Below are 71,531 nucleotides of genomic sequence, written 5' to 3'. Positions count from 1 at the left end.
CTATAATGTTTGGACCAAGCATGGAAAAAGTGTTGGAAATATGCCCTAGAGGCAATAATAAATTGGTTATTATTATATTTCCTTGTTCGTGATAATCGTTTATTATCCATGCTAGAATTGTATTGATAGGAAACTCAGATACATGTGTGGATACATAGACAACACCATGTCCCTAGTAAGCCTCTAGTTGACTAGCTCGTTGATCAATAGATGGTTACGGTTTCCTGACCATGGACGTTGGATGTCGTTGATAACGGGATCACATCATTAGGAGAATGATGTGATGGACAAGACCCAATCCTAAGCCTAGCACAAGATCGTGTAGTTCGTTTGCTAAGAGCTTTTCTAATGTCAAGTATCATTTCCTTAGACCATGAGATTGTGCAACTCCCGGATACCGTAGGAATGCTTTGGGTGTACCAAACGTCACAACGTAACTGGGTGGCTATAAAGGTGCACTACAGGTATCTCCGAAAGTGTCTGTTGGGTTGGCACGAATCGAGACTGGGATTTGTCACTCCGTGTAAACGGAGAGGTATCTCTGGGCCCACTCGGTAGGACATCATCATAATGTGCACAATGTGACCAAGGAGTTGATCACGGGATGATGTGAGTTACGGAACGAGTAAAGAGACTTGCCGGTAACGAGATTGAACAAGGTATCGGGATACCGACGATCGAATCTCGGGCAAGTAACATACCGATAGACAAAGGGAATTGTATACGGGATTGATTGAATCCCCGACATCGTGGTTCATCCGATGAGATCATCGTGGAACATGTGGGAGCCAACATGGGTATCCAGATCCCGCTGTTGGTTATTGACCGGAGAACGTCTCGGTCATGTCTGCATGGTTCCCGAACCCGTAGGGTCTACACACTTAAGGTTCGATGACGCTAGGGTTATAGGGAATAGATATACGTGGTTACCGAATGTTGTTCGGAGTCCCGGATGAGATCCCGGACGTCACGAGGAGTTCCGGAATGGTCCGGAGGTAAAGATTTATATATGGGAAGTCCTGTTTTGGTCACCGGAAAAGTTTCGGGTGCTATCGGTAATGTACCGGGACCACCGGGAGGGTCCCGGGGGTCCACCAGGTGGGGCCACCAGCCCCAGAGGGCTGCGTGGGCCAAGTGTGGGAAGGGACCAGCCCCTAGGTGGGCTGGTGCGCCTCCCACAAGAGGCCCAGGGCGCAGGAAGGGGGGGAAGGGGGAAACCCTAGGCTCAGATGGGCCTAAGGCCCATCTAGTGGGGCGCCCCCCTCTCTTCCCCCCTTGGCCGCCCCCCAAGTCCCATCTAGGGCTGGCCGCACCCCTTGGGGGGGAACCCTAGATGGGGGCGCAGCCCCTCCCCCTCCCCTATATATACTTGAGGTTTTGGGGCTGCCATACACACGAGAACACCTCTCTTTTGGCGCAGCCCTACCCCTCTCCCTCCTCCTCTCCCGCGGTGCTTGGCGAAGCCCTGCAGGATTGCCACGCTCCTCCATCACCACCACGCCGTCGTGCTGCTGCTGGACGGAGTCTTCCCCAACCTCTCCCTCTCCCCTTGCTGGATCAAGGCGTGGGAGACGTCACCGGGCTGCACGTGTGTTGAACGCGGAGGCACCGTTCTTCGGTGCTTAGATCGGAATCAACCGCGATCTGAATCGCTACGAGTACGACTCCTTCATCCGCGTTCTTGCAACGCTTCCGCATCGCGATCTACAATGGTATGTAGATGCACTCCCCTTCCCCTCGTTGCTAGATTACTCCATAGATTGATCTTGGTGATGCGTAGAAAATTTTGAATTTCTGCTACGTTCCCCAACAGTGGCATCATGAGCTAGGTCTATGCGTAGTTTCTATGCACGAGTAGAACACAAAGTAGTTGTGGGCGTCGATTTTGTCAATTTACTTGCCGTTACTAGTCTTATCTTGATTCGGCGGCATCGTGGGATAAAGCGGCCCGGACCGACCTTACACGTACTCTTACGTGAGACAGGTTCCACCGACTGAGATGCACTAGTTGCATAAGGTGGCTAGCGGGTGTCTGTCTCTCCCACTTTAGTCGGATCGGATTCGATGAAAAGGGTCCTTATGAAGGGTAAATAGAAATTGGCATATCACGTTGTGGCTTTTGCGTAGGTAAGAAACGTTCTTGCTAGAATCCCATAGCAGCCACGTAAAACATGCAACAACAATTAGAGGACGTCTAACTTGTTTTTGCAGGGTATGCTATGTGATGTGATATGGCCAAAAGGATGTGATGAATGATATATGTGATGTATGAGATTGATCATGTTCTTGTAATAGGAATCACGACTTGCATGTCGATGAGTATGACAACCGGCAGGAGCCATAGGAGTTGTCTTAATTTATTGTATGACCTGCGTGTCAATGAAAACGCCATGTAATTACTTTACTTTATTGCTAACCGTTAGCCATAGTAGTAGAAGTAATAGTTGGCGAGACAACTTCATGAAGACACGATGATGGAGATCATGATGATGGAGATCATGGTGTCATGCCGGTGACGAAGGTGATCATGCCGCGCCTCGAAGATGGAGATCAAAGGCGCAAGATGATATTGGCCATATCACGTCACTTTATGATTTGCATGTGATGTTTGTCATGTTTACATCTTATTTGCTTAGAACGACGGTAGCATAAATAAGATGATCCCTCACTAAAATTTCAAGAGACGTGTTCCCCCTAACTGTGCACCGTTGCGAAGGTTCGTTGTTTCGAAGCACCACGTGATGATCGGGTGTGATAGATTCTAACGTTCGAATACAACGGGTGTTGACGAGCCTAGCATGTACAGACATGGCCTCGGAACACATGCGAAACACTTAGGTTGACTTGACGAGCCTAGCATGTACAGACATGGCCTCGGAACACAAGAGATCGAAAGGTCGAACATGAGTCGTATAGTAGATACGATCAACATGGAGATGTTCACCGATGATGACTAGTCCGTCTCACGTGATGATCGGACACGGCCTAGTTTGACTCGGATCATGTATCACTTAGATGACTAGAGGGATGTCTATCTGAGTGGGAGTTCATTAAATAATCAGATGAACTTCATTATCATGAACATAGTCAAAAGGTCTTTGCAAATTATGTCATAGCTTACGCTTTAGTTCTACTGTTTAAGATATGTTCCTAGAGAAAATTTAGTTGAAAGTTGGTAGTAGCAATTATGCGGACTGGGTCCGTAAACTGAGGATTGTCCTCATTGCTGCACAGAAGGCTTATGTCCTTAATGCACCGCTCGGTGTGCTGAACCTCAGCGTCGTCTGTAGATGTTGCGAAACATCTGACATACACGTTTTGATGACTACGTGATAGTTCAGTGCGTAATGCTAACGGTTTAGAATTGTGGCACCAAAGACGTTTTTGAAACGTCGCAGAACATATGAGATGTTCCGAAGACTGAAATTGGGATTTCAGACTAGTGCCCACGTCAAGAGGTATGAGACCTCTGACAAGTTTCTTAAGCCTGCAGACTAAGGGAGAAAAGCTCAATCGTTGAGCATGTGCTCAGATTGTCTGAGTACCACAATCGCTTGAATCGAGTGGGAGTTAATCTTCCAGATGAGATAGTGATGGTTCTCCATAGTCACTGCCACCAAGCTATTAGAGCTTCGTGATGAACTATAACATATCAGGGATAGATGATGATCCTTGAGCAACTCGCGATGTTTGACACCGCGAAAGTAGAAATCAAGAAGGAGCATCAATTGTTGATGGTTAGTAAAACCACTAGTTTCTAGAAGGGCAAGGGCAAAAGGGATACTTCATGAAACAGCAAATCATTTGCTGCTCTAGTGAAGAATCCCAAGGTTGAACCCAAACCCGAGACTAAGTGCTTCTGTAATGAGGGGAACGGTCACTGAAGCAGTACTACCCTAGATACTTGGTAGATGAGAAGGCAGGCAAGGTCGACAGAAGTATATTGGATATACATTATATGAATGTGTACTTTACTAGTACTCCTAGCAGCACCAGGGTATTAGATACCGGTTCGGTTGCTAAGTGTTAGTAACTCGAAATAAAAGCTGCGGAATAAATGGAGACTAGCTAAAGGTGAGATGACGATGTGTGTTGGAAGTGTTTCCAAGGTTGATGTGATCAAGCATCGCATGCTCCCTCTACCATCGAGATTTGGTGTTTGCGTTGAGCAAATGATTGGATTATGTTTATCGCAATACGGTTATTCATTTAAGGAGAATAATGGTTACTCTGTTTATTTGAATAATACCTTCAATGGTCTTGCACCTAAAATGAATCTCGATCGCAGTGATACACATGTTCGTGCCAAAAGATATAAAATAGTAATGATAGTACCACATACTTGTGGCACTGCCATTTGAGTCATATTGGTATAGAACGCATGAAGAAGCTCCATGTAGATGGATCTTTGGACTCACTCGTTTTTGAAAAGATTGAGACATGCGAACCATGTCTATTGGTATATATGCATGAAGAAACTCCATGCAGATGGATCGTTTGGACTCACTTGATTTTGAATCACTTGAGACATGCAAATCATACCACATGGGCAAGATGACTGAAAGGCCTCGTTTTCAGTAAGATGGAACAAGAGAGCAACTTGTTGGAAGTAATACATTTGATGTGTGCAGTCCAATGAGTGCTGAGGCACGCAGTGGATATCGATATGTTCTTACTTCACAGATGATTTGAGTAGATGCTGAGAATATTTACTTGATGAAACACAAGTCTGAATTATTGAAAGGTTCAAGTAATTTCAGAGTGAAGTTGAAGATCGTCGTGACAAGAGGATAAAATGTCTATGATATGATCATAGAGATATCTGAGTTACGAGTTTGGCACACAATTAAGACATTGTGGAAAGTGTTTCACAATTAATACCGCCTGGAACACCACAGTGTGATGGTGTGTCCGAACATCATAACTGCACCCTATTGGATATGGTGCATACCATGATGTCTCTTATCGAATTACCACTATCGTTTATGGGTTAGGCATTAGAGACAACCGCATTCACTTTAAAAGGGCACCACGCAATTCCGTTGAGACGACACCGTTTAGAGAAACCTAAGTTGTCGTTTCTTAAAAGTTTGGGGCTGCGATGCTTATGTGAAAAAGTTTCAGGCTGATAAGCTCGAACCCAAAGCGGATAAATGCATCTTCATAGAATACCCAAAACAGTTGGGTATACCTCCTATTTCAGATCTGGAAGCAAAAGTAATTGCTTCTAGAAACGGGTCCTTTCTCGAGGAAAAGTTTCTCTCGAAAGAATTGAGTGGGAGGATGGTGGAGACTTGATGAGGTTATTGAACCATAACTTCAACTAGTGTGTAGCAGGGCACAGGAAGTTGTTCCTGTGGCACCTACACCAATTGAAGTGGAAGCTTATGATAGTGATCATGAAACTTCGGATCAAGTCACTACCAAACCTCGTAGGTCGACGAGGATATGTACTACTCCTGAGTGGTACGGTAATCCTGTCTTAGATATCATGTTGTTAGACAATACTGAACCTACGAGCTATGGAGAAGCGATGGTGGGCCCATATTCCGACAAATGGTTAGAAGCCATGAAATCCGAGATAGGATCCATGTATCAGAACAAAGCATGGACTTTGGTGAACTTGCCCGATGATCGGCAAGCCATTGAGATAAATGGATCTTTAAGAAGAAGACGGACGTGGACGGTAAGGTTACCGTCTATGAAGCTCGACTTGTGGCAAAGAGTATTTTCACAAGTTCAAGGAGTTGACTACGATGAGATTTTCTCATCCGTAGCGATGCTTAAGTCCGTCGGAATCATGTTAGCATTAGCTGCATTTATGAAATCTGGCAGATGGATGTCAAAACAAGTTTCCTTACCAGTTTTCGTAAGGAAAGGTTGTATGTGATACAATCAGAAAGGTTTTGTCGATCCTAAGGATGCTAAAAGGTATGCTAGCTCCAGCGATCCTTCCATGGACTAGAGCAAGCATCTCGGAGTCAGAATATACGCTTTGATGGAGTGATCAAAGTTTTTGGGTTTATACAAAGTTTGTTAGAAACTTGTATTTACAATAAAGTGAGTGGGAGCGCTACAACATTTCTGATAAGTATATGTGAATGACATATTGTTGATCCGAAATGATGTAAAATTTCTGGAAAGCATAAAGGGTTGTTTGAAAGGAGTTTTTCAAAGGAAGACCTGGATAAAGCTGCTTACATATTGGGCATCAAGATCTATAGAGATAGATCAAGACGCCTGATGATACTTTCAAAGAACGCACACCTTGACATGATTTTGAAAGAGTTCAAAATAGATCAGCAAAGAAGGAGTTCTTGGCTGTGTTACAAGGTGTGAGTATTGAGTAAGACTCAAGACCTGACCACAGCAGAAGAGAGAGAAAGGACGAAGGTCGTCCCCTATGCTTTAGACGTAGGCTCTACAGTATGCTATGCTGTGTACCGCACATGAAGTGTGCCTTGCCATGAGTTGGTCAAGGGGTACAATAGTGATCCGGGAATGGATCACATGACAGCGGTCGAACTTATCCTTAGTATCTAGTGGACTAAGGAATTTTCTCGATTATGGAGGTGAAAAGGAGTTCGTCGTAAAGGGTTACGTCGATGCGAACTTTGACACTAATCCGGATGACTCTGAGTAGTAAACCGGATTCGTATAGTAGAGCAGTTATTTGAAATGGCTCCAAGTAGCGCGTGGTAGCATCCACAAGATGACATAGATATTCGTAAAGCACACACGGATCTGAAAGGTTCAGACCCGTTGACTAATAACCTCTCTCACAAGCATAACATGATCAAACCAGAACTCATTGAGTGTTAATCACATAGTGATGTGAACTAGATTGTTGACTCTAGTAAACTCTTTGGATGTTGGTCACATGGTGATGTGACCTGTGAGTGTTAATCACATGGTGATGTGAACTAGATTATTGACTCTAGTGCAAGTGGGAGACTGTTGGAAATATGCCCTAGAGGCAATAATAAATTGGTTATTATTATATTTCCTTGTTCATGATAATCGTTTATTATCCATGCTAGAATTGTATTGATAGGAAACTCAGATACATGTGTGGATACATAGACAACACCATGTCCCTAGTAAGCCTCTAGTTGACTAGCTCGTTGATCAATAGATGGTTACGGTTTCCTGACCATGGACATTGGATGTCGTTGATAACGGGATCACATCATTAGGAGAATGATGTGATGGACAAGACCCAATCCTAAGCCTAGCACAAGATCGTGTAGTTCGTTTGCTAAGAGCTTTTCTAATGTCAAGTATCATTTCCTTAGACCATGAGATTGTGCAACTCCCGGATACCGTAGGAATGCTTTGGGTGTACCAAACGTCACAACGTAACTGGGTGGCTATAAAGGTGCACTACAGGTATCTCCGAAAGTGTCTGTTGGGTTGGCACGAATCGAGACTGGGATTTGTCACTCCGTGTAAACGGAGAGGTATCTCTGGGCCCACTCGGTAGGACATCATCATAATGTGCACAATGTGACCAAGGAGTTGATCACGGGATGATGTGGTTACGGAACGAGTAAAGAGACTTGCCGGTAACGAGATTGAACAAGGTATCGGGATACCGACGATCGAATCTCGGGCAAGTAACATACCGATAGACAAAGGGAATTGTATACGGGATTGATTGAATCCCCGACATCGTGGTTCATCCGATGAGATCATCGTGGAACATGTGGGAGCCAACATGGGTATCCAGATCCCGCTGTTGGTTATTGACCGGAGAACGTCTCGGTCATGTCTGCATGGTTCCCGAACCCGTAGGGTCTACACACTTAAGGTTCGATGACGCTAGGGTTATAGGGAATAGATATACGTGGTTACCGAATGTTGTTCGGAGTCCCGGATGAGATCCCGGACGTCACGAGGAGTTCCGGAATGGTCCGGAGGTAAAGATTTATATATGGGAAGTCCTGTTTTGGTCACCGGAAAAGTTTCGGGTGCTATCGGTAATGTACCGGGACCACCGGGAGGGTCCCAGGGGTCCACCAGGTGGGGCCACCAGCCACAGAGGGCTGCGTGGGCCAAGTGTGGGAAGGGACCAGCCCCTAGGTGGGCTGGTGCGCCTCCCACAAGAGGCCCAGGGCGCAGGAAGGGGGGAAGGGGGAAACCCTAGGCTCAGATGGGCCTAAGGCCCATCTAGTGGGGCGCCCCCCTCTCTCCCCCCTTGGCCGCCCCCCCAAGTCCCATCTAGGGCTGGCCGCACCCCTTGGGGGGGAACCCTAGATGGGGGCGCAGCCCCTCCCCCTCCCCTATATATACTTGAGGTTTTGGGGCTGCCATACACACGAGAACACCTCTCTTTTGGCGCAGCCCTACCCCTCTCCCTCCTCCTCTCCCGCGGTGCTTGGCGAAGCCCTGCAGGATTGCCACGCTCCTCCATCAACACCACGCCGTTGTGCTGCTGCTGCTGGACGGAGTCTTCCCCAACCTCTCCCTCTCCCCTTGCTGGATCAAGGCGTGGGAGACGTCACCGGGCTGCACGTGTGTTGAACGCGGAGGCACCGTTCTTCGGTGCTTAGATCGGAATCAACCGTGATCTGAATCGCTACGAGTATGACTCCTTCATCCGCGTTCTTGCAACGCTTCCGCATTGCGATCTACAAGGGTATGTAGATGCACTCCCCTTCCCCTCGTTGCTAGATTACTCCATAGATTGATCTTGGTGATGCGTAGAAAATTTTGAATTTCTGCTACGTTCCCCAACAGAAAGAGGGGTTATGATGGAAGACAATGAAGAAGAAGAGGAGGACGACAACTATCCTGGCCATGGGTTCCCTGAATACGATGATACAACAATGGGGGAAGAAGTTGAGCCGGCAATGCGGGAAGAAGCTGAAGAAGAGGCATCAGATGAGCCCGCTGATGATCTAGGTCAGGCCATTGCCGATGCAAAGAGAAACTGCGCAAGTGAAAAGGAGAAGAAGAAGTTGCAGCGCATGTTAGAGGATCACGAGAAATTGTTGTACCCGAATTGCGAAGCTGACAAGAAAAAGTTGGGCACCACACTGGAATTGTTGCAATGGAAGGCAGAGAATGGTGTATCTGACAAGGGATTTGGAAAGTTGCTGGTAATGATAAAGAATATGCTTCCAAAGGACAACGAATTGCCCGAGAGTACGTACGAAGCAAAGAAGGTTGTCTGCCCTCTAGGGTTAGAGGTGCAAAAGATACATGCATGCCCTAATGACTGCATCCTCTACCGCGGTGAGTACGATGATTTGAACGCGTGCCCAGTATGCGGTGCATTGCGCTATAAGATCAGCCGCGATGACCCTGGTGATGTCGAGGGCGAGCGTCCGAGGAAAAAGATTCCTGCCAAGGTGATGTGGTATGCTCCTATAATGCCACGGTTGAAACATTTCTTCCAAAACAAAGAGCATGCCAAGGCGATGCGATGGCACAGAGAAGACCGTAAGAAAGACGGAAAGTTGAGAGTACCCGCTGACGGGTCGCAGTGGAGAAAAATCGAGAGAAAGTACAGGGAGGAGTTTGCAGGTGACGCAAGGAATGTATGGTTTGGTCTAAGCGCAGATGGCATTAATCCTTTTGGGGAGCAGAGCAGCAACCATAGCACATGGCCTGTGACTCTATGTATGTATAACCTTCCTCCTTGGTTGTGCATGAAGCGGAAGTTCATTATGATGCCAGTGCTCATCCAAGGCCCTAAGCAACCCGGCAACGACATTGATGTGTACCTAAGGCCATTAGTTGAAGAACTCTTACAGCTGTGGAATGGAATAGGTGTACGTGCGTGGGATGAGCACGGACATGAAGAATTTGACCTAAAGGCGTTGCTGTTCGTGACCATCAATGATTGGCCTGCTCTCAGTAACCTTTCAGGACAGACAAACAAGGGATACCGCGCATGCACGCACTGTTTGGATGATACCGGCAGTATATATTTGGATAATTGTAAGAAGAATGTGTACCTGGGACATCATCGATTTCTTCCGAGCAGGCATCCCGTAAGAAAGAAAGGCAAGCATTTCAAAGGTGAGGCGGATCACCGGACGAAGCCTCGCCACCATACTGGTGCTGATGTACATGATATGGTCAAGGATTTGAAGGTAGTCTTTGGAAAGGGTCCTGGCGGACAACCTGTTCCGAATGATGCTGACGGACGCGCACCCATGTGGAAGAAGAAATCTATATTTTGGGACCTGCCGTATTGGAAAGACCTAGAGGTCCGCTCCGCAATCAACGTGATGCACGTGACAAAGAATCTTTGCGTGACCCTGCTTGGCTTCTTGGGTGTGTATGGGAAGACAAAAGATACACCGGAGGCACGGGAGGACCAGCAACGTATGCACGGAAAAGACGGCATACATCAGGGTCATGCCAGCTACGCTCTTACCAAAGAAGAGAAGGAAATCTTCTTTGAATGTCGACTCAGTATTAAGGTATCATCTGGCTTCTCGTCGAATATAAAGGGAATAATAAATATGGCAGAGAAAAAGTTCCAGAACCTAAAGTCTCATGACCGCCACTTGATTATGACGCAACTGCTTCCGGTTGCATTGAGGGGACTTCTACCGGAAAACGTTCGATTAGCCATTGTGAAGCTATGTGCATTCCTCAATGCAATCTCTCAGAAGGTAATCGATCCAGAAATCATAGCAAGGTTAGAGAATGATTTGGTGCAATGTCTTGTCAGTTTCGAGTTAGTGTTCCCACCATCCTTCTTCAACATCATGACGCACGTCCTAGTTCACCTATGCGAAGAGATTAACGTTCTTGGTCCTGTATTTCTACACAATATGTTCCCCTTTGAGAGGTTCATGGGAGTCTTAAAGAAATATGTTCATAACCGTGCTAGGCCAGAAGGAAGCATCTCCAAGGGCCATGAAATGAGGAGGTCATTGAGTTTTGTATTGACTTTATTCCTGACCTTAAGCCGATTAGTGTTCCTGAATCGCGGCATAAGGGCAGACTGGATGGAAAAGGCACGCTAGGAGGGGATCAAATAATATGTATGGACGGGCATTCTCTCACTCAAGCACACTACACAGTTCTACAGAATTCCGCCTTGGTGGCTCCGTATATGGACGAACACAAGAATTTTCTACGCTCCAAACACCCGGAGCAGTCTGACGACTGGATTACACGTGAACAAACAGGGACTTTCGCCGGCTAGTTGCAGACACGTGCCATGCAAGACGCCGCTATTGAAGATGACATGTACTTGCTGTCCCAGTTACCATCTTCGAATATAATGACTTTCAAAGCGTACAAGATAAATGAGAATACATTTTACACGACCACCCAAGATAAGAAGAACACCAACCAAAACAGTGGTGTCCGCTTTGATGCAGCAACCAAGACAGTAAAGAAAACATATTATGGTTACATAGAGAACATATGGGAACTTGACTATGGACATGGTTTGAAGGTCCCTTTGTTTCGGTGCAAATGGGTGAATATGACACGAGGCGGGGTAATGGAAGACCCGCAGTACGGAATGACAACAGTGGATCTCAACAATCTTGCGTATGCAGATGAACCATTCATCCTAGCCAATGATGTGGCACATATTTTCTATGTGAAGGACATGTCCACCAAGCCGAGAAAAAGAAAAGATAAGGTAGCGAATGCATCATACGATGATCCAAAGCGCCACATAGTTTTTTCTGGGAAAAGAAACATCGTGGGAGTGGATGACAAGACAGACATGTCAGAAGATTATGAAAAGTTTCATGAAATTGCTCCATTCACAGTGAATATTGACCCGAGCATCCAGTTAAATGATGAAGATTGTCCATGGTTACGGCGCAAAGGGACACACGCGAAGAAAAAGTTTCACACGGCCCAAAGATCCCACTCTGGGATGTGATCGGCTTCTCACTATCATCACTTTCTTCTCTAGTGAGTTTCTGGACTTATATATCTGGAAAGTCCCGCTTCGAACAAACCGGAGGGAATCTTTGTAATAGTTAGGGTACTTATGTGTTTTGGCATTTGAAACGCGAAGAAATTTTATGTGCAAACAAATTCTTTCATGCATTTACTAATTTTTTCAGCTAAATGACCCTCAAATTGAAAAACACTTCAAATGAGCCTCTGAAAAGGTTGAAAGTTGGCATGGTATTATAATTTCACCCACATAGCATGTGCAAAAAAGTAGAGAGGGTTACGGCAAAAACTAGATGCACTTCGTGTACAAAATGGACAATCTCTTTCGAAGTATTAGGGTTTTGGACGAAAACTCATCTGTTACAAAGGCATTTCATTTTTTAAATAACCTAAGTATTACTAAATTGAATATAATGATAAAACACACTAATATTAAACATAAGAAAAAAGAATCACTGAAAATCTATTTTTAAGGTTAAGTTATTCACAAACTAGTGATTCACACCAATTTCAAATAATTCAAATTTAAACTATTCAAATTTGAAAACTACCGGCACTAACAGAAAGTTTGTAATTTTTTGTACCTAAAGCAAAAATATTCACAAAGAAACTCTAAATACAGCAAAAAACAACTCAAAAATAAATAAAATAAAATAAATAAAGCATAAAAGAAAAAGAAGAAGAAAAAACTAAATAAAAAAAGCCCCCCTACTGGGCCACAGCGGCCTGCATACGACTAGAAACCCAACCACTAGTTGGGCCAGGATGCAGGCCCGCTAGTCCAGTAGGCCCAACAGGGCATCGCACCTGAGGTAGGCCCAGAAGGCCTGCTTTAGGGAGGAGCTCGAGACAGCAGCGGCGGCGGGGCTTATAAGCAGGTGCGGGCGCCCCTCGGCTAGCGAGGTGGGACTAAACTTCTGCGCCCCTCGCCTGGCAGCGCACCACCTTTAGTACCGGGTGGTGGCTCCAATCGGTACTAAAGACCCCCCCCCCCTTTAGTACCGGTTGGAGCCACGACCCGGTACTAAAGGGCTGCAGTTCCCGCCGCTTGGCCTGGCCAAATTTGACCTTTAGTACCGGTTGGTGGCTACAACCGGTACTAAAGGTCCCTCCTATATAAACAACACTTGGAAAAATTTCATTCTCCCTCTGTTTCTTCCTCTGTTTCTCCATCGACGACGCATCGCGCGCTTGCCCCGCTCGATCGACGCCGTCGCCACCCCCGTCTCGGATCGTCCCCGTCGCGCGCCGTTGCCGTCGGCGCCCCCGTCCCCGTCGCCGCCCTCGTCTCCGTCGCCGCCCCCGGCCGGTCCGCGTCGCCGCCCCCCGTCTCCGCCCCCGTCGTCTCGCCTCGCCGTCGCTGTCGCCCCGCTGTGAGCTCTCCCCCTCTCCCTCGCCCCCGACCACCATGGCCGCCCCTCCCCGAGCCCACACACACACACATGCATGATGAACACACACACACACACACACATTTTCTTAAGTTAATTAGTATATATGTATTTTTGTATGTTTAATTAGTTTAGATGTTTTAGATTATTATTATTTCACTAGTATATATGTATGAATGCATGTTAGATGGATATAATTAGTGTTTAATTAGTATGGAATTTTTGTATATAATGTTTTTTTTCTATTTTTTAATGGATGTATAGAAGTTGCCTTTTCTATTTTTAGTGTTAGATGCTTAATTAGTGTTTCTGTTGCATATCCTAGTTTAGAAAAAAATTGCATATAAAAAAGTTGCATAGGAAAAAGTTGACCATATATATATATTTGTTAGACGAAGGACTAGGAGAAATTGCATAGGAAAAAGTTGCTCAAAATTTCCTAATAAAATGACATTGCATATATAGGAATTTTTTTCATAAGAATTTGTTATCGACGTCAACGATGCCCGGCCCGCATCCTCGCCGTCGACCCGTTCGCGACGACGTCCTGGTTCAGAGGACCCATGTCTGGGACTGGGCTCCGCCGGGCTGGCACTGGGAGGTGCTACCTTCAGGGGCTCGCCGCTTGGTGAGGAACCCGGCCCCGGGTCCCGTCGTCGACCCTGAGCTCCTTTGGTGGCGTTTGCGTGGGCCACGTTCGGTGCAGAGGGAGCCGGCCCCGCCGGAGGTGGTGCGTCGCCGTGTCAGGGAGGAGGACGAGCACGTCCGTCGCTACATGGCTGCTATGGACGTCAGGTTCTCCAATACCTGGCAGGTTCTTTGGGGAGATGACCGGAGCTATGATCCTGTGATGGTTCCTTCTCTTTGGGTGTCCACCGCCCGCGCCTCAGGAACCGCGAGTGGCCTAGATTCTTCTGTAGTATTCGATCTTTATTAGCTAGCTAGCTAGTGATGTATTCGATATATAATATTCGAGACGATGTATTCGAGATTATATATATTCGAGACGATGTATTCGAGATTATATACTATGATTCAGATTTTACTTATTGATTGCATGCATGCATTGTAATTTGAATACTAAATTGTTTTATATTTCTTCTGGATTAGTTAAATAAAAGCTATGGCGGACAATACCGGTGGAGAGGGAGAAGAGGCCCTGTTCGAGATCATACGCTCCCCTCGCGGGCCAGATGATCAGAATGAAGAATATGACGGCTCCCAATATCTGAACAATACCGGGGAGGGTGATGATATGATATTCGATCGCGACGACCGAATTGATGAAGTCATGAACTATGATTATGATGACGCCGAAAATGTTGATCTTGAAATAATAGAGACCGGCGAGGTATATTTATATAAGCAGGCATCTGGTGATCATCACATGTTTTTAATGACTTGAAGATATATTAACGAATCGATCTTTCTTCTTTCAGCCCTCCGGATCGAGCAAATCTTCTACAGGCAGCAGGACAGTGCGAGGCCCGGGCAAAAAGTTGAAGGAGGGCGTAAAGTACAACATCGATGCCATCAAAGCTAATGGCGAACCTAGCGCGCCTAAGAACATTGCGAACAAGTTCATTCGTCAGTGCGGAGTTCTTGTGAGGGACCAACTCCCGATCTCCATTCAAGAATGGAAAGAGCCAACAAAGAAACATCCAGCCATGCCGAGAAGCAGCATTGGTTCCGCCCCGGGCGACGCACTGCTGGATAGATACCCTGTGGATGACATCATGGAGAGCACTAACTGTGAGCTACACTTCAAAATGAAGAACATATCCATGAAGGTGGAAGACGCCATTGCTTATACAAATTCCCCCTATGCAACCTTCCATTGCAACCCGATTCCAGCCGGCTATGCTCGTGTCGTGGTTGATGAGGTGGTGGACCAATATTCGGGGCTAGAGCTTGACATTCCTAGAGGTGACGAGGAGCACACACTTGGAGAGGCCAAACATCATATCATCCTATGGAGAAAGGATTGCATCATCTTTCGAAGGCCACCGACACCGCGTCAGCAGACTCCCGCTCCTCCAAGTCCACCAACGCGTCAGGCCACTCCTCCTCCTCCAAGTCCGGCACAGCGTCAGGCCACTCCTCCTCCTCCAAGTCCGGCACAGCGTCAGGCCACTCCTCCTCCTCCAAGTCCGGCACAGCATCAGGCCACTCCTCCTGCTTCAGGTCTGGCACAGCGTCAGACCACTTCTCCTGCTTCAAGTCCGACACCACGTCAGGCCACTCTCCTGCTTCAAGTCCAGCACAACGTCAGGCCACTCCTCCTACTCCAACTCAGCCACGTCAGCCGTCTCCGCCGCCTCAGCAATCGCGGAAGAGAGCCGCCGCAGCTATGGTGCGTAGTGGTACGAGTCGAGGTAGTACAGGAGGTACAGGCGGAGGCAAGCGATATAAATATGGTCCAAGCCTCACTCCTCTTCCTCAGAGGCCTTACGACATGACCGAGGAGCAAAACACAGCCATAGTGAAGGCCCAAGTGGACGCCCATTTTGGACCGAAACCGGCACCGCCGCCAAGGGAGAAAGTGCCTGAGGAAAAGATTGACCACTTTATTCGTATGGCTAGACCACCAGCTCCCAAGCCTATTGACTCAGACTATGAGTGCCAAATAAGGAAGGCACATCAAGCACGACTACAGAAGGAGTCGAGCTCGAGCTCGAGCCAAGCAGCTGGCAAAAAATGCGGGAAAACCGTTCCCCAGCTGGGAGAACAGGCGGCGCAATCGATCCCCCCGCTTGTTGTGCCAACACATGAGAGTACCGGTGCCCCATGTGGGTAAACCGTTCCCCAGCTGGGCAATCAGCTGGTAATAATCGACGAGCATAGGAGCCAGGGTAAAATGCTCGGCATCACTGTTGGACAACTCCTCGAGATTGAGCCCATGTCTCCGCTTAGAGAGGAGGACATAAAACGAAAATATGTCCGCGGCCAACCTTTGGTCGAGCCCGAGGAGGTCAAGAAACTCCCAACGAGAATGTATGAATTGCATGATTGGTACATGAAAATTACCAAGAGTTCCAATCGTGAGTCCCTCATGGTGAAAGTCGAGGAGGAGCATTACTTCCATGGGCTAGCTGTCTCCGTTGAGTATTCAGAACTATTTTAGTTATTCAATCAAGATGCACTCGACAAATCTATCGTCAGTTGCTATTGTCTGTAAGTGATTTCTTTCTGTAATTTAAGTCTCAAGCTAGCTGTAGTGCTCATTGATCGATCATTACCTGTAATTATCCCCACTATATTCTTTTCTGTGGTATTATGCAGGATGAAGATGTATGAAATGAAAAAAGCTGGACGCTATGGCATTGGGTTCATTGACCCAAATTCCATTAATGAAGACGCATGGAAATACGAATGGTATAAACAAGATGTAGAGAAAAACATGCTAGAGTTCTTCAAGCGCCTCAATACCCAATGAAGATATACTACTGTTGGGGATCGTTGCAGAAATTAAATAATTTCTACGCATCACCAAGATCAATCTATGGAGTCATCTAGCAACGAGAGAGAGGAGTGCATCTACATACCCTTGTAGATCGCGAGGGGAAGCGTTCAATTGAACGGGGTTGATGGAGTCGTACTCGTCGTGATCCAAATCATCGATGACCGAGCGCCGAACGGACGGCACCTCCGCGTTCAACACACGTACGATTGGGAAGACGTCTCCTCCTTCTTGATCCAGCAAGGGGGAAGGAGAGGTTGATGGAGACCCAGCAGCACGACGGCGTGGTGGTGGAAGTAGCGGGGATTCCAACATGGCTTCGCCAAGCGCTGCGGGAGGAGGGAGATGTGTCACGGGAGGGAGAGGGAGGCGCCAGGGCTTGGGTGCTGCTGCCCTCCCTCCCTCCTCTATATATAGGGCCCCTGGGGGGGCGCCGGCCCTAGGAGATCCCATCTCCAAGGGGAGGCGGCGGCCAAGGGGGGGACTTGCCCTCCAAGTCAAGTGGGGCGGGCCCCCACCCCTAGGGTTTCCAACCCTAGGCGCAGGGGAGGCCCAAGGGGGGCGCACCAGCCCACCAGGGGCTGGTTCCCTTCCCCACTTCAGCCCATGGGGCCCTCCGGGATAGGTGGCCCCACCCGGTGGACCCCCAGGACCCTTCCGGTGGTCCCGGTACAATACCGGTGACCCCCGAAACCTTCCCGGTGGCCGAAACTGGACTTCCTATACATAATTCTTCACCTCCGGACCATTCCGGAACTCCTCGTGACGTCCGGGATCTCATCCGGGACTCTGAACAACTTTCGGGTTACTGCATACTAGTATCTCTACAACCCTAGCGTCACCGAACCTTAAGTGTGTAGACCCTACGGGTTCGGGAGACATGCAGACATGACCGAGACGACTCTCCGGTCAATAACCAACAGCGGGATCTGGATACCCATGTTGGCTCCCACATGTTCCATGATGATCTCATCGGATGAACCACGATGTCGAGGATTCAATCAATCCCGTATACAATTCCCTTTGTCAATCGGTACGTTACTTGCCCGAGATTCGATCGTTGGTATCCCAATACCTTGTTCAATCTCATTACCGGCAAGTCACTTTACTCGTACCGTAATGCATGATCCCGTGACCAAACACTTGGTCACATTGAGCTCATTATGATGATGCATTACCGAGTGGGCCCAGAGATACCTCTCCGTCATACGGAGTGACAAATCCCAGTCTCGATTCGTGCCAACCCAACAGACACTTTCGGAGATACCCGTAGTGCACCTTTATAGCCACCCAGTTACGTTGTGACGTTTGGCACACCCAAAGCACTCCTATGGTATCCGGGAGTTGCACAATCTCATGGTCTAAGGAAATGATACTTGACATTTGAAAAAGCTCTAGCAAACGAACTACACGATCTTGTGCTATGCTTAGGATTGGGTCTTGTCCATCACATCATTCTCCTAATGATGTGATCCCGTTATCAATGACATCCAATGTCCATAGTCAGGAAACCATGACTATCTGTTGATCAACGAGCTAGTCAACTAGAGGCTCACTAGGGACATGTTGTGGTCTATGTATTCACACATGTATTACGATTTCCGGATGACACAATTATAGCATGAACAATAGACAATTATCATGAACAAGGAAATATAATAATAACCATTTTATTATTGCCTCTAGGGCATATTTCCAACAACTACTTCCTTACAACTTCCCGTGAGTCATACTGTCTTGTACTACAAATTTTGTTTTTGCTTACTAGCTAGCTAGATGTTAATAATTACGTGTATAGGGTTTAGGGTAGTTGATTAGTGTTATGCACATGCCTGCTTAATTAAGACATGCAAACATGTGCGCATGCAGTTACCACTGGTTCTTGTTAGTCATTAAAGTTGAAGAAGGAACAGTTGAAGTACTGGACTCACTACTTAAAAAAGAAAGTGACTTCACCATCTTGAAGGGGATAGTCGGCAGGTAATTTCAATCATTATTAACTATATCTCGGCCTTTTAAGTTCGTCATTTCCTGATATCAACTATTTAATAACCCCTTTATTCATTTTCTTTGTCGGCGGGCAGAGCTTGGGCAAAGTTCATCAAGGTGACTCCAGGCAAATGGCGACAAAAGCTGTTTTGGTTTCGACCCAAGGTAAGTAATTAAGTAGTACTAGCTAGCTACCATCTCTTTAATTCTTGTTTCAATATCATTAATTAATTATCATGCTTGATTAATTATTATCTGATTAAATTCAATTCTCGTAAAGGCCCTGAAGCAGGCGCCGGGAGCTGATCTGTGTGCATACTACGTTTGCGAGAACATTCGCATGATGGCGTCCTAAAGGAGCAAATCTGATAGACAGCAATGGGTACGTTTGCAAGAACACTATTCATAATTTTTACATGATTATCGATATCTAGTCACACAACTAATACACATGCATATTGATCTCCTTCTTATCAGTTCAAAGACGTGCGGGAGCAGCTCCTACCAACGGAGCGCATACTAGCAATTCAAGAGGAAATAGCGGGATTTTTGCTCGACCAGGTCATAGATCCCAAACCATTACCCGCTACCGCCCCCATGAACCACTCCCAATTGTCACCGTGCTCCGAAGGCACCAAGGCAACATGTAGAATAAATTGTATATATACCTAATTGTATATATGTATACATGTGTATGTGTGAATAATGGTGGTTGTGAGACATTCGATGATATATATATATATATATATATATATATATATATATATATATATATATATATATAAAATCGGTTCTACGAGAAATTCTATTTATATATATGCATAACGTGTACAATATGTAGTATCGTAAAATACTAGCAAACGAAAAAGAATTAAATGGAAAACACAAAATTAAAGGAAAAAGAAATCATGAAACCAAAACCCCCCAAACATTTTAGTACCGGTTGGTGTTACCAACCGGTACTAAAGCGCTCCCCGCCCCCGGCGCTGGCTCGTGCCACGTGGTGACCCTTTAGCGGCAGTACGTGCAGAACCGGTACTAAAGGGGTGAGTGCCGGTTACAGAACCGGCACTAAAGGCCCTTACGAATCGGTGCTATTGCCCGGTTCTGCACTAGTGTCGGTGAAGGTTGAGGGAAGGAAGACGTTTCCCTAGTTGCCTTGGATGTTCTGGAAGTGCAACTGACAAAGAGTTTAGTTGTAGCCTTTTGAAGTACTACCTCCGCCCGTGTTTAAGAGGCCCCTAGACAAAATCTCTAGGACAAGGTAACATCAGTTATGAAAAATATTTAATTATACGTGTCCTGATTACCTTAGACTACCCATAGTGGGAGTAACATAGATGGTAACATCACATGTATTTAGACAAAATAGATGATGTGACAAGTAATTAATGAAGATAGAGAGTGGTGTGGTAACATGGTTAGTTACTAGTAGTACGAGTAACATCACACATACCAAGACAAGATGAGTCTACAACTTAATAAATGAAGTGTTGCATGACACCACACATATGTTACTCCCCTTTGTGGAAGTGGTAACATAGACTAGTAACATATGCATGTTACTACTCCCTCCGTCTAGGTGAATAAATCATCTTAGGTTGTGCACCGTGACCAAGGAAGAGTAGAAAACGAGAGAACTTAATGTTTATTTACTAATTAATAGCATTGCATGCAATGAACTAACCACTGCATTTTATGTTTGATAGTCTCAAGTCATTTAAAGCATGCACGCCCCACATCTCTTATTGGTTGGTATGTTAAGAAACAAAAGACAAGGTGGGAGTTAATGCATCGCGCCTAAGTGTTTTGGGGTTATTTGGTTTTTGTAAGGTGACTTATACACCTAGACGGAGGGAGTACTCTAAGTTACTCCCCACTGTGGCTAGTCTTTACAATGGGTAGTAACATAGAGTATTAACATGACCATGTTACTACTCTATGTTACTACCTCTATAGTGGGGAATAACATATGTGTGGTAACATGCAATATTTTATTTATTAGGCTATAGACTCATCTTGCCTTGATATGTGTGATGTTACTCATACTAGTAGTAACTAGCTATGTTACCACATGCCTCTCTTTCTTCATTTATTGCTTATTACATCATCTATTTTATCTAGATATGTGTGATGTTACTACCTATGTTACTCCCATTGTGGATAGTCTTATAGTCCAATGATGTTAAAAAAAGTCTTTATAGTCCATTGGGAAAGAAAGAGAGGCCCCACTAAATCGGGCATGCACTGGCGACAACTCTAATTACGCGCATGTACAGCAGGTCAACTTCCCTCCGCTCTCATGCGGCCTCGTCCGTTACGCCTTGCATGCAGCCCCACCTCGCGCAAATCAAAGCTGACTAAAAAGCTGCGCGTAAATTACGGCGGGCCTTAAAATTACGGACGGAGGCAGTAAGAATCGATCCCATAGAGAGCAAATGAAATGATCTTTTTCTCGTATAGTGGTTTATTTAAATGTGCTTGCAAGTTAATTGTGATCCGAATCAAAAGGGTTGCGAATGTGAAAATATTGCAAGGGTGTTGTTACTAGAATTTAGAGTGTGCAAAAAATAAGTAAAAAAACAAGAGAGTAACCTAAACAATGAGGCTAAGGTGTTCTCATTGTTACATGTAAACAATGAGGCTAAGGTGTCGATTCACCTCATATGTTTCTGGGGCGGTTGGGCTCACATCGTGGACACTGTTTTTACATTACCGCGCGGCTTAATATGTATATTTGCATCTTCAAGTGATGTAAAACGAGATGTAAACTTTTTTCTACATCTACATCATGTTTTTTTTAGTACAAGTAATGAAAAAAGTAGGTTGGAGTGGTAAAAATAAGAAGTATAGGTTGGGGATGAACGTGCCTCCGATTTGGGTCGAATTGGGCTCCTCCCGCAGAACCGACCGCTTGGACACAGGCTCGAACGAGAGCCTTTCCTCCCCCGCGGCGGCGGCGGCGCAGGTATCTTCAAGGTCACCGCGGCTGCCGCCCCTTTCCATCCCCTTCAGCCGTCTTTCCTCTCCCGCGCGAGTCCCTGCATCTCGCCTCATTCCAACCATCTTGCTGGCCGACGCAGCCCCTCCATCCCGCCCTTCTTCTCCTCTGCCATCTTCTTCCTTCCCCTTCCCTGGATCCCCTTCTTTCTCTTCTTGTCCTTGCCCAGCCAGCCCCCTTCCAAGCCCTCCTCTTCCCCTGTTCCCATTCTCCCCCTGCTCTCCATTGTCCCATTAGTTTACTAACCACAGATTCATGTTTTGCAGGTCTCGCTGATAAGGGGAACACGGTGGCGTACTCCTGAGAATACGTTTGCGTCCTCCGGTAGCGGGAAGAGGCAGGCACCACCGGGATCCCCTTCCCCTACCTCCCTTACCGCCGCCTCTTTTTTTCTTGGTGGGGAGGAAAAGAAAGGAAAGCCGAGGAGGAGCCTCGAGGAACTTCTCGGCTCGGCTTCTTCTCCAATCCAATTCATTGCCTTTCCAGTGATTCCCACGGCCCGCAGCTAGCTCCACCGTCGCACTACCGGCAAAAGGGAGATCAGACTGTGAGATGGCTTCCCCGGAGCCATCGGCGGGCGGCGATGCGGCCAGCCAGAGTGCTGCGGTGCAGCCGCTCCAGCTGCCAACGCCGGAGGAGATCAAGGGGCAGGAGATGATGAACAACTGCGCCGTCCGGAGCGTCCTCAGTGGTGTCATGGGTAACGTCGCTCACGATCCCCAACTCAAATCTCTTGATGATACTACGTATATGGCTAATGCTATTCGGTTACTGAGCAATTGTACTACTGGGGCGCATTATACAACCCTGTAATTGGATCATGCTAAAATGCCGAGTTAATATGTCTGCATGATCTTGTTCAAATGCCATGCGATCAGAGTTTCTGGATGGTGTGACATGGATGTGGTTGTTCATTCTTTAGATGGTTAGTTCTTCACCTGAAGAGTTGCAAATAAGACGATGCCAGCTCTGCAAGAGATGAACTTAATTTTGTTTTGAGCGAGTGCACGCAAGAACTTAAATATGTTCATATGCTGATTCGATTGTGCTCACTTGTACACCTGTCTACTGTTAATTAGTTACTCTAGCTGCTCAAATTCTTTGGTGGCGTTAAAAAAACACTTCTTTCCTCCCGTATGGATGATCCTTCATGTGATAATACATACTGGAGACGCCTTTGTTTCAATTTTTTTTTTTTTTTGGTTTCAAGTGAACTTGCCTGGGAGAGTTCGGGCCTAAGTTTATGTAGTGGTTCGTCCAGTAAAGTTGGGGTCACGAAATCAAACTAATTAAATTCCAGTACTTGCACATAGTATTAGCTTTCAAAGACTTTAAGATTGAGAGTTTCTCTATATGTCAGATGGTCAAGTATTCGGAAAGTGGTTGGATAAAGTCTCAACTAGTCTGAAAAGGGTTTTGGTAGAGCATTAGAAAGGTTGCTGCTTAACAATGCACAATCGTTTTCCGTTGTAGCTACAACATTGTGCCATAGGCATACAGCGTGATGTGCGGAAAATAGCAAGGTCGGCATTTATTGAAGGTTGTCTGACAGTTGTTCTAATTTTTTGAGCAATAGTCTGAATATTTTTTATACAGCAGTAGAAAGGTTGCTGTTTGGCGGTGCGCCCCTCTCTGCCCCCCCACCCCACCACCTCCACTATCAATTATTCCTTTTAGCACCGGGTATGTGCCTTCCTCTGTTTGCATGCTTGATTGCACAATTTTCGCTGCGTGAATAAAATCGATCAGAGCTGTTGTGGTTCCTCCAGTTGTCTCCTAGAAAAAGTTTGCTCTGATCCATTCATTCCATGTTCTGCTGTTTCTGCTTCAAATGAAGAAACTGAACATTGGATCTAATGCTATAACACTGTGTATGTGTGTGCTTGTACGCGCGTCCACATGTGAGTACTAGTAACATTTCACTTGTGCAGTATATGTAGCTTTCCAACAGCTTGTTGATACTGTCATTGAATATAGAACATGGCGAAGGCCTGCGATGTCAAAGTATCTGTTGTCTGATTTTGCCCTGTTTAATGATTTGTTTGTTAACGGCCTAGAGGATAGAATCAGTGATGTCGATACTGTGCACTCTATTGTATGTATTACCAAAGTATCAGTATTTCATGTAGTTTGACATTTGGTATCCTCAAGACAACAGCCAACAGTCAGTGTCTGGATACTCTGTCCTATACTAACTTAGAAGTCATGTTGAGTTGTTGCCTAATGACTTGTGCTTCTATTATTGTCAATCATTTTGCGTCATGCTAAACAGCTTAGAGTATCAGCTATGGGCTTATCCCAAATGGGGCCCACTTACAAGTGCATAATGTTCCATAAAATGGACTTATGGAGTATGCACATCTGTTATTAACTGCATTGCTTTCATTCAATAGGAGGTGGTCTTGGTGTACTTATGGGACTATTTTTTGGAGCTTTGGAAAATCCAATAATGTCAGAGGAGATGACAGCAAGGCAACAAATAGTCTACCAGGCAAAACAGATGGGTAGGAAAAGTATGAGCCATGCTAAGACCTTTGCAGTAATGGGCTTGATTTTTTCTGCAGCTGAATGTGTCGTAGAGAAGGTAGGTGCAGTGTGACATTTTTTTTCCTTACATTTATGAGCATTTCTGTAGTACTTATTTGGACACTTTGAATGGTCATGTCCTGGCAGGCTCGGGCAAAGCATGACATTACCAATTCGGCAGTAGCTGGCTGTGTCACAGGAGGGGCTTTAGCTGCAAAAGGTATGTTTTTTTTGTACAATAACTGTGGATGAGAACCAACATAACTTTTACAATGGATCAACTTATGCTCCCATGAGAACTTCCCTATCTGCAATCGTTAGAGATGTTTTAGGCTTGCTTGAGGTGAATGGGCCGACATATTTTTTTGAATGTAAGAAAGGGAGTAACCTCACTCAAACTAGTTTGGTTCTACTAGGGCAAGTTGAAGGGCAGTCGTACTCATCAGGTAGTCGGTGTCTCTGTTATGATATTTCAGATAGTTTAACCAATGCTATATTTCTGACTGTATTTGGGAGTTTAGAGATACCCATCATGTAGTCGGTGTGCCAGGTCAGCAGTCTGTTATGGTGTTTTGACCACTTACCTTGTCTACCCCTTGATTCTTTACTGCTTAGCCAAAGTTGTGATTGCTTATTTTGAAACATTTTTTTGCTAGCTGATAAAGCAGTAAATTATAATAATGAGGACAAGAGAAGCATGGATAACAATTAGCAAAGCACTCTAGCACCACTAGCAAGTTGTTATACTGTTATTGGTTATGCAGCTCAGTTTGATATTTCATCCCTAATGGAACTGGTATTTTTGTTGCAGGTGGCCCTCAAGCTACATGTATCGGGTGCGTGGGTTTTGGTGCCTTCTCTGTGGCGATTGAGAAGTTCATGGAACGGCATACTTGAATCGGTGATGGAAGCGTTGCATCCGATAAACCAAGTGATGCGTCTTTGTACCAAATCATTAGCAGGATTCAGCATTGGCCAAAGAGGTTTTGGTTATTTTTGCAATATTCAGTCGTTGGCATGTACCCAGAGATGGGGTAACCTAAATTTCAAGTCTTGCGGCTATCCATCCATAGCACTGAGTAGCTAAATTAGTCTGTAGCCAGTTTGATGGCATGTACCCAGCGATGGGGTATATACGCATTTTCGCTGATGCAATCTCGCGCCATGTATCTGTGTCTGATGTCTGAATGGTTTCAGAGAAGTCTATTTTACTTTTTATACTTGTGCGTGGGCGTGGCAATGACTTGAAATCTGCTCTGGTCTTGTACCCTGATAGGCTGACAAAGTAATAATAGCATTATTAAGTTCTCTCTAGTATTCAATGCGATTTTTTTTCTGCGAATAAGTAGTCAATGCAATTATACAATGTATTTTTGTTGTTCTGTGGGGTATCAATTTTATTTTCTGGCAACGACTCTAAATTTAAGCATGTCAATGGTAAATATCAGAACACACTCCAGGGTAAAGTATATATTATTCAACAGTTCGTTAGACCCTAGAACGAGACCCAACGAGACAAATTGAATCTATCGGTACATTCCAGCGAGTATGATCATCATGCTGGTCTGGTAATCTTTGTACTCCCTCCATTTAGAAATACTTGTCAGAGAAATATATCCATTTCTCCGTCAAGTAGTTCCGGACGGAGTCTGTTAGCATTTCAAGTCATGTTTGCTATAATAAGGATTAATCATCCACCATACGTGCTTGCGCTGACTTCATTACTCATGCTAAAGATCCTTCATCTTAGCAACCACGGTTTAGCCCAGCGTATGAGAATTTGTCTAGGTAGCCGCTAATCCATGTGAAACCATTTTGTCTGGCCACTCTAACCAAGCCTGCACTTTGAACTAAACAGCAAGTCCAAAAGATATACTATATATCAACAAATAATCTAACCATGGCCATTTAAATAAATTTGGCCCAACATACCTAGCAGCCAAATTATACGTTCAACGCATGGCTAGCCTACTATTTGTCGAATTTTCAATAGTTCTGCGTCAGGCAAGCCTAATGTAGTACTCCCTTCATTTCTAAATATAAGTCTTTTTAGACATTTTAAATAGACCACAACATACGGATAGATGTATGTAGACATATTTTAGATTGTACATTCACTCGTTTTGCTTCGTATATAGTCACTTGTTGAAATCTCTGGAAAGAATTATATTTGGAAACGGAGGGAGTAGTAGGAAGTAAAAAGGAAAGTAGGGCCGGTGTTAGGTGTTTAAGAAAAACCGATTTATTTTCACAAGTGGGTACTACTATATCGTATCTGATGCAAGGTTTTGGTTACCGAATGAGGCAATTTTACCGAGGGGGACTGGTAAATGTGGTTACCACGGTTATCGAGAAATACCGAGAATATTTTGAGCGAATTTTGTAGTTGAATTTTGAATTCAAATAAGTGAATGAACGAATATTCGAACCAGAGACCTATCAAAATAGGAACTAGGTTGCTACCAACACGCCAGAACCAACTCTCATGGCATTAATTAGATCCTACGTACTTTACTGTAAATCGAGTGTTCTCGGTATGTCGATTTACCGAGGGGCGTGAAAATACGCGGTAATCATGAAAAATCTTGAAATTTCGACCGGTAACCAAAACAGTGATCTGATGTGGCCTGACGAGTGACGAGGGAACCAATAATTCTGTATGCTGATTTGACCGATGCCGACGCCAACAAACAGCAGCACCTGTCGTGTGCCCGTTCGCCTACCGCGTTGCTGGGTGCGGTGAGAGCTGGCCCCTACCCTACGCGCACCGCGGAGCCGGTTGATCACTTGATCTGTAGTCCTGTACCAAACCACCACTACCACTGCTCTCCGGCTCCTCCGCCTTCTGCTCTGTTCTGCTCGGCAGCCGAATCTCCGCCCGCCCGTGGTCAGGTGAGAAACCTCGTCCCTCCCCCAGCCATCGTTCCTCCAGTTTGCTCGCTCCATTTCCGTTTTTTGGTGGCGGGGCAACCTCGAGCGCCTCCGGATTGGGATGATCTGGGCACCCCGGATCCCCAGGTTAAGATAAACACCACTGCTTCGGATTGATGTAGCAAGGCAGCGATTTAGCGTTCTTAGGGGGTATGATCCGGTATCTTAATTGCGTGAGATGAGCTTAGACAAAAAACAATTCTCATGCGTGCTTTGAATAATTTAGTCGAGCCATGAGCCCATGATCCAAGTAGTAGCAGTGGAAGTTTGGGCAAAGGGTATGGAAACACTGGTTTTCTGGTAAACTTGAGTTTGCCAAGTGTGAAAATCATAGCATCTCAACTACAGAATGCAAAAAAAGGATGCTCGCCGGGAGATGTCGGCTTGTATGGTTTCAGTCATTTTATCAGTCAGATATGGCTTCCAGTTCCATCGATTCTCTAATTAACGATGACGCCTTGTTGATTGTTGAACAGAAATTCTTGGTGCCTTGCCCCTTCGCCAGAGGATGCCATTCATTAAGGTTTGCCCTTTCGTCTTGACAGTATGTTTTTCAAGCAGTATATGCTTCCTGATGCATAAGAGTAATTTGTGAGGCATTACTGAGAAACACAAGTGTATTTCTGACCACTGCACTATAATGCCGATTTATTATGAAGCAGAGCCTCCTCCAAATGATAGAATAGATATCCATCGTATAAGGACTATCAGGACATATTTATGCACATAATCATCATGTCAAAACTAAGTTATGCTCTGGCTAGTTATCAAAGTTTGTAACTGTAATTTTCTGTAAAGAAGGAATGCGCATATAAAAACTGTTGTTCAGAAAATGGTACGGTGTTGCCAAGACAAGTCTGCTTATTTTCATGTAATTTTCAGTATGGTGGTTTGGATGAGCATAGGATATGTAGTAAGATGATGGTTGTATGTATGGTCAGATATAGGCAAGTATTTAGGCATAATATCCTTACTCCTAGGACGATTTTCAATTTGTGGCGGTGGCCCATTCATCTTCGAGCCACGCCAACTGTTGACCTTGCCCAAACCATTTAAATGAGAGCGGGTATGGACGAATTTGGCTCAGCCAAATGATAGTGCAGTGTCCTTCTTAAACATTGTTGCATTGCATGGGTATTGTGCTATTGGCTTTAGAAAGTTGGAAATCAGGACTGGGTCATGATTATTAATGAGCCGTGATCTCTTGACCACATGCTTTCTTTGTTGTGTTCATTCATTCTTCTGCATGTTATCCTAACCTATGTTTTTTAGGTGCACAAACGTGGGGTTATAAGCCGCTCCATTGACATCGGTAGGTTCTCTGGATACGGAGAATTGAATCAAGCTTTGGCCCACATGTTTGGTATCGAAGGGCAACTCGAAGAACGACAGACTAAAGGTTGGACGTGTCTCTACCAGGATGATGAGGGTGACTTCCTACTTCTCGGTGATGGCCCATGGGAGTAAGTCCACCGTCAACTTTCTGCCTATGGCAATATGAACTTCTCAAGATTCCCGATCTCAAATATTCCCCGAGAAACTGGAAGCTGTTAAAATGTCAGTAGTTGATACGACTGAAACACGAATTAATGTGTGCATATTTCCTTGAAAAAATGAGAAGTTTAGAACACCGCCCTCTTTTCTTTTACTGTTCATACGATGAAAGATTTTATTATTTTTTCGGTAAAGATTCTATTGGTTGGGTACCCTGACATTTTTGACATGGATGCTGCAGGGAGTTTGTGATCAGCATCAAGTCCATTCTGATCATGTCACCTCAAGAGGTTGACCAGAAGTGTCTGCAGAAGCTGGGTGGTGGTTTAGCATCAAGGCTGTAGCCTACAAAATCAATGCAGTGAAGAATATAGTGTATATGTGTGAGCTTATTGTTGTGAGGGCTAAAATTCTCCTAAGACTAGCTTGATCACGCGTGCTGCGACATTTGCCGTGAGGGTTATAATTCTCCTAAAACTAGCTTGACCATGGGTGCTGCGACACGCCATTTAAATGCTACGTACATTGGCTCTGGGCTCTACTCTTTTTCTATATGTATTTTCTCCCAACAATAATGTGTTAAACTCTCTGAGAAGAAAGATAAGATGATATTATCTTCTAAGATTTATAGCTTGATATTCACAATGCATTACACACGACAACTCATTCACAATTGTCGGTATTTGGAAAATAATCCGAGCTTGCTGATTTGGTTTGCTTCCAAATCATGATCATAGCAGGTATATGTTCGTGTATGTTTCGAATTACAGCACGAATATGGTCTACTCTAGTTAGTGTTATTTTGATGCGATGGATCCTTGGCAAACCCATGCAGGGCTGAGGTCCAAGATTTAAAGCCGTGCTTGTCTAGGAGAGGTGACCCATGCTAGCGCCTCGGGACGGGCGATCATTATTTGGTGAAACGACAAGGCAAAGACGGTGAGCACATTGTTGTTAGCAAGGGCGACGGTCATCTTCCTGTGGAGCGCGTTAAGATCATCTTTAGGGGAGTTAGACGAATCATGAAGTCATGTGTATTCATGTAATGTAAGCACGCCTAGTCAGCACCGTGTCCGTGAGCCGTGGTTCCATCCATATCCTAGCGGGAGCGATGTTTTGGCGCGAGGCCAATGTGATAGGGTGTGAGGCCGATGGCGATGGTGTGAGATCATTTTTGTACAAAATTGGTGAATGTTGACTTCGATCACACCACAGTCAGTGAAATGCCCATATGAGATGGGTAACATGATGCCGCTAAGGCGGGATGAGTCATGGAGTTTGTGTAAGTACCCCCTCCGTTCAAAAACAAATGTCTTTAATTTAGTACAGTATTTGTGTATAAGTGCTTGATTGTTTCTGAGAGACACTATTGAAGTTGAAGCACATCACGGTTGAGGGGCTATCCGGTCTCTGAGTGTGTCACCATGGGTGAAGAACATGCACTAAGACAAAAAATCGGGTGGTTATTGTCGCGGTCATGACATCCCTAGCAGCACACTAGGCGAGGCGGTATATAGTTCATGGTCCATGGGATTTGAGCAGAGGAATTTCGAATCCTAGGGTTTTAGGAGGAAGGGCAGCTTAATCTTTGATGCCCCATGATGAAGAAGACCGCAGCTTAAGTAGATAGTTGTTGGCTACAGGGCCTCGGCCCACTAGGCTCCCCCCTTCCCTTTGTCAGTGTCATTGGGTTCACACGCCATGACTGAAGGAAATATGCCCTATAGGCAATAATAAAGTTGTTATTTTATATTTCCTTATTCATGATAAAGGTTTATTATTTATGCTAGAATTGTATTGATCGGAAACCTAAATACATGTGTGAATACATAGACAAATACTGTGTCCCTAGTGAATCTCTATTTGACTAGCTCGTTGATCAAAGATGGTTAAGGTTTCCTAACCATGGACATGAGTTGTCATTTGATAACGGGATCACATCATTAGGAGAATGATGTGATGGACAAGACCCATCCGTTAGCTTAGCATATTGATCGTTCAGTTTTATTGCTATTGCTTTCTTCATGTCAAATACATATTTTTCGACTATGAGATTATGCAACTCCCGGATACCGGAGGAATGCCTTGTGTGCTATCAAACGTCACAACGTAACTGGGTGATTATAAAGATGCTCTACAAGTATCTCCGAAGGTGTTTGTTGGATTGGCATAGATCGACATTAGGATTTGTCACTCCGAGTATCGGAGAGGTATCTCTGGGCCCTCTCGGTAATGCACATCATAAGAAGCCTTGCAAGCAAAGTGACTAATGAGTTAGTTGCAGGATGATGTATTACGGAACGAGTAAAGAGACTTGCCGGTAACGAGATTGAACTAGGTATGTAGATACCGACGATCGAATCTCGGGCAAGTAACATACCGATAGACAAAGGGAATAACGTATGTTGTCATAATGATTCGACCAATAATGATCTTCGTAGAATATGTAGGAGCCAATATGAGCATCCAGGTTCCGCTATTGGTTATTGATCGGAGAGGTGTCTTGGTCATGTCTATATAGTTCTCGAATCCGTAGGGTCCGCACGCTTAACGTTCGATGACGATTTAGTATTATATGAGTTATGTGATTTGGTGACCGAATGTTGTTCGGAGTCCTGGATGAGATCACGGACATGACGAGGAGTCTCGAAATGGTCAAGAGGTAAAGATTGATATATAGGATGATAGTATTCGGACACCGAAAGTGTTCTGAAGTGTATCGGGTATTTATCGAAGTACCGGGGGGGGGGTTATCGGGGGTTATGGGCCATAAGAGGGGTGTACACGAGCCCACAAGGGGTGGCGCCCCCCCTATGGAAGGAGGCCGAGTGGGAGAAGGGAAAGAGGGGGTTCGCCCCCCCCCCCTTTCCTTCTCTCCTTCCCCTTCCTTTTCCCCCTCCGGCAATTATGGAAGGGGGGAGGCCGAATTGGGGAAGACCCCAAGTAGGATTCGGCCTACTTGGGGCCCCCCCTGGCTGCCTCTCCTCCCCTCCCCTCCCACTATATATATGTGGGGGGGCGCCTAGAACACACAACATCAATTGTTAGCCGTGTGCGGCGCCCCCTCCACAGTTTACACCCAGGTCATAGTTTTGCGGTGCTTAGGCGAAGCCCTGCGTGAATCACTTCACCATCATCGTCACCACGCTGTCGTGCTGACGGAACTCATCTACTACCTCGACACCTTGCTGGATCAAGAAGGCGAGGGATGTCACCGAGCTGAACGTGTGTAGAACTCGGAGGTGTCGTATGTTTGGTGCTTGATCAGTCGGAGCTAGAAGAAGTTCGACTACATCAACCGCGTTGTCAAACGCTTCTGCTTTCGGTCTACGAGAGTACGTAGACACACTCTCCCCCTCGTTGCTATGCATCTTCATGGATAGATCATTGCATGTGCATAGAAATGTTTTTCTTTTCCATGCTACGTTCCCAACAATGACATACCCCCCCCACACACACCCCCCCTCCTCTTGTGGAATGGCCTAACCCCAAGCCGTCGATGGAAACTAATGCTACATGTCAGTGAGTTCTTCCCAGGTCGCTTTTTTCTTCAAACATGATCAGATCTATTATAAAGATTTATTGAAAGTACAAAATACCTCAAACATAATAAAAATTACATCGAGGTCCATGGACCATCGAAATACCATTGTCATCGCTAGAACGAGTCGCCAACACGCCGCTGTCGCGCTCCCATACCGGAGCCGGCCTGACCTTGTCGATGATAGCCGGGAAGTCTTCGTGCATGTGCCCCTAAGGACCAGCGCCCCGGAGCCGTAGTCGTCATCCTTGAATCCTTGAATCGATCTGAAGAACCTCACACCAAATATCGCCACTAATAAATAAATTGTCTGAAAACTAATGACCGCTAATAAGAACTCAACCAAGACTGGAAAAAATAATATACTAAGGAAAAATGATGAAATAAGATAAACAGCTTAAGTGGGTACTAGATAAGTAATGAAATGATAAAATAAAATAAACCGAGGAACAAAATTAAAACCGAGAAGAGTGATACTATAGACCATAGCTACACGACTCAAAACTTGTAGCAAATTAAGATACACAAAAGCACTAATGAAAATAATAAATGACAAAGACCCATGAGAGTAAATTGCAGGAAACCACCACTTTGAAAGTTAGGTTAGCAAAAAGCACTACGTTACATTTTTTTGCAGAAAACACCAATTAGTGTAATCATTTTGCGAAAACTACTGATCGGCAGATCTGGCTCTATTAAGTGTGATTATGACAGATGGACCCCTGTTATGTTATAGCATGGCTTGCAAGCATTCCGTTTTTAAATAATCTAGCTTAAGCTTGCAAGCACTGTATTTTATGACAGTTTTTAAATAATCTAGCTTGTAAACACAGCAGTGTAAAAACCATGGACTAGTTGAATGGATTGATCCAGCTTGGCCGAATACACTGGAGAATGCATTGGCCAAGTTATGAGATATGTATGAACAGAGTAAGAGAAACATGACTGAGGACAATCTGATGAATTCATTTGTTATTCATAACCTGACACGAGAGAAGAAGAAACTATAGGCCAGCTATGAGAAGCTGTTTCAAAATGTCAATGCACTTCTGGATGCCCAGGAGCATAGGCAGAGATAGAAAAGAAAGATGTTGAAAGCAGCAAGCTACAGGAGAAGTATGACGTGGTTAAGAACTTGTCAGCTACTCAAGCCAGTGTCATTAGGAACCTCAAGCTCAAGCTAGCTGAAAAGAGGAAGAACTTGCGGATCATAGCAGGTACTCCCTCCGTTCCAAAATAGATGACTCAACTTTCTACTATAAAGTTAGTAGAAAGTTGAGTCATCTATTTTGGAACAGAGGGAGTATATGTTTGTGTATGTTTCAAATTACAGCACAAATGGTCTACTCTAGTTAGTGTTATTTTGATGCGATGGATCCTCGGCAAACCCATGCAGGGCTGAGGTCCAAGATTTAAAGCCGTGCTTGTTCAGGAGAGGTGACCCATGCTAGCGCCTCGAGACGGGCAATCATTATTTCGTGGAGCGGCAAGGCAAAGACGGTGAGCAATTGTTGTTAGCAAGGGCGACGGTCATCTTCCTGTGGGCACAGCTCTGTCCTTTTCCTAGCCCTCGACTTCTTACTCATTGCCCTGGCTCTGGGCATGGTTTTTGTTGTGACAGCGGCAGATGGATTGGGAGCAGAGGCACCGTCCCCTGCCAGTTGCCTGCACATTTAGAAACAGCAAAGTGAATCATTCGATTAGACATCCTTGACGGCGGCGAACCTCATCCCTTGTGCCGTGATCCCCACCTCCTCTATATGGCACAGCGCGACAGGGGCCCACCAGCCTTGCTTGGGCTGGACGCCCCAGATCAGGGCGTGAGTAGGGGTCCGATGGGTATCATCCGTACGTGGCTGCTTGAGTACGTGGCTACATGAGAGGTCATCATCCGTACATGGCTGCTTGAGTACGTGGCTACATGAGTGGTCATCATCCGTACGTGGCTGCTTGATCGCAGGTAATCGTTATTACGTGGTCGTTTCACTACTGCTACTATCTATGCAGTGCAAGTCATGTGTTGTTTGTACTCAATAATGCAATCTGTTTCATCGATCCTTGCCCACTGCGTGAGTTACATACTGGAGAAGGGGATAAAGAACACACAAACAAATCACACCCATAGCGATTCGGGATGGACTCGCTCCCGCGAGCGGCTCGGGAGCAAATCCTAGCCGCCGCCAGCGCCCCACCCACCCTCCCCTCCTCCCCCTCGCCGTCGCCGACGGAGGTCGCCGGGCGAAGCCCGCGCGGCTCGGCGGCGGCGGGGCCCTCTTCCTCCTCCGCCCGGGGCTGGCTGGCGCGGGCCGGTGGCATCGGGGGGAGCTCGAGCGGCGGCGCACGCTCGGGGCGGTGCTTCTGGCCGCCGAGGACGCGCACGGAGGCGCTTGGGGCCTTGGGGCGTGCGGATCTGGCGAGGGGCGGCGCGGGCTGGCCGCGGCCGGTTCGCGAGTGCTGGGATCTGGCGCGGCGCGTGGTGGTCGCGGCCGGCTCGCGGGCGTGGGCGCGCGTGGTGACTGCTGCGGCTCGGCTGGGCGACGGTGGTCGCCGTGGTTTGCGCGACATGGCTGCTCGGCTGGGCGGCTGCGTGTGGTGTTAGGTGGGGGACCTGGATCTAGCAGGCTGCGGTGGGCAGGCGGCCCGGGCGGGGTTCTACCGGCGGCTGGCGGTGCCCGTTGGCGATTGCTGGAGCAGGAAGGCTTCGCCCGTGGTTTGGACGCGGGGTGCAGGACCAGATCTGGTTTCTTGCAGGCCCGTCGACGAGGAGGCTTGCTGGTGGCCGTGCACAGCGTTGGCGCGCTCGTTGTGTGGGGGGTGCACGGTCCAGTGGAGGTACGGGTCGGCCTCGGCCGGCTGCGTGGGAGTGGTTGTCCCGGGCGAATAGCCTGGCCGGTGCTAGCCGGCCGGCGACGACGGCGCTCGTGGGCGTCGCTATCCTCCTTGGAGGCGTTGTCGGGAATCTTCACAGCCTCAACTCCCGGATCAAGTTCTTCGGGTGAAAGCCTAGACCCTGTTGTAGGGTCGGGCGGTGAAGACCTTGATCCCATTAGTGCTTCCTACGGCTGGACGTGCATGGTGGTTTCTGTGGCAACGATGACGGCGATGAGCAATGTCGGAGGCGTGGCCTTGGTCGTGGTAGTCGGCTCTTCTTCTCCGGCGTGTCCGTGGGTGTGCCTCGACCGCCTGTTATTGTGAAGTCGAAGCCGCGGTGGGGGGGGGGGGGGGGGCGGTGGTATACGATGACGCGTGACAGATGGCTCGTTTGGTGATCCTCCGTGACGCCACTCCTGCCTGTTTCCTTAGTAGTTTCTTCGTCGGAGTCGGAGCTGCGCTGCCTAGTATGGATTGTATGGAGTGTTGTGCTGCAGCTATTAGGGCTGTTTTTTTTTTTCTTTTTTTTTCTTTCTTTGATCTCCGGATCTGGTCCTAGGACCTTCACCATCTTGTTGTTTTCCGCTGCTTCCTGCTATTATCAATGAAATGCCAGCGATACTGGATCTTTCAAAAAAAAGAGAAGGGGATAAAGGCATTGGGCATTGTCTGTGCTGATGTGCTAGTGAAGGGAGGCCTGATGTCATGTTCTGTTGGTGAGGGCAACGAGCCATCAGGTGGGACCGGCCGGGTCGCTGTCGTCCACACCTAGGCATGTCATCTGGTAATATTCTCTTCTTCTTCGTGCTTGTGAATGTTCCAAGATCTGCCGTTCAGCACTTGGTTTTGGTGAAGCATCAGCAAAGTTCACACAACTGAACGCCATCATCGGCTATGACAAAAATGACAGCCTTTCCTTTTTCCATCCCCACAAATAACATTTTCTTGCAGCCAAGACCCTGGAATTTTGCATGCAACACCCTAAAGCTCTTGTTTCCTTACAAATAAGGACAAAATTTCGACAAGTCATGGGAATTTCGGGTAGAAATTTCGGCAGCATAACACGTCGGTTGGATTAAGAAATGTGTCCGCAACAACGCCGCATGAATGACAAGCAATTTTGGCTACTAAGTAGAAAGGATGGTTGAAACACGAGCGAAAGCAATTTTGGCACCAAACGTGTGTGTCATCATGATCACAACTACACAGTTTCCTGAATAAATCCCTACATGACAAACCATCATGACACTTTGTTGCTCGTCCATTTGATTTTGAATCTGTGCTAGCGGTGTCATATAAATCCACTCTAGTCTAGTATTTCCTAAGTACTATTGCGAATCAGTTTAACCCCTAATATCAATGTGCTCTCCAAACAACCTTGCATTTGGTTCCTACTAAGTAATTGAGATACTGAAGAAAAATTGATCAGTAGTCATGCATGCATGCCGACACTAAATACACTCATATGCACAAACTAATTTTTTAGGTACCTAACCCTCATTTGCACAAACTGCTTTTTCTAGGTTCCTAACCCTCCTTCATGGAGTTCTCTTAGAATAATGACTACTGAACAACGACTAGAATAACCGCAGTATGCCTGCATGTTTCACATGTTCTACACTCCACTTTGCTTTGTTAAGAACTGTTACTGTTGGTGCTTATAACTTCTAAGGCATGCCTACATGTTGTTCAGTATTTTTGTTCCTGCATGTATGCATTATGCAAACTCAAAAAGGATCAAATGAAAGAGGAGTTGAATTAAACAAGGGATGAATCATGACTTGCCATCTTCTTATTGTCTGTTGATGTTTCTTTCTGAAGATACATTGGTTATTCCTAACTCCTGCATGCATGCTGTTAGAAAACTCAAAGGAAAATAGTCTTGGCAGTGTTTACATTGGGCATCCAAGAGTCTTACACCACTCTGATATGTTCTCATATGAATGAGGTAGCATTGCCCGTGCAAACAGAAACTTTTATCCCCATACAACATGTGGTCACCTGCTGCAGCCAACGTGCAAATTTATGTCCATCCTAGTTCAGAGTTTTTACCTAGCCTCGCACTGCAGCGTTTAGACCAAGAGTCTGGTACAAGGTCTTCACACGCCCTCATGATTGTTGGTTTTAAAAGTTCAGGTTTTCATACCGGCCAATAAACAAATAAAACCAGGTGGTCATCGCTGTGATTTAGCAATAATCGCACAATGTAGCTGCCACCAAGGCGTCAAACAACTGCTAACACAAAGAGATTGGTTGATAATTACTGGTGCCCAATAGATAATTACTAGGCTCACTCTTCCTCTTTTTCCATGGACACCAAGTCTTAGAGAGACTACGGGTTGTAGTAATCGTTGCCACAAATATATATACTTGTGTTGGTGGTGCTGCTGCAATGCTACCTACATGGCTTGCTACTAATTACTAACACTTCCTTTATACTAGACTAGATCAGTTCATTATCTGATTGAATCTTGTACTAAACCTGATGTATGTTTTAATACGAGACAAGGGAGGAATGAGGGTTTCATGCTCTACTGCTCGATTATACATATTACTGAAAAAATCAAATCAAGACAATCAACTTTACTACTGAAAAGGAAGCATGCATAATTATTTTAGTACCTTTGCTTGGATGAGCTGGTGTGGATCTTCTGAATCAAACACCCATGTACACCACTGGCCCATCACCCTTGTTAGGATGCTTGTGCGGAAGGGTACTTCTTGCCAGCATCTCTGCCTCCTCATGTCCAGCAGGACCATCTGCATCACAAGGTACACAGACCCTGCAATTTTCCGAATTTTCACATGACAATTGTATTAGTGCACGTTAAATGTAGAAAAAAAAATTGAAGGCCGTAAAAGGAAGCTATCTCCCCTTCGTCATCAAATATGCATTGTTCCCTCTCGGAATCACGAGCCTTCTAGTGAGTTGCTCCGGTTTGTGAGGGATGTGTGTCAAAACTTTTGTCAAACATGCCAATTTTTTTACCACATCATCTTGGTGGCATGACATTACATCAAGCAAGGTTTGATGTGTTTCTGATCTTTTTTAATTTTTTGGAATTTAAATGTCATGGCACTCCATGCTTAATTGTGTCATAGCCGTGAGACCAATATGTTTGAAAATTCCTTGCAATTTACTGCACATGGAATTAACTCGCACACAAGTACGCAGAATATGATTTTTCAAACCATTATGGTTAGCTGTTGCATGTACATGTAGTTCAAATTTGAATTACGGTCATTAAATGGCTAGAAAATCACTTAAATGTCTTAAAAGGTCAAATGACCCCTGAATTTTTTTTAAAATTTGACATGACTGTTGTATTAGTACTACAAATTTTCACGTACATTTAAAACACCATCTGTTGCCACTTTACTCCAAATTCGTCTTTCACAGCTAATAAAAAATATCAACAACATCACACAAAGTTTTTTGTAGGAACCATTTGCGATGAAAATTCCTGGGTCTATTTAAATTTTCCTCCTTAAGCTTCGTCGGCTCGTCTGCTCCAGTGCTGGCAACCCCCGGATCTACGAATCCCGATCCCCATTCCCGGAACCCCTTCTTGCAAAGATGACGCCGTGGAAACGCTTCGTGAAGGCCCGTACGGTGGTCGCGTCCTCCCCGAGCGCGGCCTCCTACGCCGAGAGTGCCGCCGCATCCGCATTGAGCGCGGCCGCATTCGCCGAGAGGGCATCTGCGGCAGCCAACAGGGTAGCTGCAGCAGCCGAGACGGTTGCAGCTGCTGCTGCGACGGCGGCTGCAAACGCCGAGAGCGCTCGAGCTGCCGTCTGTGCCGTCGATGTCGCCCTGGCCCGGGTCGAGGCCGTCCACACCAAGAACGAGGACACACACGCCAAGATATTCTAGGCCACCTCGGAATCCAGCATGCAACCCACGTCCGAAAAGGCGGCGGTGGCCATGGAGCACCTGCTTCCTCATGAGATCGCCGAGCGGGAGCTGCAGATGCAGGAGGCGGCGGAGATTGAGGAGCGCCGGGAGGAGGAGTTGCGCGTGGCCGAGGTCGAGGTAGAGAAGAGTCTGTTTGTCGAGTAATCGGCGGTGGAATACCAACGCGAGCTCTGGCACAACCACTACTACGATTACTACAACCTTGAGGGCGGCGCCGAGGACGAGGATGCGGTCGACTTCAGCAGGGGGACGCAGAGTCCACCAATGGCGGCATGTCGCTAGGACAAGTCATCGACGTCTCTGTTGGAAATATGCCCTAGAGGCAATAATAAAATGGTTATTATTATATTTCCTTGTTCATGATAATTGTCTATTCTTCATGCTATAATTGTGTTATCCGGAAATCGTAATACATGTGTGAATACATAGACCACAACATGTCCCTAGTGAGCCTCTAGTTGACTAGCTCGTTGATCAACAGATAGTCATTGTTTCCTGACTATGGACATTGGATGTCATTGATAACGGGATCACATCATTAGGAGAATGATGTGATGGACAAGACCCAATCCTATGCATAGCACAAGATCGTGTAGTTCGTTTGCCAGAGCTTTTTCAAATGTCAAGTATCATTTCCTTAGACCATGAGATTGTGCAACTCCCGGATACCATAGGAGTGCTTTGGGTGTGCCAAACGTCACAACGTAACTGGGTGGCTATAAAGGTGCACTACGGGTATCTCCGAAAGTGTCTGTTGGGTTGGCACGAATCGAGACTGGGATTTGTCACTCCGTATGACGGAGAGGTATCTCTAGGCCCACTCGGTAATGCATCATCATAATGAGCTCAATGTGACCAAGTGTTTGGTCACGGGATCATGCATTACGGTACGAGTAAAGTGACTTGCCGGTAATGAGATTGAACAAGGTATTGGGATACCGACGATCGAATCTCGGGCAAGTAACGTACCGATTGACAAAGGGAATTGTATACGGGATTGATTGAATCCTCGACATCGTGGTTCATCCGATGAGATCATCGTAGAACATGTGGGAGTCAACATGGGTATCCAGATCCCGCTGTTGGTTATTGACCGGAGAGTCGTCTCGGTCATGTCTGCATGTCTCCCGAACCCGTAGGGTCTACACACTTAAGGTTCGGTGACGCTAGAGTTGTAGAGATATTAGTATGCGGTTAACCGAAAGTTGTTCGGAGTCCCGGATGAGATCCCGGACGTCATGAGGAGTTCCGGAATGGTCCGGAGATAAAGATTTATATATGGGAAGTCCTATTTTGGCCACCGGAAAATGTTCGGGATTTTTCGGTATTGTACCGGGAAGGTTCTAGAAGGTTCCGAAGTGGGGCCCACCTGCATGGGGGGGCCACATGAATGTGTGTAGTGGGGTCAAGGCCCCACACCCCTGGTCAAGGCGCACCAAGATCCCACCTTAGAAGGAATAAGATCATATCCCGAAGGGATAAGATCAAGATCCCTAAAAAAGGGGGATAACAATCGGTGGGGAAGGGAAATGATGGGATTTCTTTCCCCCACCTTTGCGAACGCCCCAATGGACTTGGAGGGCAAGAAACCAGCCCCTCCACCCCTATATATAGTGGGGAGGCGCATGGGAGCAGCACCCCAAGCCCTGGCGCCTCCCTCCCTCCCATGACACCTCTTCCTCCCCGCTTGCGCTTGGCGAAGCCCTGCCGGGATCCCGCTACTTTCACCACCACGCCGTCGTGCTGCTGGATCTCCATCAACTTCTCCTCCCCCCTTGTTGGATCAAGAAGGAGGAGACGTCCCCGCTCCGTACGTGTGTTGAACGCGGAGGTGCCGTCCGTTCGGCGCTAGGATCATCGGTGATTTGGATCACGACGAGTACGACTCCATCAACCCCGTTCTCTTGAACGCTTCCGCGCGCGATCTACAAGGGTATGTAGATGCACTCCCCTCTCTCTCGTTACTAGATGACTCCATAGATTGATCTTGGTGATACGTAGAAAATTTTAAATTTCTGCTACGATCCCCAACAGTGGCATCATGAGCTAGGTCTATGCGTAGTTTCTATGCACGAGTAGAACACAAACTTGTTGTGGGCGTAGATGTTGTCAATTTTCTTGCCACTACTAGTCTTATCTTGATTCGGCGGCATCGTGGGATGAAGCGGCCCGGACCGACCTTACACGTACGCTTACGTGAGACAGGTTCCACCGACTGACATGCACTAGTTGCATAAGGTGGCTAGCGGGTGTCTGTCTCTCCCACTTTAGTCGGATCGGATTCGATGAAAAGGGTCCTTATGAAGGGTAAATAGAAATTGGCATATCACGTTGTGGTTTTACGTAGGTAAGAAACGTTCTTGCTAGAAACCTATAGAAGCCACGTAAAAGCATGCAACAACAATTAGAGGACGTCTAACTTGTTTTTGCAGCATATGCCTTGTGATGTGATATGGCCAAAAGGATGTGATGAATGAGATATATGTGATGTATGAGATTGATCATGTTCTTGTAATAGGAATCACGACTTGCATGTCGATGAGTATGACAACCGGCAGGAGCCATAGGAGTTGTCTTTATTTTTTGTATGACCTGCGAGTCATTGAATAACGCCATGTAAATTACTTTACTTTATTGCTAAACACGTTAGCCATAGAAGTAGAAGTAATCGTTGGCATGACAACTTCATGAAGACGCGATGATGGAGATCATGATGATGGAGATCATGGTGTCCTGCCGGTGACGAAGATGATCATGGCGCCCCGAAGATGGAGATCAAAGGAGCAATATGATACTGGCCATATCATGTCACTATTTGATTGCATGTGATGTTTATCATGTTTTACATCTTATTTGCTTAGAACGACGGTAGCTTAAATAAGATGATCCCTCTCAATAATTTCAAGAAAGTATTCCTCCTAACTGTGCACCGTTGCGAAGGTTCGTTGTTTCGAAGCACCACGTGATGATCGGGTGTGATAGATTCTAACATTCGAATACAACGGGTGTAAGCCAGATTTACACACGCAATACACTTAGGTTGACTTGACGAGCCTAGCATGTACAGACATGGCCTCGGAACACGGAAGACCGAAAGGTCGAGCATGAGTCGTATAGAAGATACAATCAACATGAAGATGTTCACCGATGTTGACTAGTCCGTCTCACGTGATGATCGGACACGGCCTAGTTGACTCGGATCATGTTTCACTTAGATGACTAAAGGGATGTCTATCTGAGTGGGAGTTCATTGAATAATTTGATTAGATGAACTTAATTATCATGAACTTAGTCTAAAATCTTTACAATATGTCTTGTAGATCAAATGGCCCACGCTAATGTTGCCCTGAACTTCAACGCGTTCCTAGAGAAAACCAAGCTGAAGGATGATGGCAGCAACTATACGGACTGGGTCCGGAACCTGAGGATCATCCTCATAGCTGCCAAGAAAGATTATGTCCTAGAAGCACCGCTAGGTGACGCACCCATCCCAGAGAACCAAGACGTTATGAACGCTTGGCAGCAGCATGCTGATGATTACTCCCTCGTTCAGTGTGGCATGCTTTACAGCTTAGAACCGGGGCTCCAAAAGCGTTTTGAGCAACACGGAGCATATGAGATGTTCGAAGAGCAGAAAATGGTTTTCCAAGCTCATGCCCGGGTCGAGAGATATGAAGTCTCCGACAAGTTCTTCAGTTGTAAGATGGAGGAAAATGGTTCTGTCAGTGAGCACATACTCAAAATGTCTGGGTTACACAACCGCTTGACTTAGCTGGGAGTTAATCTCCCGGATGACGCGGTCATTGACAGAATCCTTCAGTCGCTTCCACCGAGCTACAAGAGCTTTGTGATGAACTTCAATATGTAGGGGATGGAAAAGACCATTCCTGAGGTATATTCAATGCTGAAATCTGCGGAGGTAGAGATCAAAAAGGAACATCAAGTGTTGATGGTGAATAAAACCACTAAGTTCAAGAAAGGCAAGGGTAAGAAGAACTTCAAGAAGGACGGCAAGGGAGTTGCCGCGCCCGGTAAGCCAGTTGCCGGGAAGAAGCCAAAGAATGGACCCAAGCCTGAGACTGAGTGCTTTTATTGCAAGGGAAGTGGTCACTGGAAGCAGAACTGCCCCAAGTACTTAGCGGACAAGAAGGCCGGCAACACCAAAGGTATATGTGATATACATGTTATTGATGTGTACCTTACCAGCACTCGTAGTAGCTCCTGGGTATTTGATACCGGTGCGGTTGCTCATATTTGTAACTCAAAGCAGGAGCTGCGGAATAAATGGAGACTGGCAAAGGACGAGGTGACAATGCGCGTCGGGAATGGTTCCAAGGTCGATGTGATCGCCGTCGGCACGCTACCTCTACATTTACCTACGGGATTAGTTTTGAACCTCAATAATTGTTATTTAGTTCCAGCTTTGAGCATGAACATTGTATCAGGATCTCGTTTAATTCGAGATGGCTACTCATTTAAATTCGAGAATAATGGTTGTTCTATTTATATGAGAGATATATTTTATGGTCATGCCCCGCTGGTTAATGGTTTATTCTTAATGAATCTCGAACGTAGTGTTACACATATTCATAGTGTGAGTACCAAAAGATGTAAGGTTGATAATGATAGTCCCACATACTTGTGGCACTGCCATCTTGGTCACATTGGTGTCAAGCGCATGAAGAAGCTCCATGCTGATGTACTTTTAGAGTCTCTTGATTACGAATCATTTGACACGTGCGAACCATGCCTCATGGGTAAGATGACCAAGACTCCGTTCTCCGGAACAATGGAGCGAGCAACCAACTTATTGGAAATCATACATACTGATGTGTGCGGTCCAATGAGTGTTGAGGCTCGCGGTGGCTATCGTTATGTTCTCACTCTCACTGATGACTTGAGTAGATATGGGTATGTCTACCTAATGAAACACAAGTCTGAGACCTTTGAAAAGTTCAAGGAATTTCAGAGTGAGGTTGAGAATCAACGTGAAGAAAATAAAATTCTTACGATCAGATCGTGGAGGGGAATATTTGAGTCACGAATTTGGCACACACTTAAGGAAATGTGGAATAGTTTCACAACTCACGCCGCCTGGAACACCTCAGCGAAATGGTGTGTCCGAACGTCGTAATCGCACTCTATTGGATATGGTGTGATCTATGATGTCTCTTACCGATCTACCGCTCTCATTTTGGGGTTATGCTTTAGAGACTGCCGCATTCACTTTAAATAGGGCTCCGTCGAAATCCGTTGAGACGACGCCATATGAATTATGGTTTGGGAAGAAACCTAAGCTGTCGTTTCTAAAAGTTTGGGGATGTGATGCTTATGTCAAGAAACTTCAACCTGAAAAGCTCGAACCCAAGTCGGAAAAATGCGTCTTTATAGGATACCCTAAGGAAACCATTGGGTATACCTTCTACCTCAGATCCGAAGGCAAGATCTTTGTTGCCAAGAACGGGTCCTTTCTGGAGAAAGAGTTTCTCTCGAAAGAAGTAAGTGGGAGGAAAGTGGAACTTGATGAAGTACTACCTCTTGAACCGGAAAGTAGCGCAGCTCAGGAAGATGTTCCTGTGGTGCCTGCACTGATTAGAGAGGAAGCTAATGATGATGATTAAGGTACTTCGGATCAAATTACTACTGAACTTCGTAGGTCCACGAGGACACGTTCCACACCAGAGTGGTATGGCAACCCTGTCCTGGAAATCATGTTGTTAGACAACGGTGAACCTTCGAACTATGAAGAAGCAATGGCGGGCCCAACAAATGGCTTGAAGCCATGCAATCCGAGATAGGATCCATGTATGAAAACAAAGTGTGGACTTTGACAGACTTGCCCGATGATCGGCGAGCAATAGAAAACAAATGGATCTTTAAGAAGAAGACGGACGCGGATGGTAATGTTACCATCTATAAAGCTCGACTTGTCGCTAAGGGTTATCGACAAGTTCAAGGGGTTGACTACGATGAGACTTTCTCACCCGTAGCGAAGCTGAAGTCCGTCTGAATCATGTTAGCAATTGCCGCATACTATGATTATGAGATATGGCAAATGGACGTCAAAACGGCATTCCTTAACGGCTTTCTTAAGGAAGAATTTTATATGATGCAGCCGGAAGGTTTTGTCGATCCTAAGAATACTAACAAGGTATGCAAGCTCTAGCGCTCCATCTATGGGCTGGTGCAAGCATCTCGGAGTTGGAACATTCGATTTGATGAGATGATCAAAGCATTTGGGTTTACACAGACTTATGGAGAAGCCTGTGTTTACAAGAAAGTGAGTGGGAGCTCTGTAGCATTTCTCATATTATATGTGGATGACATACTGTTGATGGGAAATGATATAGAATTCTTGGGAAGCATAAAGGCCTACTTGAACAAGTGTTTTCCAATGAAGGACCTTGGAGAAGCTGCTTATATATTAGGCATCAAGATCTATAGAGATAGATCAAGACGCCTCATTGGTCTTTCACAAAGTACGTACCTTGACAAGATATTGAAGAAGTTCAATATGGATCAGTCCAAGAAGGGGTTCTTGCCTGTATTGCAAGGTGTGCAATTGAGCACGGCTCAATGCCCGACCACGGCAGAAGATAGAGAAAAGATGAGTGTCGTCCCCTATGCCTCGGCCATAGGGTCTATTATGTATGCCATGCTGTGTACCAGACCTGATGTAAACCTTGCCATAAGTTTGGTAGGAAGGTACCAAAGTAATCCCAGCATGGAACACTGGACAGCGGTCAAGAATATCCTGAAGTACCTGAAGAGGACTAAGGATATGTTTCTCGTTTATGGAGGTGACGAAGAGCTCGTGGTAAAGGGTTATGTCGATGCTAGCTTCGACATAGATCTAGATGACTCTAAGTCGCAAACCGGATACGTGTATATTTTGAATGGTGGGGCAGTAAGCTGGTGCAGTTGCAAGCAAAGCGTTGTGGCGGGATCTACATGTGAAGCGGAATACATGGCGGCCTCAGAGGCAGCACAAGAAGCAATCTGGGTGAAGGAGTTCATTACCGACCTAGGAGTTATTCCCAATGCGTCGGGCCCGATGACTCTCTTCTGTGACAACACTGGAGCTATTGCCCTTGCGAAGGAGCCCAGGTTTCACAGGAAGACCAGGCATATCAAGCGTCGCTTCAACTCCATTCGTGAAAGTGTTCAAAATGGAGACATAGATATTTATAAAGTACATACGGACCTGAATGTAGCAGATCCGTTGACTAAACCTCTCCCTAGAGCAAAACATGATCAACACCAGAACTCTATGGGTGTTCGATTCATCACAATGTAACTAGATTATTGACTCTAGTGCAAGTGGGAGGCTGTTGGAAATATGCCCTAGAGGCAATAATAAAATGGTTATTATTATATTTCCTTGTTCATGATAATTCTCTATTGTTCATGCTATAATTTTGTTATCCGGAAATCGTAATACATGTGTGAATACATAGACCACAACATGTCCCTAGTGAGCCTCTAGTTGACTAGCTCGTCGATCAACAGATAGTCATGGTTTCCTGACAATGGACATTGGATGTCATTGATAACGGGATCACATCATTAGGAGAATGATGTGATGGACAAGACCCAATCCTAAGCATAGCACAAGATCGTGTAGTTCGTTTGCTAGAGCTTTAACAAATGTCAAGTATCATTTCCTTAGACCATGAGATTGTGCAACTCCCGGATACCATAGGAGTGCTTTGGGTGTGCCAAACGTCACAAAGTAACTGGGTGGCTATAAAGGTGCACTACGGGTATCTCCGAAAGTGTCTGTTGGGTTGGCACGAATCGAGACTGGGATTTGTCACTCCGTATGACGGAGAGGTATCTCTGGGCCCACTCGGTAATGCATCATCATAATGAGCTCAATGTGACCAAGTGTTTGGTCACGGGATCATGCATTACGGTACGAGTAAAGTGACTTGCCGGTCATTAAATGGCTAGAAAATCACTTAAATGTCTTAAAAGATCAAATGACCCCTGAAGTTTTTTTAAAATTTGACATGACTGTTGTATTAGTACTACAAATTTTCTCGTACATTTAAAACACCATCTGTTGCCACTTTACTCCAAATTCGTCTTTCACAGCTAATAAAAAATATCAACAATATCACACAAAGTTTTTTGTAGGAACCATTTGCGATGAAAATTCCTGGGTCTATTTAAATTTTCCTCCTTAAACTTCGTCGGCTCGTCTGCTCCAGCGCTGGCAACCCCCGGATCTACGAATCCCGATCCCCATTCCCGAAACCCCTTCTTGCAAAGATGACGCCGTGGAAACGCTTCGTGAAGGCCCGTACGGTGGCCGCGTCCTCCCCGAGCGCGGCCTCCTACGCCGAGAGTGCCGCCGCATCCGCATTGAGCGCGGCCGCATTCACCGAGAGGGCGTCTGCGGCAGCCAACAGGGCAGCTGCAGCAGCCGAGACGGCTGCAGCTGCTGCTGCGACGGCGGCTGCAAACGCCGAGAGCGCTCGAGCTGCCGTCTGTGCCGTCGATGTCGCCCTGGCCCGGGTCGAGGCCATCCACACCAAGAACGAGGACACACACGCCAAGATATTCTAGGCCACCTCGGAATCCAGCATGCAACCCACGTCCGAAAAGGCGGCGGTGGCCATGGAGCACCTGCTTCCTCATGAGATCGCCGAGCGGGAGCTGCAGATGCAGGAGGCGGCGGAGATTGAGGAGCGCCGGGAGGAGGAGTTGCGCGTGGCCGAGGTCGAGGTAGAGAAGAGTCTGTTTGTCGAGTAATCGGCGGTGGAATACCAACGCGAGCTCTGGCACAGCCACTACTACGATTACTACAACCTTGAGGGCGGCACCGAGGACGAGGATGCGGTCGACTTCAGCAGGGGGACGCAGAGTCCACCAATGGCGGCATGTCGCTAGGACAAGTCATCGACGTCTCTGTTGGAAATATGCCCTAGAGGCAATAATAAAATGGTTATTATTATATTTCCTTGTTCATGATAATTCTCTATTGTTCATGCTATAATTTTGTTATCCGGAAATCGTAATACATGTGTGAATACATAGACCACAACATGTCCCTAGTGAGCCTCTAGTTGACTAGCTCATTGATCAACAGATAGTCATGGTTTCCTGACTATGGACATTGGATGTCATTGATAACGGGATCACATCATTAGGAGAATGATGTGATGGACAAGACCCAATCCTAAGCATAGCACAAGATCGTGTAGTTCGTTTGCTAGAGCTTTAACAAATGTCAAGTATCATTTCCTTAGACCATGAGATTGTGCAACTCCCGGATACCATAGGAGTGCTTTGGGTGTGCCAAACGTCACAAAGTAACTGGGTGGCTATAAAGGTGCACTACGGGTATCTCCGAAAGTGTCTGTTGGGTTGGCACGAATCGAGACTGGGATTTGTCACTCCGTATGACGGAGAGGTATCTCTGGGCCCACTCGGTAATGCATCATCATAATGAGCTCAATGTGACCAAGTGTTTGGTCACGGGATCATGCATTACGGTACGAGTAAAGTGACTTGCCGGTCATTAAATGGCTAGAAAATCACTTAAATGTCTTAAAAGATCAAATGACCCCTGAAGTTTTTTTAAAATTTGACATGACTGTTGTATTAGTACTACAAATTTTCTCGTACATTTAAAACACCATCTGTTGCCACTTTACTCCAAATTCGTCTTTCACAGCTAATAAAAAATATCAACAATATCACACAAAGTTTTTTGTAGGAACAATTTGCGATGAAAATTCCTGGGTCTATTTAAATTTTCCTCCTTAAACTTCGTCGGCTCGTCTGCTCCAGCGCTGGCAACCCCCGGATCTACGAATCCCGATCCCCATTCCCGGAACCCCTTCTTGCAAAGATGACGCCGTGGAAACGCTTCGTGAAGGCCCGTACGGTGGCCGCGTCCTCCCCGAGCGCGGCCTCCTACGCCGAGAGTGCCGCCGCATCCGCATTGAGCGCGGCCGCATTCACCGAGAGGGCGTCTGCGGCAGCCAACAGGGCAGCTGCAGCAGCCGAGACGGCTGCAGCTGCTGCTGCGACGGCGGCTGCAAACGCCGAGAGCGCTCGAGCTGCCGTCTGTGCCGTCGATGTCGCCCTGGCCCGGGTCGAGGCCATCCACACCAAGAACGAGGACACACACGCCAAGATATTCTAGGCCACCTCGGAATCCAGCATGCAACCCACGTCCGAAAAGGCGGCGGTGGCCATGGAGCACCTGCTTCCTCATGAGATCGCCGAGCGGGAGCTGCAGATGCAGGAGGCGGCGGAGATTGAGGAGCGCCGGGAGGAGGAGTTGCGCGTGGCCGAGGTCGAGGTAGAGAAGAGTCTGTTTGTCGAGTAATCGGCGGTGGAATACCAACGCGAGCTCTGGCACAGCCACTACTACGATTACTACAACCTTGAGGGCGGCACCGAGGACGAGGATGCGGTCGACTTCAGCAGGGGGACGCAGAGTCCACCAATGGCGGCATGTCGCTAGGACAAGTCATCGACGTCTCTGTTGGAAATATGCCCTAGAGGCAATAATAAAATGGTTATTATTATATTTCCTGGTTCATGATAATTGCCTATTGTTCATGCTATAATTTTTTTATCCGGAAATCGTAATACATGTGTGAATACATAGACCACAACATGTCCCTAGTGAGCCTCTAGTTGACTAGCTCATTGATCAACAGATAGTCATGGTTTCCTGACTATGGACATTGGATGTCATTGATAACGGGATCACATCATTAGGAGAATGATGTGATGGACAAGACCCAATCCTAAGCATAGCACAAGATCGTGTAGTTCGTTTGCTAGAGCTTTAACAAATGTCAAGTATCATTTCCTTAGACCATGAGATTGTGCAACTCCCGGATACCATAGGAGTGCTTTGGGTGTGCCAAACGTCACAAAGTAACTGGGTGGCTATAAAGGTGCACTACGGGTATCTCCGAAAGTGTCTGTTGGGTTGGCACGAATCGAGACTGGGATTTGTCACTCCGTATGACGGAGAGGTATCTCTGGGCCCACTCGGTAATGCATCATCATAATGAGCTCAATGTGACCAAGTGTTTGGTCACGGGATCATGCATTACGGTACGAGTAAAGTGACTTGCCGGTCATTAAATGGCTAGAAAATCACTTAAATGTCTTAAAAGATCAAATGACCCCTGAAGTTTTTTTAAAATTTGACATGACTGTTGTATTAGTACTACAAATTTTCTCGTACATTTAAAACACCATCTGTTGCCACTTTACTCCAAATTCGTCTTTCACAGCTAATAAAAAATATCAACAATATCACACAAAGTTTTTTGTAGGAACAATTTGCGATGAAAATTCCTGGGTCTATTTAAATTTTCCTCCTTAAACTTCGTCGGCTCGTCTGCTCCAGCGCTGGCAACCCCCGGATCTACGAATCCCGATCCCCATTCCCGGAACCCCTTCTTGCAAAGATGACGCCGTGGAAACGCTTCGTGAAGGCCCGTACGGTGGCCGCGTCCTCCCCGAGCGCGGCCTCCTACGCCGAGAGTGCCGCCGCATCCGCATTGAGCGCGGCCGCATTCACCGAGAGGGCGTCTGCGGCAGCCAACAGGGCAGCTGCAGCAGCCGAGACGGCTGCAGCTGCTGCTGCGACGGCGGCTGCAAACGCCGAGAGCGCTCGAGCTGCCGTCTGTGCCGTCGATGTCGCCCTGGCCCGGGTCGAGGCCATCCACACCAAGAACGAGGACACACACGCCAAGATATTCTAGGCCACCTCGGAATCCAGCATGCAACCCACGTCCGAAAAGGCGGCGGTGGCCATGGAGCACCTGCTTCCTCATGAGATCGCCGAGCGGGAGCTGCAGATGCAGGAGGCGGCGGAGATTGAGGAGCGCCGGGAGGAGGAGTTGCGCGTGGCCGAGGTCGAGGTAGAGAAGAGTCTGTTTGTCGAGTAATCGGCGGTGGAATACCAACGCGAGCTCTGGCACAGCCACTACTACGATTACTACAACCTTGAGGGCGGCACCGAGGACGAGGATGCGGTCGACTTCAGCAGGGGGACGCAGAGTCCACCAATGGCGGCATGTCGCTAGGACAAGTCATCGACGTCTCTGTTGGAAATATGCCCTAGAGGCAATAATAAAATGGTTATTATTATATTTCCTGGTTCATGATAATTGCCTATTGTTCATGCTATAATTTTTTTATCCGGAAATCGTAATACATGTGTGAATACATAGACCACAACATGTCCCTAGTGAGCCTCTAGTTGACTAGCTCATTGATCAACAGATAGTCATGGTTTCCTGACTATGGACATTGGATGTCATTGATAACGGGATCACATCATTAGGAGAATGATGTGATGGACAAGACCCTATCCTAAGCATAACACAAGATTGTGTAGTTCGTTTGCCAGAGCTTTTTCAAATGTCAAGTATCATTTCCTTAGACCATGAGATTGTGCAACTCCCGGATACCATAGGAGTGCTTTGGGTGTGCCAAACGTCACAACGTAACTGGGTGGCTATAAAGGTGCACTACGGGTATCTCCGAAAGTGTCTGTTGGGTTGGCACGAATCGAGACTGGGATTTGTCACTCCGTATGACGGAGAGGTATCTCTGGGCCCACTCGGTAATGCATCATCATAATGAGCTCAATGTGACCAAGTGTTTGGTCACGGGATCATGCATTACGGTACGAGTAAAGTGACTTGCCGGTAACGAGATTGGATAAGATCAAGATCCCTAAAAAAGGGGGATAACAATCAGTGGGGAAGGGAAATGATGGGATTTCTTTCCCCCACCTTTGCCAACGCCCCAATGGACTTGGAGGGCAAGAAACTAGCCCCCTCCACCCCTATATATAGTGGGGAGGCGCATGGGAGCAGCACCCCAAGCCCTGGCGCCTCCCTCCCTCCCATGACACCTCTTCCTCCCCGCTTGCGCTTGGCGAAGCCCTGCCGGGATCCCGCTACTTCCACCACCACGCCATCGTGCTGCTGGATCTCCATCAACTTCTCCTCCCCCCTTGCTGGATCAAGAAGGAGGAGACGTCCCCGCTCCGTACATGTGTTGAACGCGGAGGTGCCGTCCGTTCGGCGCTAGGATCATCGGTGATTTGGATCACGACGAGTACGACTCCATCAACCCCGTTCTCTTGAACGCTTCCGCGCGCGATCTACAAGGGTATGTAGATGCACTCCCCTCTCTCTCGTTGCTAGATGACTCCATAGATTGATCTTGGTGATACGTAGAAAATTTTAAATTTCTGCTACGATCCCCAACAGTCTCATCTCACACCGGCGATGCATAAGCCGGTGCGGTAGCGGCTTTGTTAAAATTATGCGTACTTAGGCTTTGTTTTTAATGCTGGTCTTTTGTTAGAGCAATGTTTAGGTCAACTGGCTCTGTTTTATTACTAAAATTACCCGATTCAGTAAGTGTGGTATGTGTGATGTACGCTCTTTTGTATGCCCAAATTAGCAAGCGATGTTAAATTATGCAATGACGTGGATGAGGACAGTACCCGGGGAAATTTCCACCAAAGTTTGAATTATCAAACTCATCCCATGCACGTAAAGCAGATGATTCGTTTGCGATGCACACAATCGTTCAAAGTGAATGGTGTCCGGCGGTACTGCGCGCAAAGTTTCCCTCCACATTTTGAGATTTTTGGCCTACCGCCGAAATATCTACCCCCCCTCCCCACATTTTCCCTGTTTCCTCCTTCCTTCCTTCCTTCCTAAGCTATAGCCGCTTCCTCGCTTGCTTCCTCGCTCTCGCCGTCTCGCATCCTACCACCGGGGTCGCCATGGTCTTCTTCAATGACCTCTCCAGCGGTTCCTCCTCCGACGACGACTCCTTCACCACCCGGGTATGCCTCTCTTCTCTCTCGGGCTATGACTTGGAATGAAGGAATTTAACCCGACGGTCGATTTGAGTCATTTCTTCCTCTTGTAGCTCCCTAGAACCATCAGTTGCAACGAATGGAGTGGGGTGGCTGAAGATATGTCTGCTCGGTGTCACCATCAATCTCCATGCGTGAAACTAGTTGCGTTTGAATCTGTGGACAGTGGGAGGAAGTTTCTGGCATGTGCAGAGAAGGTTAGCCCCTCTTTCGTTGTTACAAATCATTTGTTAGATATGATTCAGACACTGTCATGGTCCCAACCCATTCATAACACACCTTCAACCAAACGCATCCTAAGACAATGTCACAGTTTGTACCTAGTATCTAAAAATGTTGCCATCTCATCATCAGTGCTGTTAGAAAATTATTTGGCACCGCTTCAGCAGTTTGTGCAGCCAACTTTGGTCCACACATCCGAGCAGCCAAGCAGTAAAATACTAAATCTTTATGGCACGAAGGAACTCGGCATCGGAGCAACTAGGTGCTCCGGAGTCCCGGTTCCTGATTCTTTTCCGCTGCATCGGCTCGCCAGTGCAGGGCACCGGTGCGAAATGTAGCAAAAGTTGTCTTTACGCCGGTTTTGGCATACATAGTGGACGGCCTTAGTGCTATTAGTTCTATGTTACTAAATTTGTGCATGTACACACCTGTTAGTATCATTTTGCTGTCATCCAAACACTGCCGCTATGTTGTTGCAGTTACATTTAGCTTCCTCATAAAATGTTCAATTTGTTATTTGTAGTACATGAGTAAGAACTTGTAGTGTTGTTGTAGTTAATTATAGCTTCTGATGTTTCAGAATTTGGTTGTTGTCTCAGTAGCAATTAATTCATTTGCACATTGATCTTTTCGAGAAGATATGTCATAATTAACCTGTTTCTTCAGTTTTTCAAAAGAAGTATTGGCGATTTTCTATGTTGCTATAAACCCATTTCCCCTACAATTGTTACTGATCTAGTTTTAAATATCATAGGATGAACGCAAGTGTTCTTACTTGGAGTGGGTTGATCAAGAGTGGCCACAGTCTTTGAAGATGTGCCTAGTAAAGCTCTGGAGCATGTATGAGGAAGAGAACAGAGGTAGGCTTAGAGAAAGTATTGTCAACACTGAAGAATATTTGAAGATGCGGGATAAAACGAGGAAGGTGGAGAATGAGCTCAGATTTTTTAAATCGAACTTTGCTAAGATGGTGTTGGCGAAGCAGGAGGCACTTTCCCAGTTGACCAGTGCAAAACAGGTTCTTACTGAACTGGAAGCAGAGGTGGATAAGACGAGCCTGGATGATCTCAATTAGGGAAATGAATATATTGTCCTTATGAAGCTGAACTAGCTATATGTTGTACTATGTTGTTTTCAGGTAGCTATCGTACTGTGATGTTAAAATATATTTATGTGCCTGATATGAAATTGGCAAACCGATGTTCGATATGAAATGTGAATTTGCGTAATATTGGAATTATTAACTGTTAACTAATAAACCTGCTAAATGGGTCATGAACTTTGCAAACGGTTCTAGCAGTAAAAGCGCTTGTGATGGATAGCCCAATGCCACACAGTTTACTTCATCAAATCGTATGTGATGTAGTTGAATAAAAGCAAACGGTTAACCGAGGCAGAGCGTGTGTGATAGTTACACCTATCACACACGAGCCTATACATAAAACTGCGTGGGATGTACATATGAACGGAAACATTTTCCCTGGATTGACTATGTGGGATGTACATACGAACGGAAATGTTTTCCCTGGTTTGACTGTGTGGGATGTACATAAGAACGGAAACCTATTCCTTGGATTGACTGTGTGGAATGTACATAACAAACGAAAACATTTGTTTGGGACTGACTGTGTGGGGTGTACTTACGACCGGACCGGTTGGGCCTGTACAATTGTATTTGGTCGCTCGCCCGTCGCACACGACCTCATTTTGCCGAGCGTGTGTACCAGGAGGGCGTATCCCCGACGGTTTCTGGGTCGTGTGGGAAAGACCCCCCCCCCCATCGCAGTCACTCACTAGACGACGGTTCAGAACGCCATCACGGAAAGGGGTTAAAACCGTTTGTATAGCACCTCGATGTACCAGTGATGAGATATCTCATGTCTTGTCCGCGATTCTTCATCCCTGCAGGTACCTAGGATCATGGAGACCGATCACCGGTAAGGCTAGGAACAAGGGGACCGTGAAGTGTTATACCGAACACCGATGACAGTAAGGTTCAGTAGGGTAACATGGATCATATCCTTGGGGATAACTGAGGTGTAGTCATTAAACGCCCAAAGCTCTTGTCTGGTTTCATTATCTTAATTATCGACGCAACCCGGCGTGTGGATAGGGCCTGCGGTAGGACAACTGATTCTTGTTGCAGGACGCGTGTCGGTCAAGATGTTATTTGGACACATTAGCATCAAATATAACATAAAGCTATTCTTGTATTTACTCCTTGCTTGGCCACTTGAACTGATGTGTGGATGATGTTTTTTGGCCAACTTTTAATCTCCTTTGCAGGTATTTCTAAGTTTGGATAACTTGTTGTTTTCATTTCTAATTTCTAAACATCCATTTACTTTGCAACCTTGCACTTAAACTATATTTTGAGTAACTAATATTAGTAATCAAAATTGCTTGTTCAAACCAGTTATTGTGATAACAATAAGTATATTTTTTTAGGGACATTTTTTTAACTCCAATAATTCCATGTCACTAATGATGAAAATAGATCTTGCAACTCCAACACTAGAGACCTAAGTATAGTTCACCAGATTTTTTATTGTACTTTTTCTAATTGTTGAATTGACCTCATAACCTCAATGTAATGGTAGATTTACGGTATTCTTCATATTATGTGTTTGTCGATTGTGTGAGGCGGATTTCCACTTGGAGCTGTTGGAGTAGGGTGCACACCTAGAAAAGAAGGGAAAGTGTGGGGCGACTAGACAAGATAGGAGGGGAGGGGAAACAAGGCGGGAAGGGCTAAGACGAATTAGATGCAATGATTGAGAGGTACAGAGCCCATGAAATTCTCATTAGATTTAGATGGTCTCTTTGGTAAGTTATGGGTATGAGTAACAGTGACATGAATATCATGTACATATATGATTTATTGTTGTCTTTACTAGATATGGTGTAACAACTCACATGCACAAAAACTAGTTAATTCTATTAGTTGAGACGTGATCTAAGTATTCACAATTTGACTTCAACGAAACGTGTGTTGCATGTATATTCCTTGCTATTTTACTATGTGTCTAATAATATCAATTTTGTATTAAGAATGTTGATTTTTTTTTTATAAACTTGGTCAAACTTTCGAATAGTTATGCGTCAGACAAGCCTAATGTAGTACGGAGTGAAAAAGGAAAGTAGAGCCGGTGCTTAAAAAATTGATTTTTTATTAACATAGTACAGACACAAAGCGCTCATATATACACGCATACATTCACTCCATGAATGCACGCATGCACACTCTATCCATATAAGCACCTCCGAGAGACCGAGTCGGGCATATTATTACAAAATCTTTTTTTTCGGTTATATTATTACAAAATCAATGTAGGCGACTCGCCGAAAATCCTAAAATAAATTCAGAAAAATGTGAGCATCAAGACTTTAACTTTGATGGATTAGGGATATCATTGTCCTTTACCCACCCAACCACAAGTTGGTTCACAAATAGTGCAGCGCCGGAGCTACGGCTGGGCCAACCCGTGCCCTGGCCTGCCATTATTCAGAAAACTGATTTTTTTTAACACACCAGAATTTATGCGAGCATCAAAACTTAAGACCTGATGGGCTGGGATACCACTTCCCTCGACCAACCATCGCGTTCAGAAAAGTGATTTATTTCGACGAGTGGGTACAGTACATCGTATCTGATCTGGCCTGACGAGGGAACCAATAATTCTGTGTGCCGATTTGACCGATGGGACGGCAAAGTGCTTGTTCGCCGACCGCATTGTTGATTGTTGGGTGCCCCTACGCGCACCGCACAAGAGCCAGTTGATCAGTAGTTGTGTACCACCACTACACTTTGGCTCCTCCGCCCTCTGCTCTGCTCTGTTCTGCTCGGCAGCCGAATCTCCGCCCGCCCGCCCGTGGTCAGGTGAGAAACCTCGTCCCTCCCCCACCCATCGCTCCTCCATTTTGCTCGGCCCATTCCGTTTTTTGGTGGCGGGGCTTTCGGTTCCATCGATTCTCTAATTAAGGATGACGCCTCGTTGAACAGAAACTCCCGGCGCCTCGCCCCTTGGCCAGAGGATGCCATTAACTAAGGTTTGCTCTTTCCTCTCGACACTATGTTTTTCAAGCAGTATATGTTTCCTGATTCATAAGAGTAACTAATTTGCGAGGCATTACGATAAGGACTATAAGGGGCGTATTTAACTGTAATTTTCTGTAAAGAAAAAGGAAATTATTTAGGAATAATATATCCTTACTCCTATGAAGATCTTCAATTGGTGCCGGTGGTTCATTCATCTTCGGGCCACGCTAACTGTTGACCTGGCCCAAACAATTTAAATGAGAACGGGTATGGATGATTTTTGCTCAGCCAAATGATAGTGCAGTGTTCTTCTTAAACATTGTCGCATGGGTGTTGTGCTATTAGCTTTAGAAAGTTGGAAATCAGGACTATTTGCTCAGCCAAATGATAGTACAGTGTTCTTCTTAAACATTTTTCTGCATGTTATCCTAACCTATGTGTGTCAGGTGCACAAACGTGGGGCTATAAGCCGTTCCATTGACATTGGTAGCTTCTCTGGATATGGAGAACTGAATCAAGCTTTGGCCCACATGTTTGGCATGGAAGGGCAACTCGAAGATCGACAGAGTATAGGTTGGAAGTGTATCTACCAGGATGATGAGGGTGACTTCCTACTTCTCGGTGATGGCCCATGGGAGTAAGTCCACCGTCAACTTTCTGCCTATGGCAATATGAACTTCTCAAGATTCCCTGTCTCAAATATTCCCCGAGAAACTAGAATCTGTTAAAAATGTCAGGAATTGATACAACCGAAACACAAATTAATGTGTGCATATTTCCTTGAAAAAATGAGAAGTTTAGAACACTGCCCTCTTTTCTTTTACTGTTCATGATGAACGATTATACTGGTCGGTTACCCTGACATTTTTGGCATTGATGCTGCAGGGAGTTTGCGATCATCGTGAAGTCCATTTGGATCTTGTCACCTCAAGAGGTTCTTCAACCGATGTTTCCGGGTGGTGATTTAACATCAAGGCTGTAGCCTACGAAATCAATGCAGTGAAGAATATAGTGTATAAGTGTGAGCTTATTGTTGTGAGGGCTAAAATTCTCCCAAGACTAGCTTGATCATGCGCGCTGCGACATTTGCCGTGAGGGCCAAAATTCTCCTAAGGCTAGCTTGATCATGGGTGCTGCGACGCGCCATTTAAATGCTACGTACATTGTCTCTGGGCTATACATTTTTCGTGCCTGTACTATTTTCACACAACAATAGTGTGTTTAACTCTCTGAGAAAGACAAGATGATAGCATCGACTAAGATTTACAGCTTGGCATACATAGCGCGTCACACATGACAACTCATTCGCAAAGAGTAAGGAGTAATATCTATTGGAATTTGGAAAATAATCCGAGCTTGCTGATTTGGTTAGCTTCCAAATCATGATCATAGCAGGTACTCCCTCCGTTCCAAATTACTCGTCGATTTGGAACGGAGGGAGTATATGTTTGTGTATGTTTCAAATTACAACACGAGTGGTCTACTCTAGTTAGTGTTATTTCGATGTGATGGATCCTTGGCAAACCCATGCGGGGGTGAGGTCCAAGATTTAAAGTCGTGCATGTCCAGGAGAGGTCACTCATGCTAGCGCCTCACGGGGGTAGATCATAGTATGGTGGAGCGACAAGGCAAAAACGGCGAGCACACTATTGTTAGCAAGGGCGGCGGTCGTCGTCCGGCGGAGTGCGTCAAGATCATCTTCCGGGGAGTTAGACAGATAATGAAGCCGTGTGTTGGCGCAAGGCCAGTGTGATATGGTGTGTGGTCGCCATGTCGACAGTGTGAAATCATTGTTGTACGAAATTGGTGAGATGTTGGCTTCGATTACGCCATAGTCAGTGAAATGCCGATATGAGACGGGCAACATGATGCCGCTAATTAAGGCGGGGTGAGTCATGAAGTTCGTGTCAAGTGTTTGTGTACATGTGCCTGTTTGTGAGAGACACTATTGTAGTTGAAGCACATCACGGTCGAGGGGCTATCTGGTCCCCGAGTGTTTCACCATGGGTGAAGAAAGTGCACTGAGACAAGAAAACGGGTGGTTATTGTCACGGTCATGACATCCCTAGCAGCACACTAGGCGGTATATAGTTCCTGATACACGGCAATCGTACGTGCTAGTTTTACTACCACTACTACTATCTATGCAGTTCAACTTAACTTTCCCAGCATTAGGCGGGCACCAAGATGGAACTACTTCTGTGGACATAACTGAAGATTTTGGTATAGGTCGCCCATTTATCTGGCAGGCCTCCCCTATGGACCAACACTTGCGTTAACACACCGTCATCTTGTTGTACCTGGCGCCGATCGTGGACATTTATCGGCTGAGCAACATGATCGGTATTGGTACAAATTTCATGAAGATCCAGACATACCTCCCGAAACGGTGGCACTGCTTTCTTCAAAACAGATACATGGACCACAGGGTGGATTTTACTGCTCTCTGTATAAGCGAACTGTCAAAATAATTGAACGCCAAATTTTTATCCGTCCTCCGAGCAACTGTCATTTGCACCTACGGTTGAATCTCCAAGTATTACTTGTGTAATCTTCAAGTATTACTCCCTCCGTAAACTAATATAAGAGCGTTTAGATTACTAAAGTAGTGATCTAAACGCTCTTATATTAGTTTACAGAGGGAGTACTTGTGTTATACCAGAACTCAGCTAACGGCAACCAATGGTCCCATTTGTGGGAACATCTCGAGTAAGTTTCCAGACACTGGTTTAATCCCTCTGTCTCTGGGTGGCTAGCGCTACTCATATTCAGTGAGTGACAGTTAACCGGAAGAAATGTTGCCAAAAGTGGCTGGAGAAAACTTCATCCCTACCAGAAATAATAGCATCAAGCATTCTGGATGTGATGAAGTATAAATTATGTGTGGTTCCAAATTCAGTTTCAGGAATTCAGAAGTTGGTTCTAATATAATGCATGATGATGTTTGAAGTATAGACATAAATCCCTCACTTTGCCCAACGAAAGAAGAGTGTCAGGTTCCAATTGTATCGGTAAGACGACAAAGCCATCGTATCTGATGACAAGTCACAACCGAAGCAAAAGATTGAAGTGTCAAAAACTAAAACCACGTCATTTATTTCCGAATGGAAGGAGTAGAAAATAACATCGGCAGCATTCGGTTACCTCGATCAATAACTAGCCCCGAACCGAACCAGCGCATAAATAGCAGCTAGAGGCACCACTACAGCACCATGCCCACATAAACAGAGATATTTACTGGGTTTTCCCTCCATGCACTGGTAAGAACCACAGCTCATGTCCTTTTCCGAGCCCTCGACTTCTTGCTCATTGCACTGGCTCTGGACGTGGTTTTTGTTGTGACGGCGGCAGATGGGTCGGGAACAGAGGCTCCATCCCCTGCCAGTTGCCTCCACATTCGGAAACAGCAAACTGGATCATTCGATCAGAAATCCTCAGCTGCTGGCCTACATTATGAAACAGGTCAAATATCGACTTGGGCAATATTCAGTCTGGCTTCTAGTCACAGCCTCACAGGTAGGTGCTTCTATTAAGCGTGAAAGGTATTTAGATGGCCTTGAGAGCTCGGTGATCTAACCTGCCAATCTCCTAGACTTGCTCGAGGAAAGGGCCAACGCTATCCATGTAGGTGTTGAACTACAGAAAGAATCAATATATTAGCACCTACAGATATATTTGAAAAGATGCATGCTCTATTGATTATTTTACAAAACAGTCTTCTAGCTGACACGTACCGCCTTCACAATGTTGTTGAATTTTGCGTGAATCTTCTGCTGTTCTGCTGTGGCAGCAGTCCTTACTGAAGCAGCTTCCGAACACAAATTCGAAGCCTATGTGGTGATATACAGAAACGTGATATGTCAGTTATTTTCAGGAGAAAAAAAAGATACAATTAACATAATGCAGCTAAACCTGCAGGCTTTAACTATCAAAGAGATGGACAGCTAGTATCGTACTTCTGCACGAACAGGCGGCAATAAATACTACTCCCTCCGTTCCAAAATAAGTGCCGTGATTTTAATTCTTGTGAGTAATAAGACCTCACAAGAATCACCAATTTAATGATGTTTCTCATATTAAAAGGATTTTAAGTTTGAACCAGCAATATATTCAGAATAAAGAACATCACCTCAGCGATCATTGCCTCTACTTTCTTTTCTCTAGGTTCAAGGCACTGCAGTTCACCTCAATGCGTGCAGCTTCTGATTTTCATCTGCTATTATTTGATTCCTTTCTTTCACTTTCCCCTTGAGATGCTCCTCCATTTCATGTACTGGTTGGAAGGGATTCATGCAAAATGTGAGGAAAACAGCAACTCTCAGAAAGGAAGTAACATACAATACTTGAGTAGTACTAACAAAATACTCCATCCGAAAATACTTATCGGAGAAATGGATAAAAATGGAAGTATTTCCTGACAGAGGGAGTATATATTTAGAAATTAGAAAGATAATCATTTCCTTGCCAATCAACAATCTGTGCGTCAGATGACATAACTGATACACTTTCATCATTAGGCTTAGCTTTGAGATCATAACTTCCTTTTCAACTGTTTTAGCAGCAACAGAAAGCAAAAGAGTTAGACTAGTCTCATCGTTCAATCAATCCACCTACAGAATTCAATCATCCCTTGCAGCTGTTCTTACCTGTTCATGTACATCCTGGATTTTAGAGTGTTGCTTCATCAGTTTTTTCATGAGCCTGCAAGATGGAGACAGTTTAGGACGCATTTACAGGGGTATCTACTGGTTAAGCATAACTAGGAACAGCAGTAAGTGCCACCCTGATACAAAGTAGCACCACCAGGCACCAGCTGTACCAAACAGATAGTCCAAAATACCGAAGAGATATATCATATGCTGAAACTAAATTGTCCTGGGAAACGCACCTAGCAAATAGTTTATTTTATCAAATTCCAAGAAAGTAAGTCTGAGATCAGTTGTCGCGGTCATGTTCATAAGCAAAACACCTTCTAGAATTATCAATACTACACAGTAGTCTGAAATCAGTCGTGGATTCATAAAGAAATATGACGGCAGAGAGTTACCAATACACAACTGTAGAACTGCAGTGAGTGAACATTATATTCCTTTGAAAGGCAGAAAGGAAAAAAATGTATGACGCAATACATATGATAGAATGAGGTCTGTGTGAAGCATGATCTGGGTAACAAACAGATGCATTGCTTTTTTGTGAAATTATGAGGTGGAAGTACCAAGTGTAGTATTTGAGAACATGCTGGCCCTCAATTCACAATACATAAATAATCAATCCAGTCACAAGTCAAAGATATTTCAGTGTTACCAAAGCCATCTTGAGAAGCAAATACCAGCACTTCAAATATACTCCAAAAAGATGAACTAAAACTAGAAAAGGTACTAACTAATGTGGGCGAGAAATATCAGATAATGATCAATGATAAGCACCCACCCCAACCAAAAAGTGTATCTAACACCTATTTCTTCCGCATTAGAAGCACACACTCATTTCATTTGTTGGACGAAACACGGCTGTAGTATTCAGTGAAGTCCAAACGAAAGAGAAGGAACTTCAAATCAACGTGTTGCTGCAGGGGCAACTGGGAGATAAATGAGTCGAGAGAAGCTGTATAATCTTTCGCAATGCTATCCAAATCTTCACCCATTTTCCGAAATAGTTCCCCTGCGAGTTGAATCATGGCTTTTCTGCCCCCCTCCAGCCATGAACCTGTTTCCTTGGATTTTGTTTTCGGTTTACTCTTTCCCCTGCAGTACAAAGGAGAACTTAAAAGTAAATCAAACGGTAGATGTGATGAGATTTTGAGGGAAAGATGGCATTAGCTATTTCTGCAATAATCTAACCTTAGTTGCAACTCGTATATCCGTTCAAACCACCTATCAGCATGGCTGCGGAACTGTAATATGATGTCAAACAAGGCAAAAAGATTTCTCAAAATTCCCAGGGACCGCTCACCCAGGAGAGACTTCTCCACAATTGAAGTGAGATACTTATCATGTCCCATGAGAAGATCGTCTAAATCTTTTGCTGCATCCATTTCTTCTGAAAAACGAGCCCAGGAAACCTCTAGGACCTCAAACATAATGTAGTACTGGAAGTTGGTCACAAAATGGTTCATTTCATTAAACAGAACTTGGCATTTCCGAAGAACTGAAACAAACTGAGCCCTGATGCTTGTCCCTTCCTTGTAAAATGGAGAAGAAACAATGCAATTAGGCTTCATTGTCTTCCAGACTCCGGTCAGAGAATGGTCAACACGCTTAAGCTTCCATAGGAAGTTGAATATCTTGAGGTACATCTTCATGACTGAAGCTGTGAACACCGTGTCCAGAGGGACCCTAGCATCATACTCCAAGGAGAAGACATCCCAGCCAACATCACCATCTCCGTGATCCATCATCTTTACTTTTATCCGGTCCAAGATGTCACGGTCATCATATTGTGCGTCAGATGCACGTATTGCAGTTTCAAGCAAGCCAGCAAGGTGGAAGGGGCTAATTCTATTGGCTGGTTCTGACAACTCAGGACCAACAACATCCATCAGATACTGAACAAAATCACCCTGCCCAAGAAGCAAATACCTCTTGATAGCAAGACAATGGTCTTTAAATCGGTATCGCTTATGAATCACGTCCATCAAACGTTGATCAATCCTCTTGGCTGCTTCTACCACCAATGCCTCCAAAGCATCAATCTGCCCATAACCAAGCCCACCTCGACTTGTTGTGGTGCCAACATAGGCTGCAGCCTCAGTGGCAGCCTCAGCCCAACCATTATCATCACAGCAAACTCTGAGAAAGTTGATTGACTTCCCTGTTCTAAGGATCCTTTGTGCCAGCACCGGAGAAATGAAACTCGGTAGCATATCAGACTGAATAAGGTAGCCCTCCCGCCACAAAGATTCAGCCTTAACTGGCTGCCCAACAATGAAGAACTCGCCAAATACATCCTCCAATTCACCTTCAAGCACCCAGCTTCGGACCATTTCAAAGAGTGGTGAGCAGACTCGCCGCAGCAAGCGGCCCATGAAGTCTTGAACCATGGGATCCCCATGCTGTGCGTGCCCGTGGATCGCACCAGCCATTCCACCACCTCTCAAACCACGGCATCCATCCACCAAGACAGCCATCAAGCGCATTTTCACCGCAGGCTCAGCAAGCCACACAACAAGACGCCGCAGCGAGAGGTAATTACCTGACACACCCGAATCAGACCCAGGTGTTGGGATCGGGTTCAACGAGTACGACTCTAGAACTGCAAGCAGCTTATAGTAATCAGACAGTTCCTCCTGTAGAGCTGAGCAGAAGGCCTGAGCAACAGTGCCGACCTCGGCGGCGGCATGAGAGGGCAAGCGGCTCACATTGTCGGAAACGAAGCCTCGCACCTTGCGGAACAGCCAGCCGACCTCGCACAGCTTGCGTACCAGGGTGCGAGTGGAGCTGGGCACGTGGACTCCGGCGGGCAGGTCGTAGGTGTCGCTGGCCTTGTCGTACCGAACGTAGCGTCCGTCGATGCCCTGGCAGGCGTAGAGCACGTCGCGCACCAGCGTGGCCTCTGACACCTCCGTCTCGTCGAGCACCAGCTCGGTGTACTCCCGCAGCGCGATCTCGCGGATGTTGTCCGGGTCCTTGGAGACGAGCGCCACGCCGCCGGCCGGCGTGCCGGGCGCCCGCGAGGCCTGCCTCGGCGGCGCGGCGGTGGGGAGGTCGGGGAGGCAGGAGGCGGCCCCGCGGCGGTGGGAGGAGAGCGAATCGAGCAGGTAGAGGAGCGGCCAGAGGGAGGCGGGGCGGGACCGGGCGGAGAGCTTGGAGTGGAGTTCGGCGAAGGCGAGCGCGTCGTCGGGGCGGCCGGAGGCGGCGAGGCGGCGCTTGACGGACTCCGCCAGCGCGTGCTCGTCGGGGAGGACGGCCGGGGCGAGGCGGCTGGAGAGCAGCCGGTGCGCGAACCGCAGCGCGCCGCCGGAGTCGGCGGGGACGAGGCGGAGGACGAGCTCCTTGACGAGATCCCCGGCCTGGTGCTCGTCCATCGGGGAGGAAGTGGGCGCTAGGGTTCTCTCGGGTGCGGCGCGGGAAGGGGCCGGCGGCGGCACGCGGGTCAGACGCGGCGGCGAGCAGCTGGCGCGGCAGTCCAAGCCGGCCGAGAGGGAAGGGGAATCGGGAGGAAGACCTAGCTAGCTAGAACTGAATCGCCATGGCGTCTCTCTGTCGATTTGGGTTTTTTTTAGGAGGGAAAAGAAAGGAGAAGAGAGGGACGAGCGTGAGAGGTATCGGTGCATTGGGCTGGCGAAGCGAGTTTTCATGTCGTGGGCTAGGCACGATAGTGCGGAGGCCCGTCGTTTCCTTGGGCCGTCGATCTGGATGCTCTACTCTGTCCGTCCGTCGGTCGATCTAAAAAAAAGATCAAAATAGACTCGGCACTCAAAAAATTTTCAAAATAGACGAATGGATCTATACATATGTACTCGACCGATGTAGTGTTAACTCTTAATCAAGTCAAATTAGGCCGAATGTGTGCAATCAACCGGGGAAATTTGCCTCCTAATGCAGGCAACCTAATACAGTCTATCAAACTTTGTGCAAAATATGATTTCTGGTAAATGCAGGCAACCTAATACAGTCTATCAAACTATGTGCAAAATATGATTTCTGATATGTATCCACTCATCCAGTCTCAGTCGAGCCATAGATGTTAATGGCTCAAAAACAATGCAGGTAGCCGTGGTGTTTTCATAAACCACAGAGATGCGAGCTCAATTAAAGCATCTCCAACAACAACCCTGTTCTAGAACACCAAAAAGTGAGTAAAATTTCGGGCACCAAAAGGTGAATTTTGGGCAAGAAAAGATGGTCATCTTGAATAGTTGTCCTAAAATAGGGCAACATTGCTCTAGCAGCTGTCCTAAAATACGATAGCCGCACCATAATTTCTTCTCCATAATTGCGTATGTTTTGAAACAAATGATGAACTATGGATAAACTTTTAACTTTCGAAAAATGATTGCACACATATCAAAATCAACTCAAATCCACATATCAAGTTCAAATGCAAACCACAAGCATAGTACATCACCAACACAAACAAAATTGCATTGAGCAAAGTGCATAGCCTCTCAATTTTCATCACCTTCATTGGCACTTGTGCTTACATTGTCTCCATGGCTTGGAACATTGTATTGCCATAATTGGCCTCACTGCCACCACTGAATTCATTGTTTTCATGGCCTACTCCCATGCCACCACCCATAGAACCACCCCTGCCTCCACCCATGTCACAACCCATAGCACCACCCCTGCAGACACCGTACCCGTCCACAGACAGGGAGGACCAGTCCGCGGACACGGATGCAGGAGCTGACCATCCAAGGCTATCAGCATACATTTCAAACATAAAATAACCGGACAAATTTAAGCAAACACGTCAGAATTCATTCAAAAGTTCGGAGATAAACTAAAAATTATAGCTTGTACCAGCTGACCACCTCGTATGCGTGGTCACCCTGCCCGGCCGCACCGCCATCGCTGGCAGTGCCGCCGTCGTCGTCCCTCCAGCGATGGTAGGGCGTCAGTGGGTCGCGGCAGCCTTGTTCGGCCGCAGCCTGGCTCTCGCGGAGGAGCCGCTCCCCTTCCTCCTGTGCGGTGCAGAGGGTTGTCGCAGCCAAAGCCGATGACGCACGCGGAGCACTGGCAGCGGCCTTGCCATGTTCACTAATTTGGACGTCGCGGTTGCCTGGCGGGGACGACTGCTTCTCCTTGACACATCGTTCGATCTAGAACGTTGTCGCGGTTATGCGCGGCGGCGCGGGGGGGGGGGGTCCTACTTCACCCACCGGAGAGGGGACACCGTTTCCCGCTTCACACAGTAGCAGCGCGGGGACGGCGGCTCCTTCTTGACCGCACGCGGCGGCGACAGTGGTGCGGGGACCATCTAACGGAGCAATCGCTCCGTCATGAGCTCCATCTGACGAAAGAATCGCTCCGTCATGAGCTCCATCTGACGAAAAGAATTCCTCGTCCGTCAAAGCCGCCTCCGCAAGGAGGCACAATTGCTGCTACAACTGGTACTCTTACGGCGGCACTTGGTCATCCTCGTCACCGGAGGAGCTGATGATCTCCTCCTTGCCTGAGGAGCAGGCCGCCGTGGACAAGGGGCCCAGCGAGCGAGGGCGGCAACGCTATGAACCGCCTGGCGAATAACTATCGTTGTCATCGCCGCTTGTCGACGCGGAGAACCAGGACTTCGGCATCGCAGGAGTTGAAGATGCTCGGGAAGGAGGAGGGGCTCAGAGAGGGGGATGGGCTTGGAGAGGAGGTAGTGTGGATATGTGCATCGTCAGCGCATGATTTTAATAGCCGCGACCAGGTCATGTGAAAGGGCTGATCAGCCCGCTTCAATGCAGGGGCAGTGGCTGGAATTGGTTTCTCCAGACGCGACGTTTGCATTGAAGCAATTACACCCGAGAGGTAGCGTCAGTCAGCTTCGCCCTCCCGTTCGGTCATGTCGCTCGACATCAATGTTGGCAGTGGTATGCTCTAGCCTGGTATGAATGCGGCGCAGCAAGCGTTGCAGCATTGGACGAAAGTGCGAGAGAGGTGGGAGAGGTTATTGGGTAAGCCAGAGCAATGCGGTGACAGTCTAGACGCCCGCAATCCTCCAGTTTTTTTTGGTTTGCGAAAAAGTTCACGGACTTGGTCGCCGGACCGGCCCGTATCTATACCTACTATTAAAGAAAGTTAATATTTTTGGTTTGGTCCAGTAATTTTCGTCCGCTTTGTCCTATATTATGCGTAAAAAAAATATGTCCAATCCGACGACTAGAGCTATCTGCAACGCACGGGTGGGCTACCGGTCCATGTTTGTCCCGTCCCCAACCCAATTTTCTCTTTTCCTTCTTCCCTCCGCTTGATTCTTGCCCCGTGCGGCCGTGCCCGATCCCTCGATCTCACCCGCGGAACACGCCGCAAACTCCGCATCGGCCTCCTTCTTGTGGCCAGCTGCGGCACATCAAGCCCTACGACGCTGCATGACAGGATCGACTGCGGCATGTGGGATCTGCCGCCCCCATCGACGGCCATGGTCTAGCACCACAGGTGAGGGTGATGATGGCGGATGGTGTAGACGGAGGTGTGGCCAGGTGAAGAGGCCATGGTCGAGCAATTGCAAAGCATGTGTGTGTGGTGTTGCTGCATCACCATAGTCTACGCGTGCAAGATTTGGTCAGATGGATAAGACTACAGAGGTGCTCGGGTTGAACACACAGAACGAAATCATCTTTGCTCGTGTCTGGCCACATTCGTCAGGTTTGGGTTTCATATGTACGTGTCCTTTTCTCTGGCAAGCATCGTTTCCTTTTGTACATAGCATCTAGCCAATATAGGAATAAATCAAGGATCGGCCTTCGTGTACGTGCATGTGTTGCTCAGCAAGTTTAGGATCAGATTTTAAGGTTATAATGAATTTGTTCTTTTGCAAGAATTAAGATTAAGTCTGAGTTGCTTATACAGACATGAGAGATTGCAACGAATTTGTTCATCCGGCTTTTTCCTGATTGATGTTGCTCCTTCTCAACCCATACTTGCACATGTTCAGATGCTCAGCCAAACCGAAGCATTGCTTCTCTTGCTGGGTGATAACAAGGCTCTAACTGGCGCAAATGGAATGTTTGTCGGATTATCCGGATGTATTTAGAAGCTGGCCACCTCAACAAATTAGTGGCTATTTTTTGATCGTGCAAGGTCTACGTGTTTGACTCCTTCAGCTTCATGTTATCAAATACTCCCTCCGTTTGTTTTTATAAGACGTTCAGACAACTTGCTTTGTGCTGTTTTCAACAGTGTCTGAAAGTCTAAAACGTTTTATAAAAATAAACAGAGGTAGTACTTCTGAATCTTCTGGTCAGAAGGAGAAAATTGGAGTTAGTAACTTAGTATTAAGAGTGTATTTGGACATGCTTGAAGATGCATTAGGTTCTTTCACATAAGAAGATATTCTTGATTTAGTTGTCAATGCTTTAATCAAGAGAGATAAATTCTTACAGGCTATTCATATAATTCAGCAGTTAACGAGTTTGAACATTGAAATAAACAAGGAACCTTTCAGCTGTAGGAAAAGAATTTTGCAAGAAGGACGATGGAGATACAATGAACTCCTTGAAAGAGTGGATGCACAGGGATTGCCTCCGACATACCTCGACGCCAAGGAGACCGGGAAGGTGTGCGAACGCCTCAAAATGATCTAGGCCAAGTACACATGACAAGTTATCAGTCTTTCTAGCACCATATTCAATCAGAAGCTCCCTCACCAGTTTAGTTTGACCTAGCATGCCCCAGGCACAGCCACCAATACTACCTCCTTGCATCTAATTGCTTACCGCTGTCAAGACGCCAAACAAGTACATCTCTTCCACTTTGCTAGTTATCTTTCTTTAATAACATATACATTGTATGATGCCCTGAAAATGGATATTGTATGACATCATACACAACCACATAAGTGGTTCAACCCATGCTCTAGATATGTACTGGTTGATTTTATCTACTATCAAGTATTTCCTAGAGAAAATAGATAATAAATATAAACTATAGCATTGGAAACCAAACATATCATTTTACTTGGGCGGTTGTAGTTGATTAGACTTTGAAATGCATAATTGTTTAAGAATTGAATATAAAACAAAAAGAACTGACTGCGATGTACCGGTATACTCCCTCCGTCCAAAAAAGGTTGTTTCAAGCTTGTCTATCAAATGGATGTATCTAGAGAACGGCGATGGCGTGGACGGGCTCGTGTGCTCCTGGTAAGTGGACGAATTGTTGGACGACGCGTTCCAGGGCTGCATTGAATGCGACCGTAGATAGACTGGTCGGCTACACCCATGAAAACAGTGGCATACGCAGACGGCGGCGTGTAAGAAACGGGTAGTTAGCAGTCCATGATGATGTTGTTCCATTGGTACAGGTCAAATCCTGGAGTAGGCGTGGATTGGTCGAATAAGCCAGCATCCCCAGTTCAATTATCAAGCCAAATAGCAAATGGTTTAGGTGGCAGATAAGAGTTATGCCGCAACTATATCAGCTCAACTTTGTTTCTGCTTATGTAACCCTGTCGCGTTTAAAAGACTTATGCTACGACTATATGTTTATGGGCTAAGACAAATACTAAGTTTATTCGGCCCTGTCGCCGTGTAATCGACTGGTATGCTATCATCTGAATGACAATTCGGAATTGTCCTAGTACCAGTAACTTAGTTTAATAACATAAATAACAATTACATTTTGCACGTGCATCACCGGGTGCCCTTTTGAGGATGTGTTGTAACGCTTTTTATCGGGTTTCCGTAAATTAAGCGGACAACTCTATTCTACTTTTTTAATGAATCGGAACTTAAGGGGCCATGTTTCAAAAAAAAATATTTGGCCCGTGCTGATGTGATTTTTTTATTGAATTAAAAAAATGTCAAAGAAATAACTCACATTAAAGATGTTGCTCATACGCTGCCTGCTAACCACACCCCATGGTATCCATCCTTCGGAGTCTTGGTCAAAAGCGTTGCAAATAAATGGAGCCACCTTCCGATTTTTGGTGAAAATCATTGCAAAAATATGGAGTACCATCCACCTTCAGATTCTTGGCCGAAAACATTGCAAACTTATGGACAATCTTGGGGAAGACGGAGCTATGTCTACAAAACAGAGATGCCTACGTGTGAGATGCTAGTACAACCCTATAAAAATTCAGTGTAGCACTTTCAAATAGTTCCCCCATTCTGTTGAACAAACAAATAAGGCCAAAAAAATAGCACTCCACTGCAATGCATGTGGTGTACGCACGTAGAAAAAAGATCGACAAACAACAAAATTATAGACATGATAATAAATAAAAAAGGAGAAAACTTTTTAGAAAAACAACTACACATCTACTCCCTTCGTTCCGAATTACTTGTCACAAGTATGGATGTATCTAGATGTATTTTAGTTCTAGATACATCCATTTCTGCGACGAGTAATTTGGAACGGAGGGAGTATTAGCTTTCCGTAAATTGATTATGCCACTTCCTCCAAAAGAATAGTACATGACACATAAATTCACATGAAAAAAATATAGTAAGCTCACAATAATTTATTTTTCCATTAACAAACACACAATTTAATTTCTTTTTAATACCTCAGTTAGCGTCCCCACCAAAAACACATGAAAAAAACTCTACCCAATTTTAGAAATGTTTTTCCTTCCTTCTCATTGTAATAGCTCCGACAAGTAAAAAGAAGGCTAGATACTTGCATCAGTTGCATGCCTTGCTCATCCGGTGTGCATATAAACAAAAGACATTCCTCGACCGCCGCCAATCCTCCTAAAGCTTATTGTTGACGAGGCCAAACTTTTGGGTTACAA

The 71,531-nt window shown here is 46.1% G+C and overlaps 4 protein-coding genes across 13 annotated transcripts; 3 read left to right on the top strand and 1 right to left on the bottom strand.

Moving 5' to 3' along the window:
- The first annotated feature begins 21,572 nt into the window (after positions 1–21,572).
- On the top strand, positions 21,573–25,468 carry LOC123143733 (mitochondrial import inner membrane translocase subunit TIM22-4). Of its 5 annotated transcripts, none has more exons than XM_044562699.1 (6): positions 21,573–21,691; positions 21,991–22,424; positions 23,321–23,407; positions 24,118–24,308; positions 24,398–24,470; positions 25,062–25,468. In XM_044562699.1, the coding sequence occupies exons 2-6, from the start codon at positions 22,277–22,279 to the stop codon at positions 25,145–25,147; spliced, it is 585 nt and encodes a 194-aa protein (XP_044418634.1). In that variant the 5' UTR covers positions 21,573–21,691; positions 21,991–22,276; the 3' UTR covers positions 25,148–25,468. The 5 variants fall into 5 exon arrangements, with proteins under 5 accessions (XP_044418634.1, XP_044418637.1, XP_044418633.1 ...); XM_044562698.1 differs by having other exon boundaries at positions 21,577–21,702; XM_044562700.1 differs by having other exon boundaries at positions 21,663–21,691; positions 23,324–23,407.
- A 1,475-nt stretch (positions 25,469–26,943) lies between these two features.
- On the top strand, positions 26,944–29,303 carry LOC123143732 (auxin response factor 5). The gene is made up of 4 exons (XM_044562697.1): positions 26,944–27,142; positions 27,658–27,704; positions 28,454–28,644; positions 28,917–29,303. The coding sequence occupies exons 2-4, from the start codon at positions 27,690–27,692 to the stop codon at positions 29,017–29,019; spliced, it is 309 nt and encodes a 102-aa protein (XP_044418632.1). The 5' UTR covers positions 26,944–27,142; positions 27,658–27,689; the 3' UTR covers positions 29,020–29,303.
- Positions 29,304–56,814: 27,511 nt separating this feature from the next.
- LOC123143730 (auxin response factor 5) lies at positions 56,815–58,383 on the top strand. The gene is made up of 4 exons (XM_044562696.1): positions 56,815–56,987; positions 57,111–57,157; positions 57,593–57,783; positions 58,032–58,383. Exons 2-4 carry the CDS (start codon positions 57,143–57,145, stop codon positions 58,126–58,128), a joined length of 303 nt encoding a protein of 100 aa, XP_044418631.1. The 5' UTR covers positions 56,815–56,987; positions 57,111–57,142; the 3' UTR covers positions 58,129–58,383.
- Positions 58,384–59,935: 1,552 nt separating this feature from the next.
- On the bottom strand, positions 59,936–65,391 carry LOC123143729 (gamma-tubulin complex component 3). 6 transcript variants are annotated; one of them, XR_006471003.1, is made up of 8 exons: positions 62,987–65,391; positions 62,577–62,890; positions 61,793–61,847; positions 61,276–61,695; positions 60,881–60,976; positions 60,724–60,782; positions 60,291–60,592; positions 59,936–60,180 (listed from the first exon to the last, which is right to left on the bottom strand). XR_006471003.1 is itself a non-coding variant. In XM_044562695.1 (2 exons), exons 1-2 carry the CDS (start codon positions 65,167–65,169, stop codon positions 62,635–62,637), a joined length of 2,439 nt encoding a protein of 812 aa, XP_044418630.1. In that variant the 5' UTR covers positions 65,170–65,391; the 3' UTR covers positions 62,348–62,634. The 6 variants fall into 6 exon arrangements, 1 of the variants encoding a protein (XP_044418630.1); XR_006471004.1 differs by lacking the exon at positions 59,936–60,180 and having other exon boundaries at positions 60,211–60,592; positions 61,276–61,419; positions 61,644–61,695; XR_006471002.1 differs by lacking the exon at positions 59,936–60,180 and having other exon boundaries at positions 60,211–60,592.
- Positions 65,392–71,531: the final 6,140 nt, after the last annotated feature.

Source organism: Triticum aestivum, chromosome 6D (assembly GCF_018294505.1).
Source record: "Triticum aestivum cultivar Chinese Spring chromosome 6D, IWGSC CS RefSeq v2.1, whole genome shotgun sequence".
NCBI lineage: Eukaryota > Viridiplantae > Streptophyta > Magnoliopsida > Poales > Poaceae > Triticum > Triticum aestivum.
This window is presented reverse-complemented; position numbering and strand designations above follow the sequence as displayed.

What these genes read in the sequence shown, in the direction of transcription:
- LOC123143733 (XM_044562699.1), top strand. Translation starts at nt 22,277, where the DNA reads ATGGCTTCCCCGGAGCCATCGGCGGGCGGCGATGCGGCCAGCCAGAGT. An exon ending in ATTATTCCTTTTAGCACCGG is followed by an intron (nt 23,408 to 24,117) that starts GTATGTGCCTTC and finishes TTCATTCAATAG; the next exon opens with GAGGTGGTCTTGGTGTACTT. An exon ending in CTGAATGTGTCGTAGAGAAG is followed by an intron (nt 24,309 to 24,397) that starts GTAGGTGCAGTG and finishes ATGTCCTGGCAG; the next exon opens with GCTCGGGCAAAGCATGACAT.
- LOC123143732 (XM_044562697.1), top strand. An exon ending in CTCGGTGATGGCCCATGGGA is followed by an intron (nt 28,645 to 28,916) that starts GTAAGTCCACCG and finishes TGGATGCTGCAG; the next exon opens with GGAGTTTGTGATCAGCATCA.
- LOC123143730 (XM_044562696.1), top strand. An exon ending in CTCGGTGATGGCCCATGGGA is followed by an intron (nt 57,784 to 58,031) that starts GTAAGTCCACCG and finishes TTGATGCTGCAG; the next exon opens with GGAGTTTGCGATCATCGTGA.
- LOC123143729 (XM_044562695.1), bottom strand. Translation starts at nt 65,169, where the DNA reads ATGGACGAGCACCAGGCCGGGGATCTCGTCAAGGAGCTCGTCCTCCGC. An exon ending in ATATACGAGTTGCAACTAAG is followed by an intron (nt 62,891 to 62,986) that starts GTTAGATTATTG and finishes TTTGTACTGCAG; the next exon opens with GGGAAAGAGTAAACCGAAAA.